The sequence below is a fragment of the Chenopodium album genome, chromosome 3, assembly GCF_948465745.1.
Source record: "Chenopodium album chromosome 3, dcCheAlbu1.1, whole genome shotgun sequence".
In the NCBI taxonomy this organism is placed as follows: Eukaryota; Viridiplantae; Streptophyta; class Magnoliopsida; order Caryophyllales; family Amaranthaceae; genus Chenopodium; species Chenopodium album.
In genome coordinates, this window is record NC_137836.1 from 13420806 (window position 1) to 13492500 (window position 71695).

Consider the following 71695-nt stretch of genomic DNA (forward strand, 5'->3'; position numbering starts at 1 on the left):
CTTTTGTTATTTTTATTTTCCTATTTTATTTAGGTTTAGGATAATATAAATACTCAAGGGATATTATTTTTCCCCTATGCCTTTTATATCTTTTATTATTTTACGTTCTTTTAGTTTTCTCTCGAACCCTAGTTTCTCATGGCATTTCCATGGATTCTTCCATGGATGATTCTTGGGTTTATTATTTCAATTCATTGAGGTATTTTATTCTATTTTAATTATGTTTTATTCCTTAGATCTAGTTTTAATTATTTCTTCCACGTTTGAGTAGTTTATTTCTAGGGTTTGGGAATCCATGATTATATGATGAATCTTGATTGGTATTTTTAATATTTTGATTATTCATTTCTCTAATTGATAGTTTTTTTATTGTTAATCTTGCAACTTGATCAATTGTTTGATTATTGTTAATAAGAGTTTGAATCGAAAGATCTTACTTTTAGAGGCTTACCTACAATTAGCAATTCTGATTATGTTAGCGACCGAACTACATATGTTGAATTGAGAGCGTTAAGACCTGACCGTAGGCTTAGCAATTGCTCTAGATAATTGATTGATTGGATTGTTATTGATATTTGATAGATTTAGAACTATAAACATGGTGAACCATAACCCTAGGTCTTTTTATTAATTATTTTGTCCCTTTTTTAATTCAGAATATATTTTTATCCTAATTTCGTGACGTAGTTTAGTTTCTCCATACCTTAGAAGTTAGATTGAATAACCATCTCTCTGTGGATTCGACCCTACTTACCTTACTATATTGTTAGTTGATTTTGTTAGGAATTTATTTTTGACAGGTGTACGACAACCTATCATGAGTATAACTTAAGCCTTGCTTGGTGAATTCCATCTTTTTTTATTATAAGGTTGCAATTTTGAAACTTAGGGTCTGTTCTCTTCAGATTATTTTCAGTTCAGTTCTTAATTTCCTTTTCTCGTAAAATATTCAATTCATTTCAATTCAGTCAATTAGAAAAGGCTCTTAGGGTGCATTCTTTACTTAAATTTATTTAAACTAGCTAGCTTAGTTGATTAAAATCTTCAATGGTGATACTTAAGATCAAATCTCGTTTACATCATTACCGTAAATAGAATATATCCTTACTCGATCATCCAACCTAATATACTCAATCCGAAACCCAAACTCTATCCAAAATCACTTCACTTGATTTTGATTTGATTCAACTTAAACCACACTATAAGAAAATTGTCTTTTCGTAGCGATTATTTTGTAGCGATTGTACATTCACTACAATATGCAAGTATATTTGTGAAATAATTAAGGAAATCGTATAATTTTACAATCGCCGTGGTTTTCCCATATAAAATCGATACAGAAAACATAATAATACATATCCACACTATTTTTTCACATTTATAAAATTATGAGAAATCGTATCATTTACAATAGCCACTAAATCCCAAAAATCGATACAAAAAACCTTTTCTACACTAGATATATAAATATTGTTTGATAAAGAATACATAAAATATATCATAGTTTATTGGTGAAACATTAAATATAAGAGTTTGAGTTGCATGTTCGAATCTTGTAAAGATCATATGTATGATTTTTTTTGAAGAAAATGAGTTCAACATTTATAGCGATTATAATCGCTACAATAATCACCACGATTGGATTTAGTTTTTCGTATCGATTATTGAGGCCAACTCCAGCGATATTGAAAACCACTACTAAAGGCTAAGGCAACGGGGGATAAAGTATCGAATGACTATTCGTTGGGAAAGATTTTTGTTGCAATTACAATCGATACTAAAAGTTAAAATAATCGCTACGAAAAGACAATTTTTCTTGTAGTATCAACTTGATACAATAATAGTATTTCTAATGATTATTTTCTTAAATAAACACACTACGTATTAGTAATAGAAACGAAAATGACTTGATCCAATCCAAACCCAAAGTTAAGTCGAACGAGTCTTACCCAAAAATTGTCCAACTCGAAACCGATTCGAACAATTGAAGTTGGCAAATTTCACAAAAACATTTATTTCCCAAGATCAATTTCTTTTTTCTTTTATTGCATTTTCCCCAAATTGGTTCACAAACCCATGCAGCTAGGGGTGTTCAAAAATACCCGACCCGAGCGACCCGACCCGCTGACCCGAAGACCCGGTAAATTTCTGGCGGGTATTTTTTTATTTTTTTTCAAAATTTTCCAGGTCGGGTACCCGACCCAGTAAAAAAGATTTGTGGCGGGTCGGGCCATGGGCCGTCGTATGTGCTAATCGGGTACCCGTTGACCCGCTATTTTTTTTTATTTAAAATATATATGTACTGCTAGTAAAACCCTAGGCTTTTATGTTCCCACTTCCCCTTTAGCAGCCGCCACACGCACTCTTTCCTCTCTCCGTCCTCCATCCCTTTCATCCCTCTCTCTGTCCTCCAATGCTTTCATAGTTTCATCCGCCCTCTCTCTCTCTCTCTCTCCTTCATTTTACTCACAGTCTCACATGGTTTTCAGCCACCGCGCGAGAGAATAATACCCTTCATCAACCCAGAAAATTGAAGCAACACAAGATCTCCTGCCGTCCACCGCAACGACAACCAGAAGTACAAGATCTACTGTTGTAAACAACATGATGGGTCCAAGTTCATTCAAATTTGATTTTGAAAGAAGATGTTAATTTATAATTGTTAATGGTGTTTGCCCAAGTATGATAAAGTTTGCAACTTTGCAATTTCTTTAATCTTTTGGATTATAGGCTTGTATGATGTTTAATTTGTTGTAGTTCTTTTTTTTTTAATATAATTGATTATAAGTTTGTTCAGTACGACTATTTATAGTTTATACTATGATAAAGTTTATAAAACTCACTCACTCACTCACATGAAAGTGATGAATGAAACTATCAAATCAAGTTTTTTTTACAGAAAGAATTGGTGGATTAATAATTTCGGGTACCCTATGACCCGACCCGGGAATTTTGGGTACCCGAAATCGGGTACCCAAAATTCCCGGGTCGGGGCATGGGCCGACTTACAAACTACTCGAAGATCCGGGTACCCGCTTTTTCGGGTACCCAAAAACCCGGGTACCCGGATCTGAACACCCCTACATGCAACTTTATAAACATAGACAAATTTGCTTTAAAAAAAAAGTATTAAACTTTCTCTTAAACATTTACAAGCAATATAACTGTCACCTAGAGTTGAGGTGCTAATATAAAATATAAATCTGTTGAGAAGATAAGCCAACTCAGCCTGTTCCTTCTCATCACTTTCATCATACTCATCGACTCCAAAACGTGATACACTTGACTTCAAGCCACCTGTCCAAGTGCAAGTGAGTATTGCAGGCTCGCAATTGTCTAATGGCACTGTCACAAATGCGAGCAGTGAGGTATAAGTGCTTGTTCAATCACTGGTGGACCAGCAGCTAGAGCCAAGAAAGTAGCTTGTTCAATCACTGCTGGACCAGCAGAAAGAGCCAAGAAAGCAGAACCAACTTGTAGGGAATATTTCAAGCATTACCCCTAACTTGAATCCCACTGTGATCATACACTAAAGTACGGTGGCGTCCAAAGGGAAGGAAGATAGAGAAAAAGAATTGCCAACAAGTTTTAGGAACTTGTAAACCGTTCACGAGGTGAAGGTTACACCCCTTAACGATCCAGGAGATCGTTAACTCCAATAGGTCTGGAACCATGACTGGTGTTCGGGGATGAAGGTACAAATCCAACCTAAAAGAGATTGAACCTGCCCTAAAATAGGCCTCTACTTTATTCTTATCGTATTCATGTGCGCTTTCTGATTAACATACAATCAATAGGATTAACTTTAATTTATGTTGGTTGAATATTAATGCACAAATAAAACTATTATTGGCGATCACTTGAATGATAATCAAATTAACCCTAAACAAGATTATTAATTATCTTATTAAGCGTGATTATTACAAGTACCAATTCCTTTTAAACATGCATAAAAGGTGTGATTAAGCAATAAAATAATATAGCATCAAGCAACATAATCATCATAATAATAATAAATATCATAATAATCACTACTACAAAAAAGGCCAAAGAGACCAGTTGAAAAAGGCCAAAGAGACTGCTTTAGAGGCGGTCTCTAGCTCAGTGGTCTCTTTGGCTAAGAGACTGCTTGACTAGAGGCGGTCTCTAGAATGAGAAAACTAAGACCGCCTATTGAAGATAGGCAGTCTCTTTTTTGTGAAAAACTGAGACCGCTTGTGGAAGATAAGCAGTCTCTTTTTTAAGAAATTTGAGACCGGTTTTTAAACTTAACAGGTCTCTCCAATCTCATTTAAAATAAAAAAAAATATTGCTTATTTGATACGAATTTTAAAATTATAAATTTATAATCACAATTCATCAATACAACTCATTTAATTTTTTTACATTATAAAATATATAGAGTACACAACAATTCTTGAATGTCATATACCTCAAAGATTACAAACATGATACAAATATACAGTAATTGAAAATCCAATACACAAAAAAAAATAAAAAAACAAAACGTTGTAAATGATAACTTCCAGTTCCAAAGATCTTCTAGATGATAACTTTAAGAAATCTTTTACCTGTAACCACAAACATACACAAAGTAAAATCGGACAAAAATTAGTATCTAATAAAATAAATCAGAAAAATTAAAACAGCATAATTAAAATAAAAAAAAAACCATTGTTTTCAAAAAAAAAAAAAATCAAAACAAAGATGAATACGGAAACTTAACCAAAAAAGTAAAAAAATAATAATAAAAAAAAAACATATGAAACAAAACAAAGATCTAAAAATTGAAAAGAAAAATTCATAACTGATGAAATACAGGATGTAAACCAAAAATTTGGTTAAATGGCGATTAAACACACAAAAAGAAAAAATAAAAATAAAATTTCATAAAAATAATTTTAACCAATTTCAAAAACGAGCTAAAGAGTGAATTGACAGGATAAACTAAAAAGATAAATTTTAAAGACGAAAAAAATTTTCTAGAACTAAAATCTGAAGAACTAAAAAATGATATTGAAAATAAAAATAAAATAAATTCATCAACATATCACATCTGGTTAATATAAAAGAAGAACGAAACGAACAATAACATATATAAAAAAAATAAACGAAAAATCAACTAAACTAGATCTAATACTACAGAAGATCTAAGGGGAAAAAATGTTTAAAAAAAACGTAAAAGAAAAAGGGAATAACGCTAATACATCCATTGAAAAAACCCCCAAAACAAAACCGAAAAACACATCATGTTCAAATCTCATAAATTTCATAAAAAATGGCGAAAATTGATTTTGAAACAAAAACATTAACATGCAAAATAAACAAACTATAATCAATTACCATGGCTAAACGAAAAATCGGACAAAAAAAAAAGCAAAGTTTAAAAGAAATTCAGATTTTTAATTAAGAAAAAATGATAAAAATGAACATCAGATGACTAGAACACAAAGATCTACTCAAATAAAATCATAGATAACTAGAAAGAAAATGAAGGGGAAAAAACCCCTATTTTTTGCGCCACATATAAGAGCAAAATAAAAAAAAAAATTGAAAAGGGGGATTGAAGAATTCTCACCGTTGAGAATCGAAGAGCTTAATTTCCATAATTTTGCTCTCTTTCTTTTCTTCGTTAATGGCTGCTCGAATTGAACAGTTGCTAGCTATTTGGCTTGAAGGAAGGAAATAGTTAGGGTTTGAAGGAGGAGAGAGAAAGAGATGAGAGAAGAAGAGAAAGGAAATGAGCGGCGGTAACTATAAGGGAATGAAGAGGTGAGAGAAGTTAAAGAGAAAAGTGAGTGGGGACGTGCGTGGAATTGAACCTCAAAAACCAAGAGACCGTTTTTTAATGTTAACAGGTCTATCTATCAAAAACAAGAGACCGGTTTTTGCAAAAGGCGGTCTCTGGTTTATTTTTGATAAATAATTTTTTCTCAAAAAAAACAAAAGAGACCCGTTGTCTTAAATAACCGGTCTCTCGAATAAATTTACCACTCCAACCAATAAAGTTAGAGACCAGTTATTAATAATAAACGGTCTCTTGGATCAAAGAGACCGCTTATGTAGATGACAGGTCTTATATATTGGGTCTCTTTGGCCAATTTTGTAGTAGTGAATCATAATAATAACCATAATCATGTTAAAGCATAATAATAGCAAGATCGTAGGCATGATACTAACAAGATTAATAACAACCCCTATCATATCACTAAACAATAAAGATCAAAGTTTTAACCCTAACATGAAACTATCATGAATATTAGGAAAGAAAATAGGAAGCATCACAATTGTCATATTTGATATTAGAAATTATAGTTGTTACCCTAAACATGATACTAGGAAGATCAAAACGCCCTAACATGACACTAGGAATCAAAATAACAACCTAGACATGATTTCTATATCATAATATCAATAAATCAATTAAAGCACTTACTTGGATGCCTCGTATCTCTTTCTAATAACAAAATACACGCGTTAGTAACTTCAAGGAAAATAAAAATCAAACAATTAAATTAAATAATTGAAAGAGAAATTTGGGACCAAACCCTCAGAAATTAAAACCTTTCACGTCTAGGGCGAAGGCAACTTCGAACAATGCTAGGTGTTTCTAGATCTTGTGAATGCGGAATTTTGTATGCAAAAGGGTTGGTTTAGAAAAGAGTGAGAGAATAAGCTTTAGCTTATAGAGAAAAGAGAATTAGAAAACTAGAGAGTTGATCCTTCAAAACGGAGATTTTTGGAGGGTATTTATAGAGAAAATCAGCCGGACGGATAGAAAAACAAATCAGAGTTTCAACGAGAATAAAACACGATTAGCGCCAGACGCTGGACATTAGCGCCATGCGCTGAAGGTTAGCGCCAGACGCTAGACATTAGCGCCAGGCGCTGAAGGTTAGCGCCAAGCCTTAGCGCCAGGCGCTAATTCTTGTCGTCAGGCGCTAATAATCAGTTTCACGCGTTTTCTTAATTTTGATAAAATTTAGCCGTACAGAAAGGCAAAATCGTATTTTCCTTAAAAACACTCTTTTATTCTGATTAAAACTCTAAAAGTCAACCAAAGTCAATTTATCAATGCTAATTGAATTAGGAAGAAAAGAAAACTAAAATCAATTCTAATTGCATTAGGAATGATAAATCAATATTAGGCCCTCCTCTAGTTCATTGGGCCGAACATAAGTATCAAACCGGGCCCAGTTTAGTAATTTGGCCATAACTTCCTCATTATTCATCGGAATTGGGCTTATAGTATATCGTTGGAAAGCTCTTTTCAATCCCCATCCAACTACACTATTATTGGACCCTTTCCATGGACCAAACCAAATTGGATTGGCTGTTTTCTTAAAATAGGCTTTCAAAAACAGAGAGAAAGAAAAGAATTAAAAATTATCCGCAACACTAGACTTTCCACACTTTCACTTCATTCGATTATGATTCAACGTGAAAGGTACTCATCACCGGGTTTGGTTTTGGGGAGACACAAATGGGTGTCTACACAACTCAAACAAGGTCAGATATCTGAATCAGAACCTGTATTTCCATCAAGTCAAAATTAGTATCAGTATGCAGTAGCACAGAAGCAAAAACATACTCTAATGATACTTGTAACATAGGATCAAAGTGTAATCTCCTCTTTCGCATTCTGCAATTCAATAACAAGTTTTTGGTTGAACATCTGTAGCAAAAAAATACAATCAAAATGGCATTTAGAAAGCAGCATAAAGCAGCATGATCAGTCACCAAAAATCTCCACAGGAACAACAACCATTACTAAAATGGTGAAATCGGTTCAAGTCCCTGACTATGATCTCCTTCTTTGAAATGACTGACGCAAACCTCATAAAATTATGACAATCACCGCAAATTCTCAAGTTCTCAAGATCCTGATAGGTGCGCCAAGGGGCTGACTGATGACCCCAAAAGTGAATGCAAGCTTTTCACTATGATGTCTCAGCAACATCTCTTTGGTGCTATCATCCACATCATGATGGTCATGCACCATCTCAACTTTATAACCCAACTTCTCCATATCCTCCATCAATTTGTCCAACTTTAAATAAATCTCAGTAATTCGAGGATGTTCTCGTTCTCCAACCATAAAACTATGGACCTTATTACCTTTAATCTCGATCCAACTTTTACCTCTATCCTTAACAGCTTCACTCTCCTTCAGTAGCTGCCGCAATTTAGCAACTTTTTCCCAATTCTTGTTTGCTGCATATATGTTAGAAAGCAGTACATGATTCCCAGCATTAGTGGGTTCAAGTTCAAACAAATGCTTAGCTGTGATCTCAACCAGCTCAAGATTTTTGAAATTTCTATAAGATGCTAATAGGGAACCCCACATAGATGCAGTGGCTTTAGATGGCTGTAGATACCCATTTGTGTCTCCCCAAAACCAAACCCAGTGATGAGTACCTTTCGCGTCGAATCATAATCGAACGAAACGAAAGTGTGGAAAGGTCTAGTGTTGCGGAAAGTTTTATTTCTTTTCTCTTCTTCCTGTTTTTGAAAACTTTATTTTAAAGAAAACAGTCAATCCAGTTGGGTTGGTCCATGATATGGGTCCAATAGTGGTGTAGTTGGATGGGGCTTGCAAAGACCTTTCCAACGATATATTATAAGCCCAATTCTGATGAATATTGAGGAAGTTATGGCCAATTTACTAAACTGGGCCCGGTTTGAGCTTTATGTACGGCCCAATGATCTAGGGGAGGGCCTAATATGATTTATCATTCCTAATGCAATTAGGAATGGTTTTAGTTTTCTAGAACATTCTAGAAGGTTCTTTTCATTCCTAATTTAATTAGGACTCTTTAGAGTTTTTAATTGGATCAAATAGCATTTTCGACTGAAATTATATTATTTTATCTTCCCGTACAGGAAATTTATCAGATTTTCGAAAACGCGTTGAAATCCAATTTGGCGTCCAACCTCAGGCCTTGGCGCCTGGAACCAGGATTGGCGCCTGGCGCTAGCCACTGGTCCTGGCGCCAATGAGCCAGGGCTGGCGCCAAGGTTGGTTTTCGATCTTCAGGCTCTGTTTTGATAAATTATCTTTTTTGGCTGATTTTCTATATAAATATCGTATTAAAAACTCCGGTTTCATACACCAAGATTCATCAATTACCAACTATCTTCATCATTCATCATCTACATCTATCGTTCACCAATTCTCTTTATTCTTAAGTTTTCATCAACTCTCTTCATTCATCTCTTTCAATAATCCTTTTCATTCATCTCTTCATTCATCAAATTTCATCAACATTAATTCTTTCTTCTTTTCTTACTTTGCTTTTTCATACAAATTCCGCATTCATTAGATCTAGAAACACCTAGCTATATTCGAAGTTGCCTTCGCCCTAGACGTGAAAGGTTTTAATTTCTGAGGGTTTGGTCCCAAATCTCTATTTCAATTATTTGATTTAATTGCTTTGATTATTATTTTCCTTGAAGTTACTAACGTGTGTATTTTGTTATTAGAAAGAGGTACGAGGCATCCAAGTAAGTGCTTTAATTGATTAATTGATATTATGATGTAGATATCATGCTTAGATTGTTATTTTAATTCCTAGTATCATGTCTAGGGTAAATTTAATATCAAGTATGATTACAAGCACGATGCTTCCTATATTCTTCCTAATATTTATGATTGTTAGTATCATGTTAGGGCTAAAGCTTTGATTTTTATTGCTTAGTGACATGCTAGGGTTTGTTATTAATCTTGTTAGTATCATGCCTAGGATCTTGCTATGCTTTAACATGATTATGATTATGATTGATATTATTATTATTAATGATGTTGATTATTTATTATGTTGCTTGATACATTATTTATTCTTTGTTGCTTGATCACCTTTATTGCATGTTTAAAGGGAATTTGGTACTTGTAATCACACTTAATAAGATAATTAATAATCTTGTTTAGGGTTAATTGTGATTATAATTCAAGTGATCGCCAATAATAGTTTGTTTGTGCATTAAATTCAACCAACATAGATTAAACAGGTTTAGGGTTAATCCTATTGATTGTATGTTAATCAGAAAGCGCACATGAATACGAGCAGAATAAAGTAGAGGCCTATTATTAGGGCAGGTTCAATCTCTTTTAGGTTGGATTTGTACCTTCATCCCCGAACCCTTATTTGGTTCATGACCTTATGGAGTTGACGATCTCTTGGATCGTTAAGGGGTGTAACCTTCACCTCGTGATGGTTTACAAGTTCCTTAAAAACTTGTTGGCGACTCTTTTGCTCTATCTTCTTCCCTTTTGGACGCCACCGTACTTTAGTGTATGATCACAGTGGGGTTCAAGCTAGTGGTATTTTTAAAGGCTTGAAACTATTCCCTAAAATGGCATAGTTTTATCACATCATATGCATCTTGAATAAATCCAGCACGACCAAAGATGTCCACCAAGAAAGAATAATGGAGAACACTTTGTGATATGTTGTGTTCTCTCACCATAAGATCAAAGTATTTATGCCCTTCTTTAACTAGCCCCATATGGCCACAAGCAGATAGAACTGAGAGATAAGTCACTTCATTTGGGTACAAACCCGTTTGCTGCATCTTCTCAAAAAGAATCATCGCTTCCAAGCACCGACCATGACTAGAGAAACTTGAAATCATTGCATTCCATGAAACAACATTCTTGCTATCTTGATCAGAAAATACAGTGAAGGCTTCTTTAATGGCTCCACATTTCGCGTACATATCAACAAGAGAAGAAGCCACAAAAACGCTAGCACCAAAATCGGACTTAAACAAAGTGGCATTCACTTGGTTCCCTTCAGTCAAAGCGCCTAACCCTACACAAGCAGAAAAAACAGAAGAAAGGGTAAACTGGTTTTACTCTATCCCAACAGCTTGACCTCTATGATAAAACCTCAAAGCCTCTTTATAAAGCTCATTTCGAACATAACCTGCCACCATCGAGCTTCATGTAACATCGCTCTTCTCCTCTAAGCTCTCGAAAACCCACGAGGCCTCCCCCATAAAATTTCATTTCGAGTAAACATCAATCAAAGCAGTCCTAACATACACATTAGACTCTATCCCCTTCTTAACAGCAAAAGCATGCAGTTGTCTGCACTCAAAAACGGCAGATTTTGCTGCACAAGCACAAAGCACACTCGAGACAGTAAACTCACTCAAAGGGGGTTCCTCTCTTTGCATTCCTACAAAGAGGGATAAAGCATAATCTGCCCTTCCATTCTGGGTATATGCCCCAATCATAGTGTTCCAAGAAACCAAACTTCTTTTAGGCATTTTATCGAACAATTGACGAGCAGGGTGAAGAAGGCTGCATTTGCAGTACATATTGATAAACATATTTGATGTTAAAGTATCAACATCTAAACTAGCTCGAATGATTTGAGCATGGCAAGCTTTTCCTTCAACAATTAAACAGTTTCTTGCACAATATTGCAAGAGATTCTGCAAATACGTTATCGCCGCCATTGAAGATGAATTTCGATGCTTGATTGCACGATCTATAAGTGTTGCTCAGACGTTGTTTGCAACATTATAGATAACCAACTCGTATTTAGTACGCCGTTTCTTCTCCTCAGATAACCAACTCATATTTAGTGCTAAAATATCAAGTGAGATTAAGAAACTAACAGAAAAGATGGATTGTGCAACTAAAAACCATAATGATTTTGGGTTTAGTAAGTTGTATAAACCTGTTAAGATTAGAGAGAAAACATGTTCTTATGTGTTTGAAAATGATATTATTGGGAGAGATGCTGACAAGAAGATCATTGTGGATGTGTTGTTAAAAGATGACTTGGAGGAAAATATTTCTTTTGCGACTATTGTGGGGATTAGGGGGCTGGGAAAAACTTCTCTTGCACAACTTGTGTATAATCAGTGGCGGATCCAGGATTCCAAACTAGGGGTAGCACTGAACCAAAGGATCAGAAAAAAAAAATTTATACACCTATTAACCTGAAACTCAAACTAATTTTAAGTTGATAATAGCACATCAGGTTAATTTTTTGCATATTGTATTGTGATTGTGTCTAAAAAGTTACCATCAAAATTTTGAATAACTATAGATTTTGTGCCGAGTTATTATCACAGATAAATTATACATGTACACGAAATATTTTGTATTACAATCATATAAAATTAGTCAAATTCATAAGATATTATTAACTTTTTGTATAGACAAATTATCCATACTATTAATGTTCTTTACCAATTTTTTATGGGAGTTACTTTTATCTAATTGAAATTAAATATCAAAAAAGTGGAAATTAATAATTTGGGAAGTATCAATATTGTATGGAAGTCATTTTTATCTAAATCTATTTGAATATAAATGTCAAGAAAGAAAAAAAAGTGTCAAGAAAAAGGGAAGTAATTTTGGGATTGAAAAATAATGAAGCAATCTTTAAAAAAAATAGAATTGATAGTTTTCGGGAAAAAAAAAATGAACCCAAAAAACGCATAGGAGCAGATTTGAACCCCAGCCCAGCTGGCCAAGAAAGTTTTAGTCATCCCCTAAGTTACCACTGAAGCAACTCCAATTCTCTCATAAGGCATGCATTATTTAATCTATATTTGTATTTCAGGCATTTTTGTAAAACAGTTTTTTTTTTCGGGGGTAGCACGTGCCCCCCCGGGTCACAACGTGGATCCGCCAGTGTGTATAATGATTGTAGAATCAAAGAGGCATTTCAAGGAAATATGTACTGGGTTTGTGTGTCTGAGAATTTTAGCATGAAAGATACCTTAGGTAAGATGATTAGTAGGGAGGTACTTGAATTCGAGGATCTATATTTGAAACTTCGAAATAAGATAGAAGGGAAAAGGTACTTGCTTGTTTTAGATGACGTATGGTCTGAGAATGGTAGAAAGTGGGCTGAGTTGAAAAACTTCTTGATCCTAGGGGGAAGGGGAAGTAGGATTTTGGTGATTAGCCACTCCAAAAAGGTAGCAGAATGTATTGGAAACTATCTAATTCATGCGTTACCTAGTCTTGCAGAAAAGGACTCTTGGGACCTGTTCAAGAAAATATCACTTAGAGAAAGGGAAGACGTTGCAGTTATTGATCTAGTTGAGATAGGAAAAGAAATTACGAAAAATTGTGTCAATGTGCCTCTCTCCATAAGGGTGGTTGCAAGTTTGTTGTATAATCAAGATATAGCAATTTGGCAGTCATTCGGAAGTATTGATTTGGCTAAATTAGGTAATGATGACGACAACATAATGCCAACATTGATGTTTAGCTATTATCATCTTGCTCCAGAGCTAAAGAGTTGCTTTAGCTATTGCTCACTCTTCCCCGAGGACTACGTCATTTGGAAATCGGAGTTAATTTGTCACTGGATGGCACAAGGATATCTTGTTCCAAGCTCTAAAAATGAGAGCATGGAAGATGTCGGTGAAAAATATGTATCAATTCTATTACATAAATGTTTTTTCCAAGACATTAAGTGTAATGAATTTGATGAAAATTATTCATTTAAAATGCATTATCTCATACATGACCTTGCTAGAAAAGTAGCAAAAGAGTCTGCAATGTTCACAGAATGTAGGAATGATTTAGAAGAGAAAGTTTGCCATCTAGTAATTGATAGTAATGAAGGCCTGACTACCTGGTTTCGCTCAAGCAATTATCCAGGTAAAAGTTTGCGTACCTGCTTGAGCTTTCGTGATTTGACAAATAGTGATGTAAATGATATAGTTTCAAATTGTAATCAATTAAGGGTACTTGACTTGATTTATTTTACCACTAAAACAATACCAGATAAATTTTGTAAATTATTACACCTGAGGTGCCTTGATCTGTCAAATAATGATAACTTAGAGGTGCTCCCTAAATCGATCACTAAGCTTCACAATCTACAAACTTTAAAACTATCAAGTTGTCTATCTCTAAAGGAGTTGCCTGAGGACATAAGAAAACTAGTAAATCTTAGAGTGTTGGACATAGAAGAGTGTTATGGGTTGACTCATATGCTGGCAAGGATGGATAAATTAATATATATTCACAAACTACCGTTATTTATATTGTATATGGATGATGGACTAAGGCGTCTTAAAATAGGCAATCTCATAGACTTGATTGCTCTTTTTAATAGCCTCGCAGGTTTTTATCGTTGTTTGTCATGAAATTCATGATGGAAACAGAACCAATGTGTCAAACTCAGATTATATGGCTGCCAACCTAAAGTCTTTAAAATTGAAATGTTATTTAGTTTTTTATGACAAAGGAGGTCATGAGTCATTGCTGGAGAGCCTTTTATTCAATAACCAATTTCACGAGATTAGGGTTGAGAATTATGGTGGTACCCTATTACCAAGTTGGGCCCCATCCAAATACACTATTATTGGACCCATATCATGGACCAACCAATCTGGATTGGCTGTTTTCTTAAAATAAGTTTTCAAAAATAGAGAGAAGAGAAAAGAATTTAAACTATCCGCAACACTAAACTTTCCACACTTTCACTTCATTCGATTATGATTCGACGTAAAAGGTACTCATCACTGAGTTTGGTTTTGGGGAGACACAAATGGGTGTCTACAAGTTGCAATGCTTCCCAACATCACTAAGACAACTTTGTCAACTCAAATATCTTAAACTTGGGTTTATGAAGAATAAAGAGTACATAGAGAGTGATGCACCATCTTCATCATCTATATTCTTCCCCTATCTTGTGGAGTTACTGTTGGAAAAAAAACCTTTTGGTTCCATGAATAATAATTGACAAATCAAGAACTTCCTTGGAACAAATTCGATCGCCGGTACAAGTATCCTAGTGACGCACGCCCCCCAAGTTTTACACTGAAGAATATTATTATTATTATTATTATTATTATTATTATTATTATTATTATTATTATTATTATTATTATTATTATTATTATTATTATTATGGGGATTTATAAATAATTATAATGAGTAGTTTTAATTATATAAAATCATGTTTTTAATGATGTTTATGAAAAATTAATTTAAAAGGTTCATGTACATATAGTTGGGGGTTTTTAATTATTTGTTAACCTTATATTGATTAAGGTTATTTTTATTTGTAGGGCGCGTTCGATCAAGATTCTTGAGGTTTTTTTGGTGTGTTTTGCTAAGCAAGAATCAAGGTACGTTAGGTGGCTAGATACCTTAAAAGTGATTGGTTTGAATAAGCCTGTTTGAATGATTTTATGATGATTGAATTAAAGTAATTGAATTCAATTATGATTTATGAAATAAAAGTATGTTTAAATAATTAGTTTTAATAATTAAACTTGAGTATTGATTTCATATCATGTTTTGCATAATTAAAATTATTATTCATGTTTAAAAGGTTTGATTTTGAAAACATGTGGAATTAAATAAAAAGGAGTTTGAATGATTATTATTATTATTAAAAGTTTTTTTATTGGATTTAAAGAGGATCGATTTATTGAATTATTATTATTAAAGTTTTATAAGCATGTTAGTAATCCCACTATGCGGATTTGGTTTATTTGATAAGACTTTGGACTTTGTATGACCGAGTCTTTCCTCAAGAATAGCCTTGTAACATAAGGAGACTAGCTTGGGAGTGTGCACACTTGGGTGAGGAATTGGTTTTAAAGAAATTGATTTAAATGAGGAATTGGTTTTCTTAAATTTGACTATGGATTATTATTATTGAAATTGGTTTTGGAATTATTGGTTTAATTATTGGAATGGATGAAATTGATTTCAAAAGCATGCTTGCAAATAAATTGAGTTTACATTATCTTGCACTTAGCATACTTAGCATATTTTACTAACTAGTATTTCTTATTTTGTTTTGGTTCGCCTTGTTTACCGTAACGGTAAACAGTGTTGACTAATTTTAGGTGGAGTCAGTGATTGAGCATTTGGAGTCCCGGGAATAGTTTCACCTAGATTAGAAAATGTTGGTCTTTATGTTTATTTTGAGTACTCATGATTATAGTTACTATTTATGGTTTATTATTAATAAAAGAAGAGTATTGAAGTTTTCCGCTGTAAAGTATTGGTTTTGTTTAGTAAGTTTTGAGTAGCCTTGCGTAATCACGCGGCGGTAATACGCCCAAGTCTATCTCTATGGTATAATTATACGTATTATACTGGTATTTCGGCATAGGGAGATTTGGGGGTATTAAACCCTTTCCTTTGCCCTCAATAATTGCGATCCCCCTCCTGGATTTAGAATAATTTCGGAGTTAGGGTTTTAGGTGAGGGTTGGAGTTTCAGGCTAATAGGGGATTTCTGTGGAGGGTGGCTTAGGGTTTTGGTTTCAAGAGAGGGTGGGAATACAAGTTTCAATCGAGGGATCAGGGATGGGTTACGGGTTTCAAGTGAGTGTCTGGGGATAGCGATTAGTGCTTCTTCGGGGGTTCAACAAGCCTGATGCGAGTTTCAAGTGGTGGTCAGGCTGGAGGGTTTTAAGCGATTTTGTTTGCTGGCGGTTGGGGGAAGATTGGGCGCCGACAAGGAGGCTGTGTTGGACGCTTGTAGTGAAAGGGGAAGGGGAGAGGGAAACACTAGTTGATGTGGGTGGTCTGGTAGGAGGTTGACTGTCTCGGTGGCAGGAGAAGGGGAAGTGATGGTTGCTTTTTTATTTCTCTTTAAAAAGTTGATTTGATTTTATTTTTTTTATATTTTGTTATTTAAGACCAATAGGGTGGTGTCAAGTGGGCCCTCAATTGGAAAACTGGCCGGAATATTAGAGGGTTGGTGAAACCTACCGATTTTTTAAATTATGGGTAATATTTTTTATTTTTTTAAAAAAGGATGGTTAATTAAACATCTAATGTATAATTTAAGAGTCATTTTCACAACTTCTCACCACATCACTCCAAAACCCAATTCCTCAATTCTCATTCAATCCTTTTTTTTTCTTTTTTTTTTTTTTTTTTTTTTTTTTTGCTCTTCAAATAACTTCAACCTGTCATTTTTTAAAAATAAATAAAAATACCCTCCTAAAAAAACTTCCACTGTTATTTTTCCTAATAACACACACTACCCCAAAATACTACCAACGTAGTATTTTATTATATTACCCAATTTCTTTTTAAAAACACCAATATTACAATAATTGCACATGTTTTTCCAAAATTATGTGTACTATTTTTTTTTTTTTAGTAATATCGCTACAATAAGTTCCACTATTTACCTCTTTAGAAATTCTTCCAATTGTTTATTTATATTTTTTAAAATCAGTTAACTACCTTATTATTAATTCAATAATCATCGAAACAAAAGATACATACATAATGTTTTTTTTTATGTGACAACAGGTTTTTTTTTTTTTACGACAAATAGACTGGAGTAACCCCTATAATATTGACGGAGTAACCCTCTATAACACAAAACACATAACTCTTATAACATTGGCGGGATAACAACAATAACTCAACGGGAAACTCCTATAACATTGACAGAGTAACCTCTATAACACTGATAAAGTAACTTCTATAATATCTAGCTACACGGACTATCCAGACACATAAAAGAGTCGGTTGTTATAGCACAAACAACTTCACGTATTTAAAATATATTTTTGTTATTGGATTTTTGTAATGTCTTTCTATATAATATATATCCCGTGCATTTTGCACGGGTGCACTCTAGTAAGGTATATTTAGGGGTGGTTAATTACAAAAAATCCTACAATTTACCATCCTTAAACTACATATTGATTAAACCGATACATTTAAAAAAATTAAAAGAAAGAGGGCTATCAATTTATGATCCCATCCTACTAGGGATTTCTACTACTCTCCCTCTCAACTATTCAACTCATGAGAGAACAATTTAGAATTTTCATTTGACCCTTGACAATTACAAATCCCATCAACCATCACAAAGTACAAATTCTATCGTCATGGGGCAACTCTCAAAATAAAAACATTTTTCTTTTTTCTTAATTGATGAATTGTCAAAAATCCAATTTAAAAATATTTCTCCACCCTAACTTGTGCAAACCACGCGCCCCTTTTACTGGCTTGCCCCACCTTTACAACCTAAAAAAAACAACACCGCCTACAATAATATTCTCAATTCCATTTTAAAAAAAAAGTCAAACTTTCTCATTAAATCACATCCGTTCATTTCATCCTTCTTCAACCATCAACGGCAGAAACCTCTTCATTCTACCACATCTAAACTACCCGCGTCACACCAGATAACTCCTCGAAAAGCTGAAAAAATATTCCCCAAAAATAACAAAAACAGACATAAATACCACCATTTTCCTTCTTCTTCTTCCCCATTTTTTCTCTGAAAAAATTAATTTCATTTCCCAAAAAAATCGTCATGAGTGGAACGACGTCGTCTCTATCTCCATTGCTAAGAGCAGCACGTTTACTTTCTCTCTCCTCTGCTTCTTCATCATCGTATTATTCTCCTTCTTCTAGAATCTTCTCGGCCGTTCAATCTCAGCCGGTTTCCGGTTACCGATTTTCATCGGGTCTCCGATCTATTGCTTCCTCCACTTCCCGGTGGAGTCACGGCACTGACTGGCGATCTCCGGTCACTATTAGGTCTCAGATTGCTTCTTCTCCTCCTACTCCTCTTGAACGATTTCAACGCAGAATCGCAACTATGGGTATAATTTTATAATTTATTTTCGTAATTTAATTTAATTTCATTATTTTTTTTGTAATTATTTGCTAAAAAAAGTTGTAATTATTGGATTATGTTATATATAATAATTGATGTGTATGATTTGATCTAAAAGTGAGTATAATTGATAATTAAATCGTGGATAGCTTGTTTTTTAAGTAATTGACTTTAATTTATTGACTATATTATTTATTTTGATGTTGATGGAAAGGTAGATGCTCTATTTAAGGATTGTAAAAGATGAACAAATTTAGGTTTTCGCGGTGTTTTTAGTTTTCGGAATTGAATTTTGATTCATTTTTTACGGCATGATGTTTTTAATGGTATAAATGAGCAACGATGGCATTGCAAATTACAAATGGGGAGGAGGATTTGAACTTTTCACCTGTTGTATATCGTCGCTTAATCTTTGCCACTAGGTCAAAACTTCAGCGGTACCTCACAATATAATGTGGGAATCCGCTTGTTGTTGAATTGCTGCTGTGAATTTGTGGAATTTTGAATTTTCGGTATATGTTGAATATTCTAGTTGAAAGTGAAATGAAACTGAAACACTATTGAAGGTTATGCAATATAGACAAAACAAATACTAGTAAAATGAAATTGAATCACCTTTAAATAAAACTCATTCATAATCAATAATCATCTAATGTTTTGATTCTTCAATTGTTCAGCTGCTGAACATCCTTACAAGGAAATCTTCACCAGTCTGCCCAAACCGGGTGGTGGTGAATTTGGAAAGTATTACAGTCTTCCAGGTCTAAATGATCCAAGAGTTGGTAAGTTTGGTTTTAGAGCTCTGTTACGTCTATAACTTTGACCTATTGCTTACTTCGTTACACTAACATTTTTCTTTTGACTCGATTGTTTGATTTCCTAGAGAAGTTGCCTTACTCTATTCGGATCCTCTTGGAGTCTGCCATTCGTAACTGTGATGGCTTTCAAGTTACAAAGGAGGATGTTGAGAAAATCATTGACTGGGAAAACTCAGCACCTAAGCTAGTTGAAATCCCCTTTAAACCCGCTCGTGTCCTTTTACAGGTTTGTTACAAAATTTAGGTATTATATTGACACATATATGCAGAATGTGTATTCAACCTACGGAAACATCAGCTTTGTTTTTATTTTCCAGGATTTTACTGGTGTGCCAGCTGTGGTTGATTTGGCTGCAATGAGAGATGCCATGAAGAACCTTAACAATGACCCTAACACGATCAATCCATTGGTTCGTTTCTTATTCTATGTTTTTGACGATCCTGAAAATCATTGTTCAGTGTCTGTGGAAAAGAATATTATATAAACCATTCTCTGTGATCTCTAATATCAGTCATGGTTTTTATTTATGCCCTTAATCCAACAAAGAAATGTTGTGCCTTAGACTGGTATTTGTGCTTTTCATGCACAAATTTTATTTTTTGAGTAGCATATAACTAGTAATTCCATTTAAAAAAAATTGTCCTGTATTCTTAAATTTACTTCCCTTGCTTTGCATGACAGGTTCCTGTGGATCTTGTCATTGATCATTCAGTTCAAGTTGATGTAGCAAGGTCTGAGAACGCAGTTCAGGCCAATATGGAACTCGAGTTCAAGAGGAATGGAGAGAGGTTTGGTTTCCTAAAATGGGGATCAACTGCTTTCCGTAACATGCTTGTTGTTCCACCTGGTTCTGGAATTGTGCACCAGGTACGAGTAATCCTTGATTTTGATTACCTGCAAGGCCTATTTTATGTTACTGGAGTGTTGTTTATGACGTTAGGGTGAGTTTATCCCCAATCTACTCTAGACTCTGCCACATCAGTTTTCTACTTACTTTTAAATGTTTTTTTTTATTACTCAGAGTCATATAAGAGTTTCTCCAAATTCACACATTATCCCAAGACTCACTTCAGACTCATTTATCCTTTCAAAAATATAATTTTTTTTAAAAATATAAAACAACAATCATGATTTTTTTAATACGAAGTATATAGAAATTACACTAGCCATTGTGAAGTTTGGATTGAATTGCATGTTAGGTGATGAGGTGGCAATAATTGGATGGCTAATGAGAAGATGTTGCAGTAATCTGGTGACATGCAAAGTCTGGAGGAGAGTTTTAATTTTACAAACTCACTCCAAGACTCACATGAGTCTTTTACTATTAACGCTTGAGTCTTGAGTGAGACTCATCTCAAGACTCACCTCAAGACCTCCGATAAACTCACCCTTATGATTTTTTAATGTATTGTTTAGTTTATTTACTGTCACGCAACATACTGGCCTCATCATCTTGTCCTTTTGTTCTTTGCTCTTTTGTCCGTTTGTTCTTTGCTTTTCTTCTTAAGTTACTTGAAATCTTGATTTGGACTTGATGGTTTTCAGCAAACTATGTTAATTATACAGGCTGTGTTGTTTCATGAAAATACAGGTCAATTTGGAGTATCTTGGACGGGTGGTTTTCAACAACGAGGGACTTCTTTATCCAGATAGTGTTGTTGGTACCGATTCACACACAACCATGATTGACGGGCTAGGTGTTGCTGGTTGGGGTGTTGGAGGAATCGAAGCTGAGGCAACTATGCTTGGTCAGGTAGGTGGTGCTTAAAAGTTTTTGTTGCTTTCCAATTTCCATTTGTAATAAATATTTATTATCAGTAAATGTTGTCATAAGAAATAAGTGGTAAAAAGTTTTTGTTTAGTTGATTTATATAGGAGTGGCTTTGTATAACATGAGATGCTTAATCATGTGTTATACTCTTATTAACTAATATATATATGTACCCTTTTGCAGCTGGTTTGTGTATTAGTTGTAATATGTAGTATTAAAGAAGTTAACAGGATTTACATGTAATTTTATAAATATATTCTATTCCCTGTGTTTAATACTAAAATATGCATAAAGTACCTAACTCTACAGGCTGTCTCCCCCCCCCCCCCCCCCCCCCTCCTTTATTTATTTTAGATTTAGAAGTCCTTTGAAAGAGGGTTTGAATTTTACCCCCTAACATTGTGTGGATTTGAGTGTGCAGCCTATGAGCATGGTTTTACCTGGTGTTGTTGGATTCAAGATGACTGGTAAACTACGTGATGGTGTCACAGCCACAGATCTGGTTTTGACTGCAACACAAATGTTGAGGAAGCATGGTGTTGTTGGCAAGTTTGTCGAGTTTCATGGTAAGTTATTGGACGGTTACACAAAAAGATTTAGAGGGTGGTTATTACTTATTAAGTTGGCAGGGGGTCATTATGGAAGTTTATGTTTCTTCTTGCACATACAGGTCAGGGAGTGGGTCAATTGTCACTTGCTGATAGGGCTACTATTGCCAACATGTCTCCTGAATATGGAGCAACTATGGGTTTCTTCCCTGTGGATCATGTTACTTTGGATTACTTAAAATTGACCGGAAGAAGTGATGAGACTGTGAGTTACATCACATACCTTATTCTCTCTCTTTTATCATTGTATATTTTTAAAACCATATTAGTTTTCACAACAGGTAGACGATCACTAAAATTTGTGTTTCTTTTGATTACAGGTTTCTATGATTGAGCAATATCTACGGGCAAATAAGATGTTTGTTGACTACAGTGAGGTTGAAACTCGTCATTTTTGTCATTCCATTTACCTATAATATTGGCATTTACATTCTGATATAAATACAATTTTGTTTGCATCAGCCTCAACAAGATAGAGTTTATTCATCATATCTTGAGCTGGATTTAGCAGAAGTTGAGCCATGCATATCAGGACCAAAACGGTATGCTTCTCATAGTTTAAACTTGTTATATTCCATTTTATATCTGATTTGATGCTGATGTAACCTTTTACCGATAGGCCACATGACCGCGTTCCCCTGAAGGAAATGAAGGCTGATTGGAATTCGTGTCTTAACAACAAAGTTGGTTTCAAGGTAAAACCATCCACAAATATTGTTAACTTGTTTTTCTAATGTGTTGTACTATTCATTTCACTACTCCACTCTGATTTACACAATACATATTGATTGTTATGGACATTATTTTGGTGTTCAAGTATTCCTAATTACATTGTTATTTTGTAGGGTTTTGCTATTCCCAAAGAAGAGCAGGATAAAGTTGCTAAATTTTCATTCCATGGCCAGCCTGCTGAATTGAAGCATGGTAGTGTTGTCATAGCAGCTATAACAAGTTGCACTAACACATCAAACCCAAGTGTTATGTTGGGTGCTGCTTTGGTCGCAAAGAAAGCTACTGAGTTGGGTTTGGAGGTCAGTAGATTTGACTTTAAAGATGATGCTTTACCTCTGTGTGACAGGGATTGGCTATGTACCTTTATTATCCTAATGATGATGTATCCACATATTTGTGATATGTTTGTTTATATTCCTTGGTTCAATGGCATTTGAAAGATGGTCATTTATATTAATTGAACAAGTTCTTTGAGTGATACTTCTTTTATTAAATAAAACTTGTTTATTTTTGTATGACATTAGATTATACAAGTACTTGTTTAATGTTTACCAATGCAGTAAGTATAAACTGTTGTGAACAGGATTGGTGGTTCTAGTATTGTTTTTTTTTTTTTTCACCAATTCTGATTTCTTGCACTTACTATTCTGCTTGTATATGGCTTTTGTTTTTTTAGAATTAAAAACAAGTGTACAACTAGGTTCTGCATGATGGTTTGTTTTAGTTGGTTAAGTAAATTAAATTTATTAGAGGGCCTAGTAATAAGCTTTGTATCCGATGTTTTCTTGTTTGCAGCTATAACTTATCACATAAATTATTCTGATAGGGAAAAGTAATTGACTTATGGTGATAAGTAGTAAAACCATTTATCTAGTTTATTTATGGCCAAAACCTTGATTTATTTTGTTGGATGTTTGTGTTGTCCGGTTTTTGTTTCTGAATTTGTTACTAATCTTACTATTCAAGTTAAAGTTCCTCATTCAGTTCCTCCTCTAGAGAGGGTGGGGGATAATGTACATTATTTTGCTTTGTTTGGCAAATTTTTTTGATACTATTTGGCTTTTTTTTTTTTTTTTTTTTTTTTTTTTTTCATTTATCCAAAAGCCAATTATTTGATGGTTTTTTTAACAGGTCAAGCCCTGGGTTAAAACCAGTCTTGCTCCTGGATCTGGTGTAGTTACAAAATATCTGAAAAAGAGGTAATGGTTTTTGTTATTTATTGATGACATAAATTTTTAATTAAGTTAATCAAAATGGATGTTTATGGGTCATTATTATTTTTGGTTTGTGTTTTATATAGTGGTCTGCAGAAGTACTTGGATCAACAGGGCTTCAACATTGTCGGTTATGGTTGCACAACTTGTATTGGAAACTCTGGTGATCTAGATGAATCTGTTTCTGCCGCTATTTCTGAAAATGGTACGTTCTTGGTATAAATGTAAATTTATGCTTTAGCTTTGTCTGTAATGCTACATTTTAGTGTAAACCTTTTTGATGAAATTTTCCAAATGTAGTTCAGTCTCTGTATCGTGGTTCATATCACAGTTGATTTTATATTTCCTGAATTTTGCTACAAGTCTGCTTGTGTGGTTACCCTGAAATGCGCAGAGCCACATAAGACTAGCTCTTTAAAATGTAAAAATGTGTAAAACTTGAAATTCAGTGACTGACATTTATTTAACCTGGGTTGTAACATGAATGCTCATATTAGGTGTACTTTTGTGCTAAGACATTCTTATAATCTAATGTGGTATGCCTGGTTTCTTTATGCAGATATTGTTGCAGCAGCTGTGCTTTCTGGTAACCGTAATTTTGAAGGTCGTGTTCACCCTCTGACACGAGCCAACTATCTTGCTTCTCCTCCATTGGTTGTTGCTTATGCATTGGCTGGAACTGTAAGTACACATAATTACCTACTGATTTCTGATAAGCACAGTATAATATATTTAATGGTGTATATGATACTCAAAATATAGACCTTGATACAGATGCAGGTTTGAGCTCTGATTGTTTATGGTATCTAAAGGTTGTCTAATTATCAGTTGTGTATTTGATAATGCAATAATACCTCGAGGAAGTTTGATAAATCATGGAACTGCATCATTTAGATAATTCTAGCTCTGTTGGAGTTTTAATATCGAGTCTGTAAGTATTTAAAAGAAACTGTTTTGATAGGCCATGAGGATTCAAACTTTAGTATTAATGAACAAGGGTAGGATGCTATGTTTGTTCTAAGTTGTTCTGTTAGCGGACTCGATCTGCTACAAATGGGTGAATGCGAGGAACAACCCTAGAACCCTGAAGGAATATATATATATATATACATTTTACTTGTAATCTGGATACAACCTTGGGTGAATCAGATTGTAATGATGCGTGAACAACCCTAGAACTCTGTAGGTTTACAGCTAAATAAAGTTTGACATGTTTTGCAATCTGGATACATCCTTGGGTGAATTGAATTAAAATGATGTGTCCAGAATTTTTTTTGGAAGGATATTGCTCCTATGAGTGTTTTAGTGCCTTGATTCTAGGGGTTTTGTGGGCAACTGATGTAGAATTGGTATGAATCTAGCTGTCACTGTTGTCAGGGGTTTGCACTTCGTAAGGCAACCTTGTCTGGTGCTTGTGTATACTAGTAACCCATGCATCTTTACTGTCCTGCCTGGGTCATGTGTTACATAATACATATCCTGGAAAAATGAGCTTAGCTACATGCTTTTTAATTTAAAAAAAAAAAAAGTTATCATTATAATTTTTATCTTCTGGATGTCTTCCACATATCTGTGCCATGTGTGGTCTATGCACAGTGAAATAAATTATGATCAATAATTCATTTTATCAGGGGCTGAGCCAATAAACACAGAATTCACTATTTTTCTCAGTACCATTTTCTTTTGGTCTTTTCTTTCATCTTCAGATGTTTATTTTATTGAAGGGGATAGCAGTTGAAAGTATTGATTGACCCAATCAATCTTGCATTTTATAGGTTGATATTGACTTTGATAAAGATCCTATTGGTACTGGAAAGGATGGAAAGAGTGTTTACTTCAGAGACATTTGGCCTAGCAATGATGAGATAGCTCAGGTATATATGACCTTTGTAATAGGCTCTCTGTATGCATTCTTTTTGTGATGGGCCATGAATTTTAATGCTCTATATGCTGATTTAGGTTGTGCAATCAAGTGTATTGCCCGACATGTTCAAAAGTACCTATGAAGCTATCACTAAGGGGAACCCAATGTGGAATTCTCTTGAAGTTCCTGCTGGCACCCTCTACAAGTGGGACTCAAACTCCACATATATACATGAACCCCCATATTTCAAGAATATGAGCTTGAATCCACCTGGACCTTTTGGAGTAAAGGATGCCTATTGTCTTCTTAATTTCGGCGACAGTATCACTACCGATCATATCTCACCAGCAGGGAGCATCCACAAGGATAGTCCTGCAGCCAAGTTTTTACTAGAACGTGGGGTTGATCGCAAAGATTTCAACTCATATGGTAGCCGTAGAGGCAATGACGAAGTGATGGCAAGGGGTACCTTCGCAAACATTCGCATTGTAAACAAGCTTTTGAATGGAGAAGTGGGTCCAAAAACAATTCACATTCCAACTGGGGAGAAGTTGTATGTTTTTGATGCTGCAATGGTAAAAACTAACTCTTTATTTTTTGCTTTTGACATTTATGGTGAATCTTCCATTTTGCTAGTGCCTAGTAATTGAAGCTAATTGCATGAGATGTGTAAAGTTAATCTCAATCTCAATTGCAGAGGTACAAGGAGGCTGGTCATGACACCATTGTCCTAGCTGGTGCTGAGTATGGAAGTGGTAGTTCAAGGGATTGGGCTGCTAAAGGTCCAATGTTGCAGGTAAGTGTTAAATGGTGTATGAATTCTTTTGCTCGTGTTTTTATGAAATTGTTGCTTAATAATGGAAATAAATTATTTGATGTGACAGGGCGTGAAAGCTGTGATCTCTAAGAGTTTTGAGAGGATCCACCGTAGTAATCTTGTAGGTATGGGAGTTATCCCGCTATGCTTCAAGGCTGGCGAGGATGCCGAAACATTAGGGCTAACTGGTCATGAGAGATACACAATTGACCTTCCTTCTAAAGTTAGCGAGATTAGACCAGGACAAGATGTCACAGTTAAAACTGACAATGGAAAGTCGTTTGTTTGCACCCTCCGCTTCGACACAGAGGTGCTTAATAACATCTATTCATTTTGATTTGCTTGTTATAATTTTGCTTGGGTACTTGAGCGGGAAATTATGGAATACTAATCGTATGTAATTGTTTTGTAGGTTGAGCTGGCCTATTTCGACCATGGTGGAATCCTTCCATACGTCATTCGTCAATTGATGAAGCAACAATAATCATTCTTGGATTGAAATCAGTTTTGTCCTTTCTTGCTCTCCTCTACCTCTTTCAGACAGCGAAGAGTTCTCAATTGAGAGTTTTTGTTAATAATTGAGCACCTTGTTTTTGGCTAATAATTGAGCACCGTGTGATTTGAAATTTCATGAACTCGTGTGCTTTAGGCTATAAAATTTTCAACCATTAAATCTCTAAGTGGTTTAATTTATTTTAATTCATAGTGGTTTAATTAATTTCCTTAACGAGTGTTTATTGAATTGTCTTCCATCTATTTTATGCTTAGTTTTGTTTGAAAATTATGATAAGAGTCATTTATACTCCATATTGAATAGTATCAAGTAGCGGCATCACTGGCATGTACTTTGTGAATCTCCAATGTAACTTGTTACTTTTTCAGTTTCTTAATACATGCAAGTTGATTTTATTTTTAATGAATGTATAATAAAGTCAACTTGTTGAATATGTTAAACCAACGGAGTATTATTTTGTATTTTTAAGTGAATTGCTATTTGCAACCAAAGCATTACTCTTAACGCCATATTTAGTTGCCTCTGTCATGCCAAATGCCAACATAATTTCCTGCAAACAACCCAACTTTTCAGTTGGTACTATGGATACAATTTTGGTGATGACTGAGAGGCTATGCTGTGGGTCTGGGTGATGATGAACCTTTGTCGTTGGCACGACAGGTAATATATATGTAGTATGTTTTTAACGTTGAGGCACTTGCTTTACATGCCTAAACTATGGCATAGGCGCTTGCTTTACACACCTATAACATGGCACAGGTGCCTGTGGTGTTTTGCAGATTGCATCTTGCCCATGGTATAGGCCATGGGTGTGGAACATATTACACGTGATTACGTGTGCAATAATATTTGTATATGGCTTATATGCAATAGGGATAATTTCACAATAGTCTGTGGTAAGTTGCTCACAAATTAATACGCAGTTTACTCCTTATTTAAGGCAAAAGTATTGTTTCCTACAAAACTATGCATCATTTTTCATTTGATCATGGTAACATGCATAACACACTTACACCTTATGTGATGCAGTAATTTGTTTTAGAAAGAAACTCATAGGGTTTATGATCAACACACTTAACACCTTAATTAGCTATAAAATTGTGTACACTCTTCTTCTTTCTTTTACAAGCTTACAACCTTTAATTAACCCCTTCTTTTAGATTTTATTACTTGCCTACTTGTAACTCTTAAGTCCTTTTTTTCTCTTCATGATACTTTCTAAATGTGTAATAAGTTAGCCCTTTTTTCAAGTGTTCATTTACTTTGATAGACTGCATGCAACTTTATACATGTCTACTTGTAGAATTGTAACAAAACTCGGATCTAATAATAACAATGTTTTTCGTACAAAAGAATTATTATTAAGTAGGAGTAAATGATACAAGAAGTATATGATTATACAAAAGTAATCATCTATGGAGTATAATGTTATAGATCAAATGAACATATTGATCAAAACCGAAACCTTTCAATATCTTTAGCATTATGGAGTATTCTTATTTCAAACTGCAATGATAGCAGAAACGCTTGAAGTAATGAAGAGAAGGAAGAGGGTGAAATGAAATGAAAATTTGGTCTTGTTCCCGTTTGATGTACTTCCTGTAGTTGATTTCGATCCAGCTCCTGCAATCATATATCAATTATTAAAGGATATTTTCATTAACTTAGCAAGAAATAAAATGTGAAGATGCACATAAATAAGCTTTGGAGTACCAGCTGAAGGAGTGCTAGAGACTGTTGGCGATGTTGGAGAGTCATCAGGATTGACTGAACCCTCTGGTGTCGAGGCATCAGCAGGCGAAGCTGTTGGGGAACCAACAGGGGATGCTGCAGAGGTTCCTCCTGATGATGGCTGGTTTGCAGCTGCAACATATATCATACAATATCTTTGTTAATATTCATAATACATAAAGTTTAATCATATATTATGCACACTTATAAGTTAAGACCCTTAATTTCGGGTGCAAACTTTTATCAACTTCACCAGCAGAAAAGGAAGAGATGATGCTTACCATTGCACTTGCTAACAGGAGGAGTTTGAACGTTGCAGGCGGTTGGGAGGGCTAGAGCCTGGGTCTGATTGATGGTGACTCCAAAGTTGGAGGCACCGCCATTAAGCACTTGACAAAGGCACTGAGGTTGTGATTTAACAACACTAGATAGTTGCGAGCAGCATGAAGAGGATGGGGTGGAAGAGCTTCCTGAGATATAATTAAGACATGGGGCTAATCCCACTATTGCAGATGTGCACCCTGACTGAGCCAAAGCTCCACCCGATAACATGCTCATGACTAGCACCATCGCGACTAGTGAAGAAGCCATTTTTGTGTGTATAAAACTACTGAAACAAAGTTTTTTTTTTTTTTTTTTTTTTCCTTTGTTGTATGTTTTTATCCTTAAGAGTAGGAGTAGATTGAATGCCAGATAATAATATTGGAGTTGAGTTTTATAGTGAGGTTACTTACAAAGAGAAGTCAAAATAATTATGTTGGTCACCTAAAATTTCTAATTTAGGCATGTAAGTGAACTAACTTCCAGGTGTGTATTATTATGAGAGTATAATTAAGAAGGCAACAGGAAAAAGACAGTTCTGTTATTGTTATATTCAACAGCAAATAAATATTTGTCAATGTTATATACTTAAGTACTAATAAGGAGATTACATTGTTTAATAATTAAAGTTAGGTACTCATGATGCAAATTTTATTAATTACTTGGACAATATTAGTTCTTTAATTAATGTCGAAACATCATTTATTAGAATAGTAAACATTAAATTGCCTACCGTTCAAGTATGTTACAATAAAAAGTGACTGAAAATGAAATGTAAAGTTATGAACTCTCTACAGGAGTACATGCAGGATGTTTGACTAAGGTGAAGGTAGTAGATTCTTTTTTTTTTGCCATGTAAGTGGGGTTTAAAATCAAATTTTAAGTATGAACCAAAACTTAAACCAACTAAACAATGTCATCCACATAATCATGGTTACACTAGTTATTACTCCTACATTTTATTAAGGATTGTTAGGAGGAAATTTTGTATTTTCCCACCCACCAAATACACACATTTTGAAATGACCATCCAAAAATAATTTATTTTAAATTACCACTTATTAATTTAAATAAATATTTAAATCATCACCTTTTACCTCTTTTCAGTTATTTTTCCAATTTATGTACCTATGTTACTTCTTAAGATCTTATGGAAATGCTCTTTGTCTATAGAAACTCAGTTTTTGTGGGATTTTTTTATTTTTTTTTTATTTTTTTTGTAGATTTGTTCGTTTCATAATATCTAGCAAGTTGGAAAGTTTACAATTTTAAAATCTTATATACTATTGGGTTTTGATAGCTCTGCTATTTGTTTGACCATATATCCAGCAATAAATAAATCTCTTAAAATAATGATATTTTTTTTTTTTGAAGACCAAAATAATGGTAATTAGTTTTTGCTTTGTTTAGTGTTAGATATGTTGTTTGTTGTATAAAATGTTGTAATGAAATCAGTGTTATTGCCTAGAGTCGATAGATGTAGGATGGGATTAATCCTTTTACAATAATTTGATTTGTTCTTAATAATGTTTTTTTTTTTTTTTTTTTTTTGGAGTTTTTAGGATTTATTTTTGCTTTGTTTATTTAACCATTTCATCTGTACTAATTTTGTTTGTTTAAAAAGGATATTTCCTATTTCATGACAACACTTCGATGTGATTCTTTTGCAGATGAAGGAAAATATTTTAATACGTTTTCTATGCATCATATTAGATCTTGGCCATAGACGGTTGAAATAAAAGAAATTTTCAATATCCATTAATTTGAATTTGAAATGCGTACACTGAAATCATCTTATAGGAAACTTGGTATCTCATACAGAAGACGGGACAACATATGATATTTTATAGACGTCATATATACTAAAATAACTCAGGGCATGTACTGTGTGAGAAGTGTTGAGAGAAATTGGAATTATTACTATCAATTTTTCTTAATTATATATAAAGTATATGTCAACAATGTGCGTGAAATAAATAATATATGTGTAATATACGTTATTTGTTAATTTATGAATTTTTTTTATATAATTTGTTTATGTTGTGGATAAGTATCCTTCCAATTTTATAGTTAGTATAGAAATTACAGTCATGCTATTTATAGGGGTGTTATGATAACTTAATTACTATAATCCATAAAAAATTGATTGCCCTTTGTGCAGAATATTTGTTGATCCAAATTAAATCTGTTAATACTTTGTTAGATTATCTGCGGGGTACAAACAAGTCGTGACACTGTTAACCCATGTCGTGTGTGATTGAAGGAAATTTTATCCTAATCACGACATCAAATCTGAGAATTGTGGCATCACGTATCACCCAACGTTTTACCACACGTCTTACAAATGTGAATATTATAATCAAACACCACGTATACTACTTAAATTTCGCATCAAGTACAAAATTCATTCTCGTTGCCTTTCGAGTACAAGCTCCGTGCGTGCATTTTTATCTAATCATGTAGAGTAGGATTTCCTTAATAATTTTATCATATTTATGTTTTTTTTTTAAAAAAAAAATAATTAATGTGTTATGAAATATCTAAATATGAATAACTATTATCCTATATACAATTTGAACATTCTAAAGTTGGTTATTTGGCCTTATCCGATGATGGAACCCTAGATAATATACATGTATATAAATCACGTACTAGATGAAATGATATATAGAACGTAACAAAATTTCTATCTATAATTCTCTTTTATATTTAACACGGTATGAGCACCATAGCCAAATAACCAAACGAACGAAGGACTTTAACCATATTAATTTTACAATTCTCCCGCTAAAAAAGGTACCCGATATTTCTGTTTTATTTCTCCTAAATTATGATTTTTGAATCTATAATTAAAAACATGGTTGATGATATATACTTCACAATACGAGTTCTCCAATTTAAGCTTTTAAGGACACCATTGAATTATCTATTTAAGGTGTAATCATATTTTTAATATTATATGCTTTAATGGATTACTTTTGATGCATACAATTATAGTTTACTGTAAATTGCCAATGAATTATTTAAAGTAGTACTGCTTGGGTATTTGTGTTGACGTAGGCTTTATTTTGTTTTATCAGGGATCGTTTCTGTAGAATAATTAACAACTAATTCAGAGTGAAGCAATGAATTCTTCTTAGACATAGTCACATGTTTCATATCCTCTAATGCTATAGAATAATTAACCATTATTTGTGATTGTTTCTAATTCCATCATAATAGTCTGAAACACTTACATATGATTGCTTAAATTTATAATGCCTTGTCTATTATGCATGGGGTTATGTATTGAAATATCTATATATTATTCATAATTGTATTATATAAAAAACTAATTAGATCATCTAGAATTTAATGATTATAACGATTAAAATTTATTAGCTAGGTAATACTTCACGTAACGTCACGTTGTCGCGATTAATGAATTTTGGTAGTGTGATATAGCAAACTAATTAATTAGATCTTCTAGCATCAAATTGTTTTTTTTAGTTATAAGTTTAATAATCCATAATTGTAACTTTAAGGGTATGCGATTAAGCGGTTTCTCCGTTTTATATGGAGTACTAATCCCTACAAGTAAAACAAGGCATACAACTCTAATTATGGTACGACTCAGATGAGATTTTTCAGTAGGTTGCAAATACTTATAGACTAGTTTGGCATATGATAATTATGTAGGAGTTTATAGGTACTACGCAGCGGAAAAACATGAATCATATTCAATCAAGTACCAATCCCAAGAATCACATGCATAACACACAAGACACATAATCATACCTTTGACGCGTGAATTCCACGAAGCTATTCGACAGGCAAATCAGGGAGAGAATAGAGCCCCAAGCGTTGCTCCTCTACTTAGTCCACGAGATTCGAACGAGCCGTCCACCAATACTAGATTGGTCGAGTGATTGAGGAAAACCGCGATCACCACCTTTATGGACAACCGACCACCGCACGAACCACCACCACCACGACACACCACCGGCGCCTAGGAGGAGGAGAGAGTCGTGTATGAGAGAGGACTATGAGAGGGGTTGGGTTTCGTGTTTGCTAATTAGGGTTTGATCACACTGATCAGTTAATTGCTTCCTTGCTGCAAACCTAGGCACCTAGTCTATTTATAATCTCATTATAATTAGACTAGGGCACGAAGCCCAAAACTTCTTTGTCCACTCCATATGGCCGGCCACCTAGAGAGATGAGGCCCGTGATGGGCCTCGTCCTCTAATGCTCGATCTAGCCCCTTTGTGTGACCTTATAGGATCCGTCCAATTGGGCTTTGGGCTATTTTACTAGTCCAAAGATCGTTAGTACCTCTAGCTATGGCAAAACGACGACCCAAATGTACGAACTTAATTATCTCCATAATTTGATCCATTTATATATCTAGTAATTGCACACGACGAAGACATAACTCCTTCAAATTAAACCTATTATGATTGAATAACTTATTATACCTTGAATTATCATGATTTTTGTTTAACATTGTATTAATGTCGAGTAAGTTTGGTATTGGTGTCAGATTCAAAGGTTCATACTTTGTCATGATAAGTTAGGCAACTAAGCTAGATATTGATAATGCTATTATATACTTATTAGTTAAGGTTTAATATTTTGTTATGAAAATTGATTAGTGGACGTAATTGTGGTCTCATAATCAGTAACCTCCTCAAGGTTCAATACGCAAATTCTATTATAATTAATGAATATATATATATATATATATATATATATATATATATATATATATATATATATATATATATATATATATATTGTATATAGAAATGGGATCATATGAGACCACATCCCTTATGTGAGAACCCTATTATATGTGAGGACTCATTATAACCATTGGATCAATTACATCCAACGGCCACAATTAAATCCCGGTCAAACAAAACCCTTGCGTTTTTTCTCTCTCCTCCTTCCTCTTTCACGCGCTATTTTCTCTCTTGTCACTCAATTTCTCTGTTTTCTACCCTCTTTCTCTCTGCTATTCTCTCTGATTTTTCATCACTACTTCTTCAATCTTCATCAATTCTTTGTCAAGGTGAGTTTATTGTTTATATTTTCGTGTTTTTCAATTAATTTTAGGTCACATTCAGTTACATTCATCGTTACATTCATCGTTGATTTTCGATTTGATTTTCGTTTGATTTTTGCTGATTTCAGCTCACATTGTTTATCAATTTGTGTCGATAATGTTTTACTTTGTTTTTTTCATTGATTTAGTTTTATTTTCGTTTTTTTCAGTAGTTATCAAGTTGATTTTGCCTTATTTTCGTTATTGGCCAGTTTTTTCGTTTTTTTTTTTGGAAACCTAGAAATCACTGATAATTTGTGCTATTATGTTGATTTTAGCTTGATTTTAGGTATTTTAATTATTTTGTGTATTTTAATTTGATTTTCGGTTTACTTTAGTTCTCAATTATGTTTTATTTTCTGGTTTTATCTTATTTTTTGTTTGATTATAGCTTTATTTGAGTAATTATTAGTTGATTTTAGTTTTAATTTTGCTTCATTTGAGTAATTATCTTACATTTTCTTTGTTTTTTTTTTGGAAACCTAGAAGTAATTGCTATGGATTCTGCAAATGCAAATGTTCCTCAAGAAAATACAATGTATGTGTTTCTGCTCATTTTATTTTTATTATTTGAGTTATTATTATTTTTGCTGTTGTTGTAGATTAGTTGATGAGTTGTATTACTTGTATGGGAGTTCTTGTAGATTAGTTGATAACTTGTTCATTTTATGTTTTGTTGTTCATTTATGAAATATTAGCTTTTTAATTACCAGTTTACTGTGTGCTTTAATGGTGATGGCATCACATCATCTATTTACATTGTGTATACATTGAAGGCGCGTTTATATAGAGATAATATAAGATTCCTTTTCTTGATTAGATGTTTGTAGATGTTGGTTAATTGATTGTTGTTAATGCTGGTGTTTGCAGACATTTCTCAAAAGAGCACATTCACTTAGTTTATAACATGATAAGTGTGACACAATACTTCTTATTTGGTGTATAGTGTGTTTATTAATTGTTGTTTACCAAAAGGCATGGTCATTAGTTTATAACATAATAATTCTAAGTATACCACTGTAAAGAATAACAATTTTATATAAGAGAAATTTCCACTAGCACAAGAATTCTTTGAAGTTTTGGCTCAAGAGAGTATTGAGAGAAGGTGCTACAAGAATTCTTTGAAGTTTCAGGAAAATAGATCATTGAGTCTAATTTGTAAGAGTAACTCCGAAATTTCCACAACTTACAAGCAATAAAAAGTTGTAGATTATGTTGGGAAGTAATTTTCAATACATCTAAAACTGCCACAGGTTAATACTTGTATGTGAAAGCAAATAGGAAAAAAACTATTTAAGATGGGAGTACAGGGCTCTCATCTCTTTTGTTTGTCTTAGAAATTCTCACAATAAAAATTCCCTGTGCAATGTTATTACTATCGTCACCACAAAGTTACCAACTTCGTCGTGTACTTAGTTCGGCTTTTCACATTAGAAGCCAAGAAGCTGATAGTTTGAAGGCGTTTTACTGTTCGGCTTTTCACATCAGAAGCCTAGAAGTTAGTTCATTATGTTCCACATCAGGTCTTAAAGTAGATATCAGTGAGAAAGAATTTGAGTTTAAAAACAAGTTCTCTAACTTCTTCACAGCTTTGAAAGTAGTTGATAACTTGTTCATTTTATGTTTTGTTGTTCATTTTAGCACTAAGTATTTGTTCATTTGACAAATGAGCATTTAACTATTTGCTCATTTGAGAAATGAGCAATTAACTATTTGCTCATTTGAGAAATGAGCATTTAAGTTTTTGTTCATTTTGTTAAATTAATAGCTAAGTATTTGCTCATTTGACATCAAAGATACCTATTTTGTTGAGCAGGACATCTGTTGAGACAGATTCTGCTGTTAATGTTGGTGAGCAAGATGCAGCAGGGGCAGGACAGTTAGGAGTTATTGGTGGTGACCAAGATGCAGTAGGGGCATCATAGTTAAGAGTTGGTGGTGACCAAGATGCAGCAGGGGCATCACAGTTAGGAGTTGGTGGTGGTGACGAAGATGCATCAAGGGCAACCGTTGTTGGTGGTGACCAAGATGCAGCAGGGCCAACACAATTAGGAGTTTTTGGTGGTTCTACACAACCACAATATAAAGGAAGGAGTTTCATGACAGGATCTTCTAATGACAAAGGAAAAATGGTTTTAAAGGACACATTAAAGAAAGAAAAACAAATGACTAAGGTAGTGGAGATGAAATCCAGCAATGACTTGCAAGGTTTAAAGTCAGGCAATGAAGTGGAAGGTTTGAAGTCTCACATTCATGGGACATTGCATAGTCGGATGTCACCCTCATCCATTGTTCAAGTTATGGAATCAGTTTTACTTTCACAAAATCAGTTGAAAGCAGTTAGAGATATGGGATTTGGGTCGATGGAGTTTTTGAAGGTGACCCAACTGCCTTTGCGGTTGGGTTTATAGTTGGTGCAACACTTTGATGCTAAGATGTGCTCATTAAATATTCCTGATTCTGATCCTTTCCGTATTACTGAAGACCATGTGCATGAAGTTCTTGGGTTGCCAATAGGGGGCATAGAGATTGATAAAAATAATTTTTCTATAAATAAAAAAGTCATTCAGCAATGGAAAAAGCAATTCCAAAGTGGGATCCTGGTTTGAAGAAAAATAATGTAAGTCTTTTAGATTAGTCTCATTAATAATAAGATGTTTTGGTCTATTTGCTTACTTGTTCATTTCATAAATGAACAAAGAAATGTTTGCTCATTTCACAAATGAGCAACTAATTCTTTTCTCATTTAAGAAATGAGCAATTAAATTTTTGATTATTTGCTAAATGAGCAAGAAATTACTTGCTCATTTATCAAATGAGCAAAGAAATGTTTGCTCATTTGACAAATGAGCAAGGATTTACTTGTTCATTTCATAAATGAGCAAGGATTCCTATCAAATGTTTACTTTAATTTTGAGGTCTATGGTCCATTAATCTAGCAATACCTTAGGCCATTGCCTTACAAGTTACAACTGCAACTTGTGGTGTTACTTTTACTGGTCACTGAGGAAACTTGTGATTAGGTTGTTGGACCTTACGCAGTTACGCAACTTGATTGATTTTAAATACTTAACGGGTTCATATTTCTGCTACTGTATATGGTTTGGCTCATTAGAGAATGATGATTTACATCTGAATTATGGAAAACTTGATACTTTATTGCTCGAGGGTGTTGTTTGTTAGTGACATTAATTTAATGGTTTGGGCATGCACTTTTGTAGAAAAACTTGAACTCCTTTGCACTGTAGTTTCTGGAGAAGTTTTTCTTGCCCGAAAAACAGTTTTATAATAGATTGCAAAACAGAACCTATTTTCATAGTTTTTTACTTCAGTGCCTTCAAATAACCGACAAAATCTTTGTACTCCGACTCATTAAGTTTCTGTTGGACCTGCAAGGTCAAGAGAAAGCTTTTGCAGTGAGCATTTATTCCATCTTAGATCATAAACCAAATTGCTCTGAGCCCATTTGTTGTGTAGAGAAAACATGAGAATTCCTATATATTACCAATGGTTAGCTTGGCCTGCAATAAAGCATGATAAACGATACAAAGTAATCAGGAAATCATCCTTTTCATTGTTGAACTTTCAAAATGCAAGCCTAAAAAAATACATTGTTGCTCATTGTTGTGGGTTAATTGAAATTAGTTTGAGCCCTTAATCCTTTCAGTTACTGTCTTATAAATGTTAATTGAAATAAATGTTTGCTCATGTTATTGAAATCTCCTTAATTGTATAGGGTTTGATTATGCTATTTGTTTTGCAGCTGATAATCTTGGCTAAACTTCATGAAAAGTACACCCTGGAAATAATTACAAGTGAAGTGAACACTATTCAATCTGTTAAAGAAATTCCTCAGAAGAAGAAAAAGCAAAGTAAAGTTTCTGTTGCTGACAAAGAAGAAAATGCTGAAAAAGAAGAGCCTGAAAAAGAAAAAGTTCAAGGAAGAAAGAGCAAAAGACTGAAGAAAGCTTAATGTTAGGGAATTAAATAGTTAGTAGTGATGATTTGTCTTTCTTGGTTTAGGGAATTGGGTAAATTAAGATTTTATCTACTTTTAAGTAGTCTTTGAATGATGTAAAACTAATTTATAAACAAATTTTACCAATAGAAGCCTACCCTTTTTTTGTTATAGTGATGATTATATTTGAATTAAAATTCAATCTTTTATTTGTTTTTACTTCACATACCTTGTTATATACAACCAGTGTTCATTTGAAATATTCGTTCATTTGTTAAATGAGCAAACAGATGTTTGCTCATTAAATGATAGATCAATGAATTCTTGCTCATTTGATAGATATTCAAAGAATTTCTTGCTCATTTGATAAATGAGTAAAGAAATGTTTGCTCATTTCACAAATGAGAAACTATTTTTGCTCATTTAAGAAATGAGCATTTACCTTTTTGATTATTTGCTAAATGAGCAAGGAATTAATTGCTCATTTGATGATTGAGAAAAGATATGTTTGCTCATTTGACCTGAGGAGAGCTGATTTTGGACTGGGAGATGAAACAGGAGTGCAATTGTTCCAAGTTCATATAATAGCTAATTTTCTCACTTGCCAAATGAGCAAATAATTATTTGCTCATTTGACAAAATGAGTAGTTAACTATTTGCTCATTTGATAAATGAGCAAGGAATTATTGCTCATTTGAGAAATGAACAAATATTTAGTTACTCATTTGAATATGTTCTATTTTCAATTCAACAATATTTGCAAAGCATTAAACTATGATTAGTACAAAATTAATAATATATTATTAAATATAAAAATTCAACAAAATCTTATATGTATATAAAAGTACCATTACACTTTTTTTGGACAATTTCTAATATCATGATGACTCAATTCACCACAACCTCTACATAATCTCTTCTTTTTTTGGTTTTGTTCTACAACCTTTTCATTTTCTCCCTTAAGCCTTTTTGCACTTCTACCTCTTGTTTCAACATTTGACACATCAATCTCAGTCGCTTTCTTTTTTGAAGTCTCTTCATTTGATACATGAACTCCAGTCCCTTTATTCTTTGAAACTTTTGGAGGTTTGACAATTATTTCAGTTGGCACACTAGCTCCAATCAATAGCTCAATGTCTTGCTCTTTGTTTTTTGCACTTCCAGCTGTTGTTTCATTATTTCTTGCAATCCTCTTTGCTTCCAAATCCTTTCTTATTCCTTGAAGATTTATCACAAGGTCTTGAATATCTTCATCTTTGCCTTCTGCCAAACTTACACAAGTGTGTATCTTTGACCATAAATCATTTAATAATTTTTTCTTGTCTATTATATTAGCACATTGCTCCAACAGGTTTCCTCCCAAGTCAAAAATTGGTGAAATGTGCAATTTTTTCTTTTGTCTAATGTGCAAATAATTGAATGCTCATTTGTCATATGAGCAAATAACTCAATGCTCATTTGTGAATTGAGCAAACAATTCAATGCTCATTTGTCAAATGAGCAAATAATTCAATGCTCATTTGTCAAATGAACATGCAATTCAATGCCCATATACATACTCTTATCAAAGAATATTAGACTTATGGGGATATTCAATTTTCACATAGAAGTAATGAGCAATTAAACTAATTTTATTTAACACAAAGTCATTAATTTAAGCCATAGCTAGTAATAACACATAAATGAATTACCTATTGGTTTGGTATGTGGTATCAAAGGATATCATATCACCAAATAGAGCATAACTCTTTTTACAAAGGGGGTCTGACCACAATGCTCTACAAAGGCAATAATCTTCATCCATCTCAAAATCAAAGAAAAAAGCGCTTCACATTAGCTTTTTGTTGGTAAAGTTATCCACGAACATTTGAGCATCGCTTCCTTGAATGTATGCTTTTAAATCTCTATGAAAATTTTTGAAATCTTCCTTAGATGCACCATTGTTTTCATATCCTCCAACAATTTCCTTCATCATTCGAAAAGTTGTAACGGGACCAATATTCACCTATTTAAAGAACAAAACAGTTTGTCACATGAGCAAATAATTCAATGCTCATTTTTAAAATGAGCAACCAATTCAATGCTCATTTGTCAAATGAGAAAAAAATTATTTGCCCATTTGTCAAATGAGCAAACAGCTTTTATTAAAACATACAGAGAATTCATGAAACATAAGAATATTTGAAACATAAGAGAATTCATGAAACAATTCAATGCTTATTTGGCAAATGAGCAAAAAATTATTTGCTCATTTATCAAATGAGCAAACAACTTTTATTAGAACATACATAGAATTCATGAAACATAAGAGAATTTGAAAGTGTTACCTTAGAATTATTTACAATTATTTTTTTGTGTAAAATGTTCATTTTCCTTCCTTCTTTTTGGAATAGATTGCAGCTAGGTGTATAAAGTGCATGAGTATGTCCCTCATGAAATTGTGTCACTATGAATGGGTTATCATCACAATGCTTTAGGACAATATGTGCCTTGCACCCAACACGAGTAACGAGTCTCTTCCTTTTGATTAAAGCTTTTTCTTCATTGTTTTCCCCTTCCTTGGTATTTAAATCTTTTTCTACAGTAGTCTTTCTTTTCTCTTTGTATCCTTCCTTATTGCACAAGATATACTAATATTTCAATTCTTTGCTTCTTCTTTGTCTTTTTAGTTGTAGACTTCCTTGTATTGAAACCAGAAGCAAATGCATAGCCTTTATAAAATTCAAGGCCCTCTTCAAGATTATTAAACTTCATCCCTATAGCTGGTTTCAACTCATTGGGGCATATTGGATGCCATTCTTTTGTTCCTCCAGGAGTGATCAAAGGTGCTACTTTAGGAGAAACTACTATTGTAGGAGTAGTTGGCACATTTGTGATGGTACTTGATTGACTCTCACCTTGTTCATTGTTGCTCATCATTTGTGAATATGCACCTCCTTAAACACACACACACACACATACACTCTCAATAATTAGAACTAAAATTGGATTCTTAAACAAACTTACACACACACAGGCATAGATACACACTTACACACACACACACACACACACACACACACACACACACACACACACACAATAATTTCAGAATCTATAATTAGAACTGAAATCAGTATCTGAAATCAGAATTGCAAGCAGAAAGAGGAGGGGTCAGGGGGGATAGGTTTGCTCATTTGTCAAATGAGCATGCTATTCAATGCCCACATACATAAACTCTTACACTCACTCACACTCACACTCACACACAGACACACTGTTACACTCACTCACACTCACACTCACACTCACACTCACACTCACACACACTCACACTCACTCACACACACACACACACACATACACACACACACACACACACACACACACACACACAATTCTGTATACTGAGTGTTTTTACCCGAAACACTGAGTACTTATAGATCCTTGAATTACTTATGAATGTCATTAATATTTGCTCATTTTAATTGTAGTTACCTCATTTTAAATGTTCTATTATACATATTTAGGTTTGCTCATTTTAATTTATTTTCTCATTTTAAATTTGATTGAAAATAAGAACATAATAACAGCATTCAATTGAAAATAAAAACCTACTAACAACATAATAAGAGCATTCAATTGAAAATTTCAGAACATTTTTTATCTAAGTTTAATATGATGTCATTACAATCACTATCAAGTTTAATATGATATCATTAAAAGCTCTATCAAATTAATCAAACCTAAATAATTGATTCAATTCAATCAAATAATTGATGCAATTAAACATTCAATTCGATTACTTTAATCCGAAAATTAACATGTAATTCAATTCGAAAATTAACATGCAATTCCAAAATTTTTAGAGATGTAAAATCAAAATATTTTGAACATTCAGATTAACATGCAATTCAAAATTAAAAGTACGAACAAACCTCAATGAGGATGAAATTGCGACTGTTGAAATTTGTAGAAAGAAACCGTTGAAATTTGCAGAAAGAAACCGTTGAAATTTGCCGAAAGAAGAGCATACTCAGTGAATCGCCATTGATAAGTAAATCGCCATTGATGAGCTTTGATTTGCAGGCAGAATAGAGGAGAGAGATAAAGTAGAGGCTGAAGGTTAGTTTGCTAGGCAGGCTTATAATCTCAGCGGTTGGATTTCATCTAATATAGCGGCTAAGTTTTGTCCTCACATAAGGTGTGGGTTCTCACATAAAGGGTGGTTCTCACCAGATCCCGACCCTATGTATATATATATATATATAAACATTACTAGAAAACATCGGAAAGACCTTGTTTTCCTTGACTCCATCGCCAACACCAATAAGCCAATTTTCCTTCATAATGACTATAGATAAACAGTACTAGAAAACATCGGAAGGACCTTGTTTTCCGTCGAAAACCCCGTTCCCGACGGAAATTCCGTCGGAGCTGGTTGTCGGAAACCCTTTCGTAGGAAAATGGACATATTGCGACGAAATTTTCATCGGAAACCATTTTGCGACGGAATTTAAGGCGTCGGACAATATTTCATCTAAAAAAAAAAAAAAAACCAGCCCGACCCCTAACCCGTACCCCATCTCCTTCTAATCCACAACCTACCACCATCCACAACCCACATCTACCACCAAAACCCACAACGAACCATATCAACCACCGAAACCCACAACGACCCAGATCCACCACTACAACCCACTACCACTGAAACCCTTACAAGCCACAATGACCTAGATCCACCACTACAATCCACCACCACAATCCACCACCACTGAAACCCCTACAATCGACAACGACCCAGATCCACCATTAACTCCACAACCCACTAACCGAAACCCCTAACCCAGAACCCACTGACCGAAACCCCTAACCCACAACCCACTAATGAAACCACTAACCCAGAAAGACCAACAACCAACCACCACCGAAACCTCTAACCCAGATCCGCACCCACCACAACCTACCCTAGATCGGCTTAAAACTACCCACTAGCACCGCAATTTAATCACACCACCATAAAAATAAAGAAGAAAAAAAAACCCAAACCAAATTAAAAAAATAGAAAAAGAAGACATACCTCACATTCCACCTTAAAACATGTCAAATTTGGGTTTTAAAGGTTAGATTTGACCAGAGTTTTCATGGTCAAATTTGACATGAAAAACCTTTAGTTGATGGTGTTAGAAATGTGAACCTCGAATTTGGCGTTCGTTGATGGTGAAGCGGGCTAGTGGCGAGGAGAAAGACAAGAAAGAGGAGAAAGTGAAAGCTGAGAAAAGATCTATGAGGAGGAAGAAAGGGTGGTGAGGAAAAGAGGAAAGGAAAGAGAAGGAGAAGGGGAGAACGAAGGAGAAGAGCAGATCGAGAGAAAGAAAAAGAGAAAAGGAGAGAGAAAGAGAGGCGGAAATAAGAAAGAAAGGGGGAAAGGGCTGCATTTTAGGGTTTGGGGAAAAGACTGCATTTTAGGGTTTGGGAAAAAGGATTTTAACTTTTTTAAAATTATATTCCAATGGAAAATTTTGTCGGAAATTCCCGATGGACTATAAATCCGTCGCTAACTGTAAATTACGACGAAAATTTCCGTTGGAAAGCACATATATTCTGACGAAATTTATTTCCATTGGAGATTTCCGACGGAATTGTTGAATTCATCGGAAATATTCGACGGAACATAAATCCGTCAAAAGTTTTGCCTTTTCCGACGGAATTTCGGGTTTGTCGAAATTTACGTGTTTTTTAGTAGTAAAAGCACGACCTTTAAATTAAAAGGTCTTATAAGAAAGCAACAAAATAAACTAACACACTAATACAACCTCCAATTTCCCAACCATACACAAATAGTAATATGTTACCTTAATAAACAACCCGAGAGAATGTCGAACAACCTTTGAATGCCTCTTCGATCCACAAATATGCTAGGCAATAAAGATGTAGTTATCTAATTGATGAACAACGAAACAAAAGGAAAATTTTATCAACAACTACCAATTATAGCACGTGTTTTTTTAAAACAACTAGCTATTTAATTTTTTTTTAAAAGAACTACTACAAAGTTGTAAAAAGTTTAAGTAGCACTACGACTCTAACTATTTTGGCTAGAATCTCCGGCATTTTGTTCTCACTTTTTATAACTATATTTAACTATTAGGTTTATCCTAAAATTCAATAAATAACCTGGCATCGCCCGGGACACAAAGCTCGCATATGTAACATATAATGATTTAAAGGGTAGACTTCAATAAATTCAAATTAAAAAAAAATAGATCGAATTTCATAATTCAATTAATTTTAATTGACTATTATTATTATTAATAATCTTAATATTATATAACTAATATATAAAGCTAAACTTTTAGCCTGGTCACGAGGCAGTGACACTTTGCGTTCCGACTTTTTGCCAAGTGTCACACCACGTTGAATAGATTTAAATAGACTTCATAAGATAAAAAAGTTAGTTTAGAATTATATTTGGATAGAATTATATATAGAATAAAATTGTTAATTTACATTTTATTTTCGATAAAATACCAATATTTTAGATGTACAAATTGAATTATAATTATATTAAAAAAAATTATTAGATTATAATTCTTAAAAATTATGATACAAATTTATTTTTTGTATCATAATATATTCTGGAGCGAAGGAAGTAGTTTAAAGCATAAAACATCTAATTATAATATATACTAATCAGTTAAAATATTATCACTATGTAGACCTTTGAATCTTGTCATAAGTTATATCAGACTGAGTCACTTCAGGTTACGTGTCAAGAAATGTTCAAACCTTGCCCAAAGTTTTGGGTTCGGCTCAATCTAATGGGTTTTGAACATTTATTTTATTTTATTTATTTTTAATATATGAAATCGATCATTGACACCAACATTATTATTACTCATTACATGCTTATTAGATGCCAAATCGTCACCAAAGCACATCAATTCCTAACTAATTTTGTATCAATGATATATTTTAAAATTTGACATATAAATTAAAAATTTATCTTAAAATTCAATAAACAACCCGGATATTGCAGCACAAAAGTACAAAACTAGTATTTTATAAATTCGTGCATTACACGAAGCAACACTAGTGATTTAATAAAATAGTAGCCCTCCTTGGGTTTCTTAAAGAAAAAAAAATGAGTGGTTCACAAAGTTCAAAATTAAACCGCCATTTCAAAACACACCCCTATTTTAAAATTGGGAAATTCTCTTTGGTGAACTCCCACTTTTTAAAATTCTAAGTGGTAAACATTCTTAAAATTTATTATCAATGGTAGACTTAAATTATTGCTTACCATTGAGAAGTGTTATTTAAATAAAAAAAACCTTAACTATAGTTAGTTTTTATTAATAATTCAAAAAAAAAAAAATATATACAAAAAAAACCCTTTCCCCACCCAACCAGCAACCCCTCCCCCTGCCGGCGGCTAGGCCCCTGCCGGCGACGCCTGACCTCCCTCCCCCTACCGGCGCCACCCAAAACCCGACGCGACAACCCACTAGCGGGAGACCTTCAATTCCCATGAACCACCAACTCCCCAATCTGAAAAATCACCTCCTCTCTCCCTCGAAAACCCTCCCCCCCCGCACCGCCGGCGTCCAAACTGTCATTACCGCACCGGCGAATCCAAACCGTCCCTAGCCCTGCCATCTCCACCCTCCGAAACACGACATCGAACCCCAAAATTAAAAGCCCCAAATCGATTTTTAGGGTTTTGATTTTGGGGTTTAAGGGTTTCAGGGTGGTATTTTTGGCTATGGTGGGCGACGACGTGGGGGTGGGAACCTGGGCTTCCGACGAAGGGCTTCCGGCTAAGGTGGAAGGACGGGGAGAGGTTTTGGGATTTCGGGGTGGCTGCTGGGCTAAGGTGGCTGACTATTGGAGGGTTAGAGGTGGTGGTTTGGGCGATGTTGGGATGGGGGGAAAGAGAGAAGGTAGGGTCGCCAGTCACCGCCAGCTGGATAGGGTCGCCGGCACCGGGGGTTGGGTAGGGGCGCCGGCCGCCGGCAAGGGGAGGGGGAGCTGGTAGTGGGTGGGAGGAAGGGGTGGTTGATTTTTTTTTTTAAAATTTTACTATAATTATTAAATTATTAAAAAAATAATTAAAAACCTAACTATAGTTAAATGTTATTGTTAAAAAAATAAAAAAAAACCTAACTATAGTTAAATTTTTAATAAAATATAATAGTTAATGACACCATTGATAATTATAAAAAGTTTATGAGTACCAAAGATAATTTTATAAAACTTTGTTCACCACTTAGAATTTTATAAAAGTGAAGTTTACCAAAGAGAATTTCCCTTTAAAATTTAAGTTCATTTATAAACACTCCCCGCTAAAAATCACAAACCAATCTCAACCATCCATTCAAACCATATCCCAAACAATCAACGGCAAAATACCCTCGATCCGTGTCACTCAAATTCAACCAATCACCTTCCAGTACACTTTTCTATAAATACCCAAATCCTCTACCTTGAGACTCCACTACTTCAATCCAAAACACAACACATTTCTACAATTTTCACTCTCAAAAACCTCAAATTTAATCCATCAATGGCGCCAAAGGCAGACAAAAAGCCAGCAGAGAAGAAACCGGCCGATGCTGAAAAGAAGCCAAAAGCTGAAAAGAAACTCCCCAAAGAAGCAGCACCAGGGGAGAAGAAGAAGAAGAGATCAAAGAAGAGTGTAGAAACCTACAAAATCTACATCTTCAAGGTTCTGAAACAAGTTCATCCCGATATCGGTATTTCGAGTAAGGCAATGAGCATAATGAACAGCTTTATCAATGACATTTTTGAGAAGCTTGCTCAAGAATCTGCTCGTCTTGCGAGATACAATAAGAAGCCTACTATCACTTCTCGTGAAATTCAGACTGCTGTTAGACTTGTTTTGCCTGGTGAATTGGCTAAGCATGCTGTTTCTGAGGGTACTAAGGCTGTTACTAAGTTTACTAGCTCTTAATTTAGGGTTTTGAGTATTAATGTTTTTCATTTTTTCCGGTTGATGTTGTTGGATTATTATGGTATTGGTGTATAGTTTTGCTTGGAGATCAATGGAATTATCAGATTTTGCTGGATAATTTGGTGAATTATTCAAATTTCTTCTTTTTTGTCCTATTTTTATCGTTAAATTGGATGATTACAGGAAATGGAATAATGTAATTGATATGAATTTGTATATGTTGGTTAAATCTTTGATTATTTGTGGAGTTAATTGATAAATTTATTGCTGAAATCTGTTATGTATTATGATTGATTGATTATTGTGATATTGTTAGTTGATAATAAATAAGTTTGATTGGGAAATTTGGATTAAAAAATTTTCTTTTAGGCTTTGTTTGGTTTGATGTAAAATGTGTACAGAGAAAAATCTCAATGGTGAAAATTTTTATTCTTAGCCCTGTTTGGTTTAATATAAATCATATTCAACGGAAAATTAGTTTTTATGGAAATCTAAACGGGGTCTTAAATTCTTTAATGCAATATGTGGTATGTGGTATGTGATTTGATTTGATATTGGTCATATGGAAACAAGTAAATAGAATCAATTGACTTTGAGCATATACTAAAGTGCTGAAATGCAGGACAATTATGATGAGTATATTCTGAATTTTCGACATAGCATAACAAAAGTACAAATGTATAAACTGAAAAATAAAACAGCTAAGAAATCTTGATTTTATTCCCTCTAATGCTAGGCCAATTTCAAACTTGAAGATGTTGCTTTATTAGATTAACCTCTACTAGTGAATCGTAAGGTTGAGGACCCTGACATGTAGAAGCACTGAAGCAGTATATTCTTGGAGGCTTGGAGCTCCTGTGTTTCCATCTACGAATAAGCATCTAAGCTAGTCTTAAGTTTTGAATATATACGATCATATGGTGTTTTGGAGCAAATTGGAGCTTAATTCTTTTACTCTGTATTATAGTAAGAACATTTTCCATTAATTTCCAACATGAATTTAGTCATTCGACCAAGCCTATATTATTGTACAGGAAATTGTAATTTTAGGTATACTATTGTCATCTTTGCGTTTACTAATTACAACATTAACGGGGTACCAACTAGGAAGCATTTACATGTAAAAGGTTTGTTTAATTTCTCTGAATATAAACATCATCAATTCATATTCATTGTAAATAACTTCAAGTATTTGATTGTTTTTCTAGATCCTCACCAATCCTTATAAGCTGTGGGTGTGAATCTTAAATGATAAATACTTGCATCGTTCTGCTCTCTTTGATTGTGTTCCTCCCTCTAAAGCACACTGGAACGTTCGAATATAACTTGAAATGGTCAGTGCCTCAGTGGTATCTTAATGACATTTCCCACGCCTTCTTTCCCCCTCGATTTCTTCTTTAACTGGCTATTCCTCTTTTCTCTTCCTTGAACCTAGATGATTTTATTAGATCGAGGTTCTCAAAGGATGGTGTTTTTTCCATTAAATCTGCATACCATTTGAAGTGTTCGGGTGTCAATAGTCTTTGTTCTCCTCAATTTGCAACTTTACATGTTTGGAAAACAATTTGGAAAATCATAACCCCTCACAAGTACTATATGCTCCTTTGGCATTGTACTCATTCGATTCTCCCAGTTGCTGAAAACCTTTCACAAAAATTCTCCTTCATTGCTGCTACTTGCTTAAGATGTGGTTCATTTGCAGAATCTCATGTTCATCACTTCAGAGATTGCTTCTCCTCTTCAATTTTATGGAACTATGCCTCGGGCTGATTACATGAAGCTCAACACTGATGGAGCTTGGATGTGCTCTTCCAATGCAGCAGGTGGCTGTGCTATTATATAATGCTGTAAACCCTTTGGCAGCAAAAATTTTTGCTGTAAGGGAGGGCCTAGATGTTGCCAAGAGATTCAGAATTCAATCCCTTGGAAGCATATTTAATTCAGTTGATCACTGTCCACATCATGAGCTTTATACAGTCAATAATAAAGTTGCTGATATAATGCAGCAAAATGGGAACTTCGATCGTGGTAAGGCTTATAGACAGGGAGAAATTAAGGTGGCCAATGTCTGACAGCCTATGGAATTTCAATGACCGTTTGGTATTAGCCTCACTTCATCGTTCCTCCTTAGCTTGCGCAAAGGTGGCTTATGAGACTGACACGGGAGCTTCCTCAAATCGGATCAATAGTACTAGTAGTAAGTATTTTGTTATGTGGCTTAATAGTTATATCTGTACTATACTACTATGATAGAAGTATATGGTAAGAACTCTTTCAAGATGGTTTGTATTAGTTTAATTAGTAAGCAAAAGCACACAAGCACACAACTACTAGTACACAATTTTCAATCTCTAAGTGTACTAGACATGTTGCTGTTGGCAGCCCATGTACTGGAAACTTAGGCCTTTAGGCCATTATAACTCGTAACATCATGGTTATCGCTGACCAATAACATGAATGACCTAGTCAAAAGATCTAATATTTTTTAGCACTGCTGTAGAGATCTAGAAACAACTTGAAATAAGATTCTCGCAAACTAATGGTGCAAGGAAATACGGAAATTAATTTTGGCACACCTTTTATTGATTTTGGCACACCCTTCTGTGAGAAGAGCATAGAAAATTGTGCTCTCACATAGGGTTGTGCCAAAATCAATTGGGGGTGTGCCAAAATCATTTCTCGGAAATACAAGTTCAACAAGGAAGTTCATGACATCTAGAAAAATGGTGATTGTAATTACTAATTATTACTCCCTATGTCCTTAAATTAAAAGTCTCTTTCTCTTTATTATGTCAGTAAATAAAGGTAAAGGAGGGCCCATGTTTCATTAGAATTCAATTTATATTTTACTCCTAATTTTCTCCCCTTTTTTTTGATGATGTGTCAAAATTCTAGTGGTGTTGTATGTAAGGACAACATACAATGATTGTATGTGTATCAGCTCTCCAGTAATAAATGTTAGAAAGAGGCTTTGTATTAAAAGATGGAGCGAGTACACTAGAATCAAGTCCTTATTCCTTCAAGCTCAAAAGCAAACAAAGCTTTTTTTTTTGAAAGATGGCATCCCTTTCTTTATTCTCATTCTTGTAATCCACTGTATAACAATATTTATTTTAATATCCTACAAAAAACGAATCTTATGTAGTTATTTGACACAAATAATTGTGACAAATATTTATTATATTCATCTCAAATTGTGACTTATAGTGTCACTTCTTTGAGAATATCTAAACTTTTCTAGTTTTCAAGGGTACCTAGGCCTAGGCCTCCTCTTTTTCCTACACAGGTGAGTGCATTGACATTCAAGAATTGATTGACATCTTGAATTCAACAATCTGGAAAACTGTTTAGTTTGACACAACTTCTGGCAATCGTCATCACTATTGCACAATTGCTGTATCATTTGATAGTTATCGTTGCATATCGCACCCTGTCCTTTGCTTCCTACAAGTACAATTAAAAAGCGTTGTATATTAAAAAACGTTTTTAATTACATACTCCCTCTGTGTTTTAATAAGTATTAAACTGGTATTTTAATAAGTGTTACACTTTCTTTTTTGATAAAAAACTAAATTTAAATATTATCTCTCTCTTCTCTCATGAGCCCACCTAAACCCGATACTATTATTTTATTATTTTTATTATTATTTTTATATCTTTCCTTAGACATTCATTACTTTTTAATAAATTATTAATCTCACTATCTTTCTTTTACATTTTTTTAATACTCCAACTACCCAGACCACTTACCTCTTATTTTTTTAAGTCAATTAAATTGATTAAAACTATGTGCCGGTCAAACTGAACACTTATTGAAACACGGAGAGAGTAGTTAATATCTATTGTCTTTATCACATGCATCGCGTGCATACGAGGCATCTATAAAGGAAGCTTGGAGGTTTTGTCCACATGAAAATATCTTATTCTACCCTAAAGCTTAATGATTATTCCATAATAATTATTTATTGAAAGTGAGGGATAGCTCCTGTTAAAAAAAAGAAAGAAAGAAAGAAAAAGTGAGGGATAGCTCAAGTGGTTAAAGCTTCTCTCTCGGTTTCGGGTGATCCTGAGATCGATTCTTATCATTTGCTGTTGTGGCTTTCAAAAAAAAAAAAAAAAAAAAAAAAAAAAATTGATCTATGTGCTCTAAATCTCAGATTTTGTGTAAAAAGTTAAATCTCATTTAGAATCATATTTCCAAAACATTTTAATTGTCCAAAGCATACTATTTCCTCGGTCTTATAAATTTGACTCATAATATCTTTGCTTATCAATAAGAAAAATTATAAATTATAATATTGATAAACCTATAAATAAACTAAAGGAACAACCGCTGACATCATATTGTCCGAGTGGAAGCTTTATAAGAAAAAAATTTTCCGCGTAAATAAAAATCTGATGTCATTGTATTTTCTTTGGTTTTAAATTTCAAATTTAATTTCTCCTCCTCTCAATTTATCTATACTCTTAAATTTATTTATTTTTCTTCTATCACCAACTAATGGTATCTAATACATCTTTCCCTTATGCTTCATTGAAAAAAAATACTCTGATGCATATATTTTTTTTTTCTATTTTCCTTTATATATTACAAGTTTAAAATTATTTTTTATTTGCTTAATTAAAATTGTATATTAAAAATCTAACTTTTATGTATATGCTTGAATTTTCATATTTGGTTTGATCTTCTTCAAAATTAATTTTATAAAATTAGCATTTACAATTCATGGTTAGGTTATGTCTCAATAATTTTTCTAATACGTAAGAATACATAAAAATATATACTCTATATTTAAAAGAAATACGTGCATCGCACGAAACTAATCTAGTTATTCATTGAGATAATTCCAACAAGTACGTATAAGACTATATTTATTCTTATGTTTAAATCACAAACATTAGTAAAAAAAAAATTAACAGTTCAAAAAGTCAAAACATTTCACTTATTTAAATGCGGAGGGAGATACTCTCATAGTCCCCTTTTTATATATCACTAGATGAAGCCCGTGCGATGCACGGTTTGTTTAAATTTTTAAAAATATTTTTTTTATTTATATTTATGTGTTAAAATTTGTTATATATTTAGATAAAATTCCTGATATAAAAAGATAATATTTTATATTTAATTAATTTAAACTGAGAAATCTCATTCGCCAATTTTGCTTACGTGTTATTTAAATTTGTTAATTCTACAAGAAATTAATAATCTTGTATCTAATTTGGTTACCACTAAAATTTATTATCCTAAATACATGGCGCGCTGAAAAAATTAAATCTTACGTGGCTCTCTAAAAACTCGTGAAAAAACTCCTCTTTAATATATATATATATATATATATATATATATATATATATATATATATATATATATATATATATATATATATATATATATATATATATATATCATCATCATTTTTCATACACGTATAAATTATAAAAATGTGATATTAATAAAATATACAATGAGACGAATCTAAAAAATCTCACTTGACTATACATTAACTCTTATAGATTAATAGTAATCCGTAGTTAAAGTTTCTAATTTTGACCTAAAAATAGCAATGGGACAAGAATCAAGGAATAGAGGGAACTAATACCTATTTCAATTTTTATAGTCTACAAATGTAAACTTGACCATCAATTTTTTAAGTAACAAGTTAACCAAAATTTTAAGAAGATGAGATTATAAAAATACACTCGAGATGATAAACTGTACTCGTATATCACATGAGTACATGACTATTTACACTTTATTATTGAATGGCGGAGTAATTAAAATCAGGCAAAGGCTATCTTTAGTAGCTAGGGATTATGATTTTTCTTTTTAAAATTAGAAAATTCTATAGGTAGCATTATGCTTGAATATAAAATGACCTATAATTTTAAATATTATACACATATATCGCGTGGATATATAATTAAAATAAAATTAAAATAGGACACCTTTCAAATAAGTTAAAGGACGTTGCAAAGGTAAAGGAAGGTGAGATGTATACCTGTAGGCAAGATGACCATGAACATGAGCATAAAGCAAAAGGACCATAGTCTTGTTCGCCATGAGGTTTTGTATTTTTTTTTTCTTTTTTTTGGAGAATGAAAGATATTGCAAGCTTGTCTACCAATTTATAAGCAAGTTACGAAGCAGTGTTTGTTGGTCATGCATGTAATTCAGATTATTATTGGTTAGCGCCACAATGCTAACCAATAAAAGATCTTATTTATTTTTATACTTTTTGATTATCATTGAAAGTAAACCAATAAATATAAAAGGTTTTTTCTTCTTCTTCTAAAAAAAAAAAAAAAAAAAAGATTTTCACAAATTTTGTATGCCACCTACTATATCGTGTAGCAGGGGTTACTTGAGTTTCTCCGTCAAGGGTTATTCGATAGGGGGTTACTCGAATTTCTGGGGTTACTCGAGTTTCTCGGTCAGGGGTTACTTGAGTTACTCGGTCAGGGGTTACTTGAGTTACTCGGCCAGGAGTTACTTGAGTTACTCCTGACTGAGTAACCCCTTAAGTAACCCTGACCGAGTAAATCTCGAGTAATCCATGACCGAACCCCTCGAGTAATCCATGACCGAGTAACTCCTCAAGTAGCTCCTGACTGAGTAACCCCTGACCGAGAATAGTAGGCATGGGGTTAACTAATTTTGTATGGGGTCATGACTTTTTTTAGAATAGTAAAATTACTCCATTAATGTGTGAAATATCTAAATGTGGTGACTATTATCCCATGTACCATCTAGAATACTCTAGAGTTGGGTATTTGATTTTATCCGTTGATGGAACTCTAGATATTATTCATGTATATATATCCCATACTGGATGGAAGAATATACAGAACGAAAAATAAATTTCTCTCTCTCTATATTTCTCTTCTATATTTAACACGTTATCAGCACCATTGTTCTACCTAGTTGAATTAAGTTATCCTACTCTAAATTCAGGTACGTTTAATATAACGTAACTATTATACAATTCCACATACTTCATTCGTATTAGTCGTAGCCACAATATTATGTTGCATGTATTTCGTATTCTGATTTGCAAATAGTCTTTTATATGAATCTTTTTTTTTAAATGTTCATTAACTTTGTTCTAGTTACTATCAAAGTAGTATGTTCTGCTATACCTTTTTATACTTTAATAATATTTATTATGCTTATACATGAAATTTGGAATTAGGATTGTTTGACTACGAGAATGGCGTCTGCAAAGTATATAATTTCATTGCTTTATTGACTTGTGTGCACACTACTAAGGGGCCGTTTGGTTGGGGGTATTCAACAAAGGGAATAGGAATTAACTACCATGAATCCCTTTGTTGATGTTTGATAGACAAAATCAATCATTCCCTTTACCCCTCCCATTACCCCATTTTCCTCTATCTTCATTCCCCACCCCCCCCGAGGGAATCACTCAAACCCCCAAATTCCTCTTCACCCAACTACCTTGACCAAATTTCTAACTACCTTGACCACTCTTGAAAACACCAACCGACTACCGACACCACCGCCTAGCCACCATCTAACCACCCTGACACCACTAGAACCACCGCCTAGACACCATCCAGCCACCCTGACACCATCAGAACCACCACCTAGACACCATCCAGCCACCCTAACACCATCAGAACCACCACCTAGACACCATCCAGCTACCCTAACACCATCAGAACCACCATAACATCATCGATGCCCCTGCTGCTACCAACAAACCACCATCGAAACCACCTAAAACCACCCAAATCCACCCGGAAAAAAAATTCATCTTCCCCAGGCCAATTACCCAATTTCATTGGAATTAACCCTCACCCACCACGTTCACCACTCATTACCCACGAAATCACCACACCCACCATGAAAACCACTACAAAAACTACTCCAAAAACCACCCAAAAACCCTAACCATTTCAACAAAAAAAACCCATAAACAACCCCCAAACACCCAAAAAACAACATATGACACTCTATTAACAAACAACCTACTAGATCTATCAAAAAAATCACTTAAAAAAGAGAGAGAAGAGGGACAACATCAACAATTAGAAGGAAAAGGGGCGGCGGCGCGGTGGACGAGGGAGGGCGGCGGTGTTGTAGGAAATTAGAGGGGAGTAGGTTGTCGGCAGGGAGGGGTGGGGACCGACGAAGGGGGTGGGGACCGACGAAGGGGAAGGCCCCTGATTCTATAGTTTCGTTTTAAATTATGTATAAGCATGATTTTGTTTAGGAATATATAATCACCGTCTTCAATTTTTATTAGATCCTGTTGTTTATATTTGATAATTTTTTTTTATCGCAGTCAATTAAAATAGATCTCATTAACTATAAAAGGTTTGCATATACTGTATTATATGTGTGTTATCTCGATTGTATATAAATTAGTATGAATATTCTAGATGTTAATTATTACCAATAATTCACATTAGATTCTATGAGAACAATTACAGATTTAATTTTGTTTATGTTGTGACCTGATATTGTTTATCATGAAACAATCATTGATTTGTAATTATTTCATATAAAGAGTTTGGCCGATTAGGTGTCAGTTGGTTTAGATAACTTTATGTACATGTTTCACATAATTTGATATTTTTTTTTGCATGATAATTCTTTTTGCATGACATAACCGATTAGGTGTCAGTTTAATTATCTTTGCATGGTCTTTTTAGCATCATAATAATGATAATTCCTTTTGCATGTTTATCTTTAGCATTAATATAACTGTAGACACCCATTTGTGTCTCCCCAAAACCAAACCCAGTGATGAGTACCTTTCACGTCGAATCATAATCGAATGAAGTGAAAGTGTGGAAAGTTTAGTGTTGCGGATAGTTTTAATTTCTTTTCTCCTCTCTCTGTTTTTGAAAACCTATTTTAAGAAAACAGCCAATCCAGTTTGGTTGGTCCATGATATGGGTCCAATAGTAGTTTAGTTGGATAGAGATTGAAAAGAGTTTTCTAACGATATATTATAAGCCCAATTCTGATGAATATTGAGGAAGTTATGGCCAAATTACTGAACTGGGCCCGGTTTGAGCCTTATATGCGGCCCAATGATCTAGAGGAGGGCCTAATATAGATTTATCATTCCTAATGCAATTAGGAATGGTTTTTGTCTTCTAGATTCTTCTAGAAGGTTCTTTTCATTCCTAATTCAATTAGCATTGATAAATTGACTTTTGTTGACTTTTAGAGTTTTTAATCAGAATAAAAGAACGTTTTTGAGGAAAATACGATTTTATCCTCCTGTATGGCAATTTCTATATGATTTTAGAAAACGCGTCAATAACTTAGTCAGCACCAAACGCCAGCATTAGCGCCTGACGCTAATGTCAGCGTCTGGCGCTAACCTCGTTTTACGCGTCAGAACTCTGTTTTGATTTTTTATCTTTTTGGCTGATTTTCTCTATAAATAGCCTTCTAAAAACTCCGTTTTCATTCATCAATTCTCTTCATTCACCAATTCTCATCAAGATTTTCTTGATTACTCTCTCTCTCTCTCTCTCTCTCTCTCTCTCTCTTTTCTAAACTAGCTTTTTCTCAAATACAAAATTCCACATTCGCAAGACTTAGATACACCTAGCCATATTCGAAGTTGCCTTCGCCCTAGACGTGAAAGGTTTAATTTCTGAGGGTTTGGTCCCAAATCTCTCTTTCAATTATTTTATTTAATTGTTTGTTTTATTATTTTCCTTGAAGTTACTAATGTGTGTATTTTGTTATTAGAAAGAGGTACGAGACATCCAAGTAAGTACTTTAATGGTTTTATTGATATTATGATGTAGAAATCATGCTTATGTTGTTATTATGATTCCTAGTATCATGTTAGGATGTTTTCCTTAATTTGATGTTTAGGGTGACAACAATAAATTCCTAGTATCATGTTTAGGGTAACTTTAATATCAAGTATGATTAAAAAGTATGATGCTTCCTACTCTTCCTAATATTCATGTTAGTATCATGTTAGGATTAAAGCTTTGATTTTTATTGCTTAGTGTCATGCTAGGGTTTGTTATTAATCTTGTTAGTATCATGCCTAGGATCTTGCTATTATTATGCTTTAACATGAACATGTTTATTTATTATGATTATTATTGTTATTATAATTATTGTGATTATTATTATGTTGCTTGATATTTATTTTTATTGTTTGATCACACCTTTTATGCATGTTCAAAAGGAATTGGTACTTGTAATCACGCTTAATAAGATAATTAATAATCTTGTTTAGGGTTAATTTGATTATAATTCAAGTGATCGCCAATAATAGTTTTATTTGTGCATTAATATTCAACCAAAATAGATAAACATGTTTAGGGTTAATCCTATTGATTGCATGTTAGTTAGGAAGCGTACATGAATACGATCAGAATAAAGTAGAGGCCTATTATTAGGGCAGGTTCAATATCTTTTAGGTTGGATTTGTACCTTCATCCCCGAACTATCAGTCATGGTTCTAGACCTATTGGAGTTAACGATCTCCTGGATCGTTAAGGGGTGTAACCTTCACCTTGTGAACGGTTTACAAGTTCCTAAAAAAAACTTGTTGGTGACTCTTTTGCTCTATCTTCTTTCCCTTTAGACGCCACCGTACTTTAGTGTATGATCAAAGTGGGGTTCAAGCTAGGGATTAACACTTGAAATATTCCCTACAATTACATATTGTGGGTGTTTGATGGCATGTTCATGATTAATAGTAGTATTATAAATTTTATATCTAATTAAATAGTATTCTATTGGTTAAGTTTGATGAATCTAACATGTATATTCTCCAGATATCATAGATAATCATTATGGTACAATGCAAGTATGTTATTTTTTTTAAATGTCCTCCTAATTTATAATATTGTTTTATATATCAGTGAATCATGTCAAACCTTTCAAAACTCGAATTTGTTTCTCTTGATATTACTGGAAACAACTATCTGTCTTGGGTGTTAGATCAGATGTTGAAATACATTAGATGCAAAAGAACTTGGTGACACTATAAAAGAAAATAATACAGCAACAAGCCATGACAAAGCTAAAGCCATGATATTCCTTCGCCATCACCTTCATGAAGGCCTTAAGGTTGAGTACTTGACTGTTAAAGAACCACAAATCCTTTGGATTAATCTTAAGGAAAGGTATGTGATATTACCAAAAGCTCGTTGTAGACACCTAAAAATGTCTCCCCAAAACCAAACCCGATGATGAACAACCTTTCACCGCCATTATTGGTCGGGTTGAGTATTTAATTTTTGGAGTGCTTAAATCCATATTTTCATTTCATAAACCAACCCAATTCCTAGCCCATTTCCCCAAACCATAACTTATTTTCCTCTTTTCGTGCCTTTAAACCCAAAATAATTCATTTCGTGTCCTTTAAAATCATTCATTTCGTGTCCTTTTTATAAAAATGTTTGATCCAGTTTATTTTGGTCCATAATCTGGGTCCAATGATTGAATATTTGGATGGGGCTTGAAAAGAGCTTTTCAACGATACATTATAATCCCAAATCGGAGTTATAACGAATAAGTTATGGCCAAAATATTAAACCGAGCCCAAACCGAACCTAAGCCCACCTTACCTACGACCCAATGATCATGTGGAGGGTCCAAATTATTTAATCCCGTTCCTAAACCAATTAGGATTAATTGGAAGCTTCTATAATTTTTTAAAAGATCTTAATTATCCTTTTTGAAAAGATAAGATTAAATAGTTTGAAATTGAATAAAACTCTTTTTTTTTTAAAATCCTATTTATATCCGAATTGAAAGACGTTCAAAGATAGACAGATATTATTTTCGTGCATCATAGTTTTTATCCAAATTTTATATGGTTGGATAACCCTTGAAATTATCTTTCCAATGATATATTATAATATCAATTTCGAGCTATAACGAAAAAGATATGAATTAAATAAAAAACTCTATCCAAAACTGACATTGTCTCACTATTTCGGCTATATCTTTTATTATACAAAATATTTTAATCTGATTCGAATTGGGTTAGAAATTAGATTTCAAGAGCTTTCCAACGATATCTTATTTATCTTATTCCTATTTTTGGATCAAAAGATATGATAAAAATAAAAATCGCAAAAACTGTTGTCTATCGCAAGAGTTTTATCCGATTCGAATTCTTATCTTGTTTTTTCGACCCTTCTTTTTTCTCTATAAATAGAGGTCATATCTCCCCTTTTTCAATCATCAACAAGCTTGATCACAAAATGATTCTCTTCTCTCTCTTTAGCCTAAACACTAGCCTCCCCATTCTTTCACTATTCCTTCCTTTAAGCACTCCAAGGAGTCCATACAATACCCAAATTTCTATACTTAAACCAAGGCGTGAAAGGTATAATTAACTGAGGGTTTGGACCAAATCAACTCTACTTTTTATTTAATTTAATTTAATTTTTAATTTGATTTATATTTTAATTGAAGTTACTAACAATTTATTCATGATGTAGCAATTTAAAGGAACGCGCGAAATGTGAGTAATTAATTAATTTAATTACTCTTATTTTATTTTAATATCACTAGTATCATGATTAGGTTAATTTTATATTTGATTTGACTAAAATTGTTAAATTGCTTCCAATATTAATGTTTATTCTATTATTATTGTTATGATCACCATATTGCATATTAAAGGGAATATGTAATTGAAAATCACGACTAATAAGATAATTTGGACAACCGGTTTAGGTTCATTTTTAATCTTATTGTTTAATCAAGTGGTCACAAATATTTTAGAATTATGTGTTGCATTAATATTCAACCAATTTAGCTTAATAATAGTTTGGAACAAATTGAATCTTTGTTTGTATGCCTTTGAAATCGCATGAATCACTTTTCACTATAAGAATCGAGTAGAGGCCAATACGGGCGAATGTGACTCCATGACTTACTTCGTACCATCATCCCCGATCCTCCTTTCGTGGTTCCGAACCATATGGAGTTAGTAATCTCATGGATTATGAATGGGGTGTAACCTTCACGGGTTAATCGTTGTTGACTATAGTTGTCCCTTTATTCGTGGTTGCCTTTTATGATCCGTGAACGGTTTACAAGTTCCTTAAAAACTTGTTGGAGGCTCCCTACTTTACTTGTCCCTAATCGTATAATGTCAATTCCCACTTCCTATGAGTACCAAGCATATTCACCACATGCTTTAACGTAGGCACACATCGAACAACGCCTACACTCGTTATGATTGGTTACATTTAAGATTACAAGACTTTAAGTCTGTGAGTGAATACAACTCAGCCATATTTAGAATTACGTCACAATTGAAATTATGTGGAGAGAAAATCACAGATGCAGAAATGTTAGAAAAAACATACTATACTTTTCATGCAAACAATGTTGTTCTGCAGACACAATACCGTGAAAAGGGTTTTACAAAATATTCAGAATTGATATCCTGTCTCCTTGTGGCTGAGCAAAATAATGAACTATTAATGAAAAATCATGAATCACGCCCAACTGGCTCTACTCCATTCCCTGAAGCGAATGCGACATCCCATAGTGGGAAAGAGCAAAAGGCTAGAGATCACGCCAGCAGTCGTGGTCGAGGCCGTAGTCAAGGTCGTGGTCACGGACGTGGATATGGTCGTGGTCGAGGTGGTTATTTTAGGAACTCATACTCCCACCAGAAGTGGGACAACAAAGATGGAAATAAGAATGAGAAGGATAAAAATGAAAATATATGCTATCGTTGTGGAAGAAAAGGCCATTGGTCTCGTGTGTCTCGTACACCAAAACATCTTGTAGACCTTTATCAACTATCAATCAAACATAAAGGAAAGAAAGTGGAAACAAATTTAGTGTACGAGGATGGCGAAGGTGATTTTGATAACGGTGATTCTGTTGGGGTTTGGTGAGTCCGAATCACCGCGGAAACAAACCCCTATCCGAGGAACCACTCGCAATAATTAAAATCATAAAGCATAAATAAATAATCACAAAGAAAAGATAACGAATCTTACCCTTGAAGCGAGCTTCGCCCAAAAACCGGGGCTCTTACTTGAAAGCTACGAGCACGTCAAGCGCCGCGCCTCCGACGGTATCCACCCACAAAAAGGCGAACACAACTTTAAGGTCTACTACCTGGGGGTTAGCGAGGTCCGACCAAAACCCGAGTGTTATATGAGTTTAAGAGTTTTCCCAAAATTATGGAATGCTCTTTTTAACTCCCACTCAAGAAAATAATTCTCAAGCCATTCCATGACTATTTATAAGGAAGTATGCCTTGTGAATTTCACTCATCTTTCAATGTGGGACTTTTCACAAAAAGATCCCACATGGAAAGATTGGTGAATTCAACCCTTAGTTAAATAAACAAAGGAACAAGTAACAAGTGTCACATGGTTAGGTGTGGACCACTTTCTCACTTGGTCCCCAAGGCATTTCACATGCAATGTGAACTAACCATGTGTCACCTAACCTTGAGCCCCAAGTTGGGTTCGGTTGGCCCATTTTATTTTGGCCCGTGTCCATGACCCATCAACCCGGGTCCACGGCCATTGCCACATGTGTCGCCACCGTGGCGCGCCGCCATCATGGCGCTGCCACGTGGCACGCTGCCACTAGGTGGCTGCCAATGTGGCGGCTGCCAACGTGGCGGCCACGTGTGCTGCCACATGGTGTTTTGCCATGTGTGCTGCCACGTGGCATGCTTCTATTGGGCATGCATTCCTAGCCTTTCACGTGGCTAGGATTTTACTTGTTACTTGATGCATTTTCCCGTCTCGCCAAATCCTAAATTTTGGCTCGACATTTGAGATTCTCCGACGCTCGGTTTCGACGCTCCAAGCTCGAATTTCCGACGTCTAAATGTTTAACAGTCGGGCGACGAATTAATTTCTTCCGAATTAATTCGTCGAGTTGGTTCGTATATTTTGCTTGGGTGTGACCCGAAGGGTTCAGTCAAGATTAAGCTGTAATATTAATTATATTAATATTACTGATCGGAAGCGGCCTCCACCCAGGCATTCCGATCACTTGACCTTACTGAATATATTAGCTTTCTAATAATTCTGAACCCGCTATCAGAATAATACACTTGTTCGAAGGACACCATTCCTTTCAGATTCAACTCACCTGGAAGCGACTGATTTCTTTCCTAATCCTGAAGAAAAAAATTGAATAAATTATGATCCATTGGCGAATAAACTCTATTAATTAGCTTGCATTTATTTTGTTTTTAGAATTTTATCGTAGTACTATGACTTTATGCTTTATGGGACATTTGTTTTTGGATAATTTTATGTTTTTGGGCATTTTATGTTTTCGTATATTTCATTATTATCATTTATTAATTTAAGTTATTTGATATTGTGAATCTTATATTGGTTCCTTTAATTCTATTAGAAAATGAATTCTTTTGGAGCTCAATCATCAACCAATGGTGAAGATTTATGTCTAGTTGATAGTGCTACCACTCACACCATACTTAAGAATAAGAAATATTTTTCGCAATTGATGATGAAAGAAATTAATGTGAGTACTATATCAGGTAGTACAAAAATTATAGAAGGCTCCGGAAGAGCAAATGTTTTATTGCCAAGGGGAACAAAATTGAAAATTATTGATGCATTATACTCCCCTAAGTCTCAAAGAAATTTACTAAGTGTAGGGAATAAATTCAAGCCTTTAAAATCCCACTAGCTTGAACCCCACTGTGATCATACACTAAAGTACGGTGGCGTCCAAAAGGGAAGAAGATAGAGCAAAAGAGTCGCCAACAAGTTTTTAAGGAACTTGTAAACCGTTCACAGGATGAAGGTTACACCCCTTAACGATCCAAGAGATCGTCAACTCCATAAGGTCATGAACCAAATAAGGGTTCGGGGATGATGGTACAAATCCAACCTAAAAGAGATTGAACCTGCCCTAATAATAGGCCTCTACTTTATTCTGCTCGTATTCATGTGCGCTTTCTGATTAACATACAATCAATAGGATTAACCCTAAACCTGTTTAATCTATGTTGGTTGAACATTAATGCACAAATAAATCTATTATTGGCGATCACTTGAATTATAATCACAATTAACCCTAACAAGATTATTAATTATCTTATTAAGCGTGATGACAAGTACCAATTCCCTTTAACATACAATAAAAGTGTGATCAAGCAATAAATATAAAATAATGTACCAAGCAACATAATAATAATGAATATCAAGAATAATAATTATAATAATAATAATATCATCATAAATAAAATAATCATCATCAAAATAATAATAATAATAATAATAATAATAATATTCATAATCATAAATTATAACGATTATAATCATAATCATGTTCATGTTAATATTAAAGCATAATAATTGCAAGATCCTAGGCATGATACTAACAAGATTAATAACAAACCCTAGCATGTCACTAAGCGATAAAAATCAAATCTTTAGCCCTAACATGATACTAACAATCATAAATATTAGAAAGAACATAGGAAGCATCGTAACAATCATATTTAATATTAAAATTACCCTAGACATGATACTAGGAATCATAATAACAATATAAACATGATTTCTACATCATAATATCAATAAATCAATTAAAGCACTTACTTTGATGCTTCGTACCTCTTTCTAATAACAAAATACACACGTTAGTAACTTCAAGGAAAATAATAATCAAACAATTAAATTAAATAATTGAAAGAGATATTTGGGACCAAACTCTCATAAATTAAACCTTTCACGTCTAGGGCGAAGGCAACTTCGAATATGGCTAGGTGTTTCTTGATCTTGTGAATGCGGAATTTTGTATGAAAACAAAGTAAGAAAGAATTGAATGTTTAAGGAGATGAATGAATTAGAATATGCTAAAGAATTAATGATTGTTGATGAAAGCTTGCGAATGAAGAGAATTGGTGAATGAAAACGGCGTTTTTGATACGATATTTATAGAGAAAATCAGCCAAAAAAGATAATTTAACAAAACAGAGTCTGACGCTCAGGAAACAGAGCTGGCGCCAACCCTGGATAGCTGGCGCCAGGCACCAATGGCTAGCGCCAGGCGCCAATGGCTAGCGCCTGGCGCCAAGCCTGGTTCCAGGCGCCAAGGCCTGGGGTTGGACGCCAAGCTTGATTTCAACGCGTTTTCGAAAATCTGATAAATTTCCCGTACTGGAGGATAAAATAATATAATTTCTTCGAAAATGCTATTTGATTTTGATTAAAACTCTGAAAAGTCAACAAAAGTCAACTTATCAATGCTAATTGAATTAGGAATGAAAAGAACCTTCTAGAAGATTCTAGAAGACTAAAACCATTCATAATTGCATTAGGAATGAGAAATCATATTAGGCCCTCCCCTAGATCATTGGGCCGCACATAAAGCTCAAACTGGGCCCAGTTTAGTAAATTGGCCATAACTTCCTCAATATTTATCGAAATTGGGCTTATAATATATCATTGGAAAGGTCTTTGCAAGCCCCATCCAACTACACCATTATTGGACCCATATCATGGACCAACCAAACTGGATTGACTGTTTTCTTAAAATAAAGTTTTCAAAAAACAGAGAGAAGAGAAAAGAAAATAAAAAACTTTCCGCAACACTAGACCTTCCACACTTTCGTTTCATTCGATTATGATTCGACGTGAAAGGTACTAATCACTGGGTTTGGTTTTGGGGAGACACAAATGGGTGTCTACACTAAGTTTTAAAGATATTCGAAAAAATGGATACCATATTGAGACAATTAGTGAAGGAAATAATGAGTTCCTTCAAATCACGAGTGTAACTCAAGGTAATAAACTTATTATGGAGAAATAACCTACATTCTTCACTGGTTTGTACTATACAAAAATCAATACAATTGAATCACATGCTATGGTAAACCAGAAGTTTACTGATGACTTTAAAGTTTGGCATGACCGGTTAGGCAATCCCGGTTCAATAATGATGCGAAATATAAATGAAAATTCATGTGGACACTCATTGAAGAGCCAGCAGATTCTTCATAATAGTTTTCATGTGCTGCTTGCTCAATAGGTAAGTTAATACTTCGGCCATCACCAGCTAAGATAAATTCCGAATCTATTACTTTCCTAGAACGTATACAAGGGGATATATGTGGACCAATTCATCCCCCGTGTGGGTCATTTAGATATTTCATGGTTTTAATAGATGCATCAACTAGATGGTCACACATATCATTGTTATCAACTTGCAACCTGGCGTTTGCGAGACTACTTGCTCAGTTGATCAGATTACGAGCACATTTTCCAGATTTTCCTATTAAGGCTATTCGTCTTGATAACGCTGGTGAATTCACATCCCAGGCATTTGATGAATATTGCATGTCAATTGGGATCAGTGTTGAACATCTTGTAACACATGTTCACATACAAAATGGTCTTGCGGAATCATTAATTAAACGTTTGCAATTGATTGCTAGACCATTACTTATGAAATCTAAGCTCCCAATTTCTGCTTGGGGGCATGCTATATTACATGCAGCAGCACTAATTCCACTACTAGAAAACAGCTAAATTCCGACGGAAAAAATCCGTCGGAAAACCCGTTTCCGACGGAATTCCGTCGGAATAGGTGTTGTAGGAAAATTGATGTTTTCCGACGGAAATTCCGTCGGAACCAGTTTTCCGACGGGATTTTTCTGTCGGACGACAAATTTTTGCCCAGGAAAGTCCGCCGGAAAATTGCAACGGAACGTATTCCGCCGGAAAATTCCGACGGAAAATCCGTCGAAAATTCAATTAAAAAAAACAAAAAAAAACTGCACCCCCACTCGGTCACTCTACAACCACCAGCCCCCACCCTACTACCACCAGCCCCCACCCTACAACCACCAGCCCCCACCCAGAACCAAAAGACCCCACCCAGAACCACCAGCCTCCACCCAGAACCACCAGGCCCTACCACCACCGACACTACCACACCAAAAAGGAATCCCAAAACACGAAAATCAATCCCAAAATCATGAAAATCAATCCCAAAAACACGAAACACCAAAAAACGAAAATTAAATTTAGTAAATTAAACACTAAAAAATAAAAATTAAACCCAAAAACTCGAAAATCAACCCCAACAAAACAGAAATCCCCCCAAAAAATCAAAAATTAACACTAAAATCGAAAATTAGACCAAAAATCTTAAAATTAACAACAAAATCGAAAAAAATACCACATAATATAAAATCAAAACCTGTAGATCTACATATTTAAACATAATTTCGTTTAAAAAAACGATAATTTTATTACAAGATATATATAAATATACAATTATCTAATAAAATTCATAAATTAACATAACAATTACAAAACAATTAACTAGATCTATAATCTAACCTAAATTAAAACTAAATCTACAAAACAAAAACCTTGGGATTGGGAGGCTCGGGATGGTGGTCGTCGTAGGCTTTGTTGTTGTTGCGCCGTTGTTGGTGGTGATTGACATCGGTGGTCGTCGTAGGCTTTGTTGGTGGTGATTGACATCCGTTGGTGCTTGATGTCAAGGGAGAAAGGTGAGAACGAAGAGAGAGAGAGAGAGAGAGAAAGGAGAAATAAAACAAAAGAAATAAGATGAAGAAGGAGAAGAAGACCGAGAAGAAGAGAAGATGAGAGGATGAAAGAGAAGATAGAAAAGAAGAGAAGAGGAGAGGAGAGAGAAAGTGAAGGGGAAAAGGGAAGAGAAGTGGCGGCTTGTTGAAATGAGAAAGGGGGGGGGGTTAGTTGTTTAGGGTTCTGATTTTTTTTTTAAATTAGTTTCCGACGGAATTTTTCGTCGAAAAATTCCGACGGATATAAATTCCGTCGGAAAATTAAATTTTCGACGGAAAAATCCGTCGGAAATTTCCGACGGAATTTTCAAATTCGTCGAAAATATACGACGGAAATAAAATCCGTCAGAAATATTGATTTTTCCGACGGATTTTTCGGTCGGTCAGTATTCGACCTGATTCTTGTAGTGTCCGCATCAGGCCGACAAGTCATCATAAGTTCTCTCCATCACAATTGGTTTTTGGTTAGGAACCAAATGTATCCCATTTGAGAATATTTGGATGTGCAGTATATGTTCCAATTGCTCCACCACAACGCACTAAAATGGGCCCTCAAAGAAGACTAGGGATATATGTTTGATATGAATCTCCATTGATAATTAAGTACTTAGAGCCAACTATAGGAGATTTATTTACGGCTCGTTATGCAGATTGCCATTTTGATGAATCAGTTTTTCCAACATTAGGGGGACAAAACAAACAGTTGGAAAAGGAAATTAGTTGGAATGAATTATCATTATCTCATCTAGATCCTCGTACTAAACAATGTGAGTTGGAAGTCCAAAAGATAATTCATTTACAGAACTTAGCAAATCAATTGTCAGACTCATTTACTGACCCAAAGAAAGTGACAAAGTTAAATATATGATGCGGTTCCAAGGCATCAATATTGTTATTATAATTATTTTTATTGTTATTTTTAGTTTATTATTAGATGACCGAATTTATTAGGATATTTTTGTTAGTTTAATTCGGTTAGTATAAGATAAGCTTAACTTTAAAGATCATATTTGCAAAATATTATCTTTACAAGTTAGAGTTAGTTTCCTAGTTAGATTAGAATTTGTTTTACCGATTTTTAGGCTAATTATTTAGCTTATAAATACGTGATGGTGTTTAACGAAAAGTATGATTGATTGATTTGAAATTTATAAAGTTTTACGTAAGCTTGTGCTTGTGTATTCTTGGCCTAGTTTAGGTTTTAAGCTCGTGTTGCTTAGCGTTTCTTGACCGAGACTCAAGATTCCAAACCTTTCAACTGCGATTGAAGGTTATATCCATCAAAATTCATATCAATATACCAGCTGAAAATGCTCCTATTAAAATTGATGTCCCAGAAGGACAAGCATAAGTTGCAAATGATTATAAAGCACGCCTGAAGCGTGGTAGACGCATCGGTTCCAAAGATAAAAATCCTCGGAAGAGAAAAGGAGGAACAATTGACAATGGCCAGACCGAGGAAGCTATTAATTTTGAAGGATCTCCAGGAGAGACCTTAGACATGATGGAAAAGGATATTCAGGTACCTTAAAATGAAGAAATTTCAACAAATTTATCATGTCTGGAATTACATGGAACTGAAACCAAATCGACGTCGATGATGTTTTTGCATGCAATGTGGCACTAGATGTTATGAATGTTGATGAGGATCATGAGCCAAAATCCATTGATGAATGTGCACAAAGAAGCGATTGACCAAAATGGGAAGAAGCAATTGAAACTGAATTGAAATCTCTCAAAAAAAGAGGAGTATTCGGACCTGTAGTCCGTACACCTGAAGGTGTAATACCGGTGGGATATAAATGGGTCTTTGTACGAAAAAGAAATGAAAATGGTGATATTGTAAGGTATAAGACCTGATTAGTTGCACAAGGATCCTCACAAAGACCTGGTATTGATTATGAGGAGACATACTCTCCTGTGTTGGATGCAACTACTTTTAGATTTCTAATCAGTCTGACAATAAGAGAAGGACTTGATTTACGCTTGATGGATGTAGTCACAACTTAATTATATGGCCCACTGGATAATGACATTTACATGAAACTCCCAGAAGGTTTTAAACTACAATTCAGGTTCTCGAGAACAATACTCAATAAAATTGAATAGATCTCTTTATGGATTAAAACAATCAGGGCGCATGTGGTATAATTGACTAAGTGAGTACTTGTTGAAAGAAGGGTATAAGAATGACCCTATATGCCCATGTATTTTTGTAAAGAGATTTGTATCAGGATATGTCATAATTGCAGTATATGTTGATGATTTGAATATTATTGGAACTCCTGAAGAGATTTCAATAACAGTAGAGTGCTTAAAGAAAGAATTTGAAAATAAAGATCTTGGAAAAACTAAGTTTTTCCTAGGATTACAAATTGAACACCTTAAGAATGAAATCCTTGTGCACCAGTCAACATACATAGAAAAGGTTCTTAAAAGATTTCCTATGGATACATCATATCCATTATTGAGTAGCCCTATGGTTATTAGAGCACTTGATGTAGAAAAAGATCCCTTTCGACCTCGGGAGAATGACGAAGAAATTCTTGGTCCTGAAGTACCATGTTTAAGTGCTATAGGGGCATTAATGTATCTTGCTAGTCATACACGACCTGACATATCATTTCAGTAAATTTGTTGGCAAGATTTAGCTCATGCCCTACCCGAAGGCATTGGAATGGGGTTACTCATGTACTTCGTTACCTTCAAGGTACGAAAGATATGGCCGGGTTTGTTTTTCTCTAATCTATCCAAAGAAGGTTTGATTGGTTTTGCAGATGCAGGGTACATGTCTGATCCTCATAATGCTAGATCACAAACGGGATATGTGTTTATGTGTGGAGGTACTTCTATTTCTTGGCGTTCTATGAAACAAACAATTGCAGCTACCTCTTCTAACCATGCAGAAATTCTGGCAATCCATGAAGCTAGTCGTGAATGTGTATGGTTAAGGTCTGTAATTTAACATATTCAGACAGATTGTGGCTTAAACTCCGAGAAAGAAGTTCCAACAATTTTATATGAGGATAATGCAGTATGCATCGCCTAGCTTAAGGAAGGGTATATCAAAGGTGATAGAACGAAGCACATTTTACCAAAATTCTTCTACACTCGTAATCTCCAGAAAAATGGCGATATAAAAGTCCTTAAGATCCGCTCAAGTGAAAACTTGGCAGATTTTTTTACTAAGGCACTCCCAACAGTCGCATTCAAAAAGTTAGCTTATGGCATCGGATTGTGTCGTCTTAAAGACCTCAAGTGATGTAGTCATGAGGGGGAGTTAATGCGCGCTGCACTCTTTTTCCCTTAACCATGGTTTTTTCCCACTGAGTTTTCCTGGTAAGGTTTTTAACGAGGCAGCATCTTATGCGCATTATAGTGTTTTATTTTGTACGGGTTTTTCTAGTAAATGTTAGTTATTGTTTTATTTAATATATAGTCATCCAAGGGGGAGTGTTATGAAATATCTAAATGTGGATGACTCTTATCCCATGTACCATTTAGAATACTCTAGAGTTGGGTATTTGATTTTATCCGTTGATGGAACTCTAGATATTATTCATGTATATATATCCCGTACTGGATGGAAGAATATACAGAACGAAAAATATATTTCTCTCTCTCTATATTTCTCTTCTATATTTAACAATTAATAAAATATTATACGTAATCTTTTATAAATGTCGAATGACTTTTTATTAATTAATTACATGTAACTATTAAACAAAAATTATATTGAGACATGACCATGTTTATTCATTTATATTTAAAAGTAAAGGTACATTCATTGTTTTAATTCATTTTTTGGAAAACCTGCTTTACTACCTTAAATTACCTCTCTCACCCTATAATATATATTTACACATTTTCACTCATTTTCTCTACCTTTATGTATATTTTTCCTTGCACAACTTAACTTTTTGATTACGCAATACATGCTCTTTTCTTTTTTCGTAATTTTTGTGCAAACTATAAATGTTAAGAACAACATAAAATGGAGATTGTAATATGGAAGGGATGTTGTACTATCTTATACTTCGTATAATTTTAGATATATATTATTGGGAGTATGGGTAAACACGGTTAAGAGCATCCAATGGTTGTATGTAGGGAATAATTTCAAGCCTTAATCCCACTAACTCGAACCCCACTGTGATCATACACTAAAGTACGGTAGCGTCTAAAAGGGAAGAAGATAGAGCAAAAGAGTCGCCAACAAGTTTTTAAGGAACTTGTAAATCGTTCACGAGGTGAAGGTTACACCCCTTAACGATCCAAGAGATCGTCAACTCCATAAGGTCATGAACCAAATAAGGGTTCGGAGATGAAGGTACACTAGAAGACTAAAAACCATTCCTAATTGCATTAGGAATGATAAATCATATTAGACCCTCCTCTAGATCATTGGGCCGCATATAAAGCTCAAACCGGGCCCAGTTTAGTAAATTGGCCATAATTTCCTCAATATTCATCGGAATTGGGCTTATAATATATCGTTGGAAAGCTCTTTGCAAGCCCCATCCAACTACACTACTATTAGACTCATATCATGGACCAACCAAATTGGATTGGCTGTTTTCTTAAAAATAAGTTTTAAAAAACAGAGAGAAGAGAAAAGAAATAAAAACTATCCGCAACACTAGACTTTCCACACTTTCGCTTCATTCGATTATGATTCGACGTGAAAGGTACTCATCACTGGGTTTGGTTTTGGGGAGACACAAATGGGTGTCTACATTGTACTTAAAAACTTGCTTGTAATTTAGAAAATTCCCAATCTATTGTTGTAGCTTGACCATCAGAGCTAAAAAAAAAAAAAAAAAATGAAATTAACTTTATCAAGCAAATTAGCTTGGCCAAACTAATTTGCTTGACATAAAAAACCAAAAAGAGGGGTTGATCATATATTATTAAAATTAAATCTAAAAAGCTAACTAAGAAATTAATAAGGTTCATTAAAATCAAAAGCTAATAGCGGCTAATCTTGGGGCACAAACTAGTTACAAAAGAAATTAGCTTAAAATTTCATGTCGCATGTCAAGTCAATTTGCTAATTAGCTTATCATTGGAGTTGATCTAAGGACTAATCAAACAAGAATATCTATAGAATTTTATTTTATTTATTATTTATTTTTTTATTTTTTTTTGACAAGGAATATGTATATAATATAAGCTTTATT

General features: G+C 34.0%; 4 protein-coding genes and 1 pseudogene across 4 annotated transcripts; 3 read left to right on the plus strand and 2 right to left on the minus strand.

Annotated features, from left to right (window-relative positions):
* Positions 1 to 7727: 7727 nt before the first annotated feature.
* On the minus strand, positions 7728 to 11463 carry LOC145624858 (pentatricopeptide repeat-containing protein At5g04780, mitochondrial pseudogene; annotated as a pseudogene).
* Positions 11464 to 11632: 169 nt separating this feature from the next.
* LOC145624859 (disease resistance protein RGA2-like) lies at positions 11633 to 15879 on the plus strand. Its single transcript, XM_081677944.1, has 3 exons — positions 11633 to 11865; positions 12582 to 13719; positions 15841 to 15879. Exons 1-3 carry the CDS (start codon positions 11633 to 11635, stop codon positions 15877 to 15879), a joined length of 1410 nt encoding a protein of 469 aa, XP_081534070.1.
* A 2361-nt stretch (positions 15880 to 18240) lies between these two features.
* On the plus strand, positions 18241 to 27151 carry LOC145623846 (putative aconitate hydratase, cytoplasmic). Its single transcript, XM_081676729.1, has 20 exons — positions 18241 to 18575; positions 19267 to 19371; positions 19473 to 19633; positions 19725 to 19817; positions 20090 to 20275; positions 21000 to 21161; positions 21601 to 21745; positions 21850 to 21992; positions 22108 to 22164; positions 22250 to 22329; positions 22407 to 22482; positions 22633 to 22818; positions 23651 to 23718; positions 23820 to 23938; positions 24293 to 24414; positions 25509 to 25607; positions 25693 to 26172; positions 26295 to 26393; positions 26482 to 26724; positions 26827 to 27151. Exons 1-20 carry the CDS (start codon positions 18284 to 18286, stop codon positions 26896 to 26898), a joined length of 2988 nt encoding a protein of 995 aa, XP_081532855.1. The 5' UTR covers positions 18241 to 18283; the 3' UTR covers positions 26899 to 27151.
* A 1141-nt stretch (positions 27152 to 28292) lies between these two features.
* On the minus strand, positions 28293 to 29263 carry LOC145611741 (non-specific lipid transfer protein GPI-anchored 19-like). The gene is made up of 3 exons (XM_081667102.1): positions 28941 to 29263; positions 28642 to 28791; positions 28293 to 28551 (listed from the first exon to the last, which is right to left on the minus strand). Exons 1-3 carry the CDS (start codon positions 29248 to 29250, stop codon positions 28430 to 28432), a joined length of 582 nt encoding a protein of 193 aa, XP_081523228.1. The 5' UTR covers positions 29251 to 29263; the 3' UTR covers positions 28293 to 28429.
* Positions 29264 to 46485: 17222 nt separating this feature from the next.
* Positions 46486 to 47095, plus strand: LOC145623847 (histone H2B.11-like). Its single transcript, XM_081676730.1, has one exon. The coding sequence runs from the start codon at positions 46570 to 46572 to the stop codon at positions 46975 to 46977; it is 408 nt and encodes a 135-aa protein (XP_081532856.1). The 5' UTR covers positions 46486 to 46569; the 3' UTR covers positions 46978 to 47095.
* Positions 47096 to 71695: the final 24600 nt, after the last annotated feature.

Bases quoted from the DNA above. Each gene is read 5' to 3' on its own strand.
- LOC145624859 (XM_081677944.1), top strand. From the start codon at position 11,633: ATGGATTGTGCAACTAAAAACCATAATGATTTTGGGTTTAGTAAGTTG. The intron at 11,866-12,581 runs GTATAATCAGTG...TTTGTATTTCAG, and splicing joins ACTTCTCTTGCACAACTTGT to GCATTTTTGTAAAACAGTTT. The intron at 13,720-15,840 runs GTACTTGACTTG...GACTAATTTTAG, and splicing joins CAAATTGTAATCAATTAAGG to GTGGAGTCAGTGATTGAGCA.
- LOC145623846 (XM_081676729.1), top strand. From the start codon at position 18,284: ATGAGTGGAACGACGTCGTCTCTATCTCCATTGCTAAGAGCAGCACGT. The intron at 23,939-24,292 runs GTACGTTCTTGG...TTCTTTATGCAG, and splicing joins TGCCGCTATTTCTGAAAATG to ATATTGTTGCAGCAGCTGTG. The intron at 25,608-25,692 runs GTATATATGACC...ATGCTGATTTAG, and splicing joins GCAATGATGAGATAGCTCAG to GTTGTGCAATCAAGTGTATT.
- LOC145611741 (XM_081667102.1), bottom strand. From the start codon at position 29,250: ATGGCTTCTTCACTAGTCGCGATGGTGCTAGTCATGAGCATGTTATCG. The intron at 28,792-28,940 runs GTAAGCATCATC...TATATGTTGCAG, and splicing joins TCCTGTTAGCAAGTGCAATG to CTGCAAACCAGCCATCATCA. The intron at 28,552-28,641 runs GTACTCCAAAGC...ATATGATTGCAG, and splicing joins CTCTAGCACTCCTTCAGCTG to GAGCTGGATCGAAATCAACT.
- LOC145623847 (XM_081676730.1), top strand. From the start codon at position 46,570: ATGGCGCCAAAGGCAGACAAAAAGCCAGCAGAGAAGAAACCGGCCGAT.